At 39.0% G+C, this 72,089-nt stretch overlaps 2 protein-coding genes across 2 annotated transcripts; one reads left to right on the forward strand and one right to left on the reverse strand.

The window, feature by feature from the left end:
- Window positions 1-1,023: 1,023 nt before the first annotated feature.
- Window positions 1,024-44,891, reverse strand: LOC112961813 (formin-F-like). The gene is made up of 17 exons (XM_026057392.1): window positions 44,738-44,891; window positions 31,769-31,873; window positions 29,081-29,167; window positions 26,108-26,281; window positions 24,447-24,595; window positions 22,051-22,227; window positions 21,040-21,457; window positions 20,684-20,846; window positions 16,470-16,581; window positions 12,324-12,414; window positions 11,656-11,742; window positions 9,181-9,333; window positions 7,153-7,282; window positions 6,991-7,023; window positions 5,130-5,233; window positions 3,887-3,970; window positions 1,024-1,517 (listed from the first exon to the last, which is right to left on the reverse strand). Exons 1-17 carry the CDS (start codon window positions 44,771-44,773, stop codon window positions 1,413-1,415), a joined length of 2,208 nt encoding a protein of 735 aa, XP_025913177.1. The 5' UTR covers window positions 44,774-44,891; the 3' UTR covers window positions 1,024-1,412.
- A 17,801-nt stretch (window positions 44,892-62,692) lies between these two features.
- MC3R (melanocortin 3 receptor) lies at window positions 62,693-64,055 on the forward strand. Its single transcript, XM_026056179.1, has one exon. It carries the CDS (start codon window positions 62,818-62,820, stop codon window positions 63,802-63,804), a length of 987 nt encoding a protein of 328 aa, XP_025911964.1. The 5' UTR covers window positions 62,693-62,817; the 3' UTR covers window positions 63,805-64,055.
- Window positions 64,056-72,089: the final 8,034 nt, after the last annotated feature.

A 72,089-nucleotide genomic window follows, 5' to 3' on the forward strand; every position in this document is an offset into this window, starting at 1 on the left:
GAGGCCAAGAGAAAGTCTTGGGCATTTTCATCTCTGCTTTCCAGACAGAACAGCCAGTGCATAAGTGTTTCTACATCCTTGGTGGTTGTCTTAAAGGGCTTTTACTGTCTGGGGTGATAGGTGAACCAGCACTTAAAATTTATGTGTTGCAGCACCTGACTGGTGGTTGCCCAGGTTCTTCAACAGAACAGTTTCTAAATACCTAGGTGCTCAGCACTGGCAACATTTGCAACAGCAAATGAAATGTTAGACAGAGAGAAATTTTATATGCCAGCTGAGAGAGGGTTCTGATGATGTAACTTTTGGATTTAAGYTCATCTAAGCCCTTCAGAGTAAGACCTAACTACTTTTAGTACTTAAGTCAGGGAGAGCATTCAGAATTTTCATCAAAGGCCAAAACTTCTTGAGAACTAGGCAGTCAGATCTAAAATAAGTCACTTCACCTCAAACAAAATTGTTTTCAACACCAGTAGAGAAAATGCCAAATTTTAACAATGGCCTTGCAGAGCTATTTTCTGCTTTCAAGGTCAAATACATCCTTTTTGGTCTCTGCATTTATAGACTTTCTTTTCATTTCACATTTTTTGAACTCCAGATAATTATTCTAATTAAAAACATGTAAAAGCCAAAAAATACAACAAAGGTATTTTCTTTTTTGAAAACCATGGATAATTATCTCCAGTATCCATTACTTAAATGCATTGTGACAAGTTTTTGTTTTGTCTCTCTGATATTGCTCTCTTCCTGCCAATGCAAATCTCACATWTTGATTGACTTCTATGGTATTTTACCCGAATCCGTGACATCAGCCATAAAAAAGCACTGCTTTATTGTACTACTTTGAAGAAAAAAAACTACCCATCCAGATACTTTCTCGATTACATATTAAAGCTGCAATGCTTTCAGAGCTGAAGACAAACACGAATTTTTGCTCAATATTCTCCTCTGTGGGTAACAGCTCCCCATTTCATTGTAAAACTTATGAAATACTATCTGGAAAATTATGGTAAAAATAGTGAAAAATTAGATCACCATGCAGAAATTTAGTCATTGAGAGTGATAGTTACAGCTTAATCAGAAGACTGGGTATCAAAGAAAAAGATTAAAAGAGAATTCATAAAATGTCAAGAATGTTTCCTTTCTAAATACACAAGCATCTCAAGGTAAAAAAGCACATACATTGAAAAAATGAGGACAAGGCTTATAGGTCATCTGCAATTCTACAGGTCAAATACCACTTACAAAACTATACAGTATCAACTGAATATCTCTTAAAATCAAAGTRTACTGCTGTAAAGATGATATACTATCTATGTGCTACTTCATACTAATAAAACTTTCAGACTGATTAACCTAAACGTTGTTTCTTGGACTTCTCTTTCCCTTCTCTCTTTATAACAATTGTGTTGTCTTTACGGCATGACATCAACACACGCCTTCCTAAACTCACAAATAAATGAAGATATCCATCCAAATAGTTCCTGAGAGTCTAGATCTTGTGGTTCCCCAAACTTTACCTGTAAATTTGAAAGAGAAAAATATTTAGCATTAATATCATCCAGATAAGCTAAGCCACATCCAAGATCTTAACGAAATGAAAAGAGCAAGAGAAAGATTAAATACCTTCATTATTATTACTAATTAACAAATAGTTTTAGGAATTTTTTCATCTCCTTGTGTTTGGTCCAAGTCCAAGTAGTATGAGGTATACCATGCTATTGTCATCTCTGATTTGGGTATGGGTAGAACCTCACACCTTACACAGTAACTCCATTAACTTYCAAGAATAATGTTCGTATATCGGCTGTTTCAGATTCCTCAAAGTAAGGCTCAGTATTCACATTGGCATCGAAATGCCTTGCCTTCATCTACACTCCTGAACATACTTCTCTACTTGGTTCCTTGGGCTAGCACTGGCACCAAACAGCCATGATCCAGCTGAGCACGCAGCCACGGGAGGGCTAGCTAGCACTGGCCCAATGGATGCTGTGGGAGTGCATGTCTTGGTGCAGGATGTGCTCTTTCACTTGCAGTACCATTTAGATTGACTTAAGTTAAGCATGAAATCCTATTCTTACTTTAAGTAGCTGACCAAGAAAACTTAAAGATGACTAAAAACTCCAGCAAGCTGAGAACCAAAACATCCCAAGCAACAGCGGCCCCAGGAGCTGTCATTACCTGAATGACCTCTATCCTAGTTTTCTCTATAGCTCAGTCTCTCTGGCTGGGCTATAGATCTCTAGCTGAAGAAAAGAAAATCAGKAAATCATGAAGTTTCCTGGCTATGCAGTTTGTTAGAGGGAACCCTGTTCATAAAAGAAAATTAGTACATTAGGGAAATGGTTTATATTCCTTGGTGGGCATGGTAGCAGCATATCCAAACCAAAATGTTTTCATTCTCTGGCATTTTGTTTTGCAAACAAAAAAATATATATATTCACGGGGAAACAGATGCTTTGGGGGAAAAAAATAATCTAATCAAAGAAAGAGCCATCTCCCCTATTCGCTCCTTCTCTTCATTTGAAAAAGGTGAAAGGATGAAAAGTTTTTCAAAAAGACCTAAACAGTATTGGCATCAGATACACTCTACTGTAAAACAGCTTTTGAAAGGCAGTCATACTACAAAGTTCAGTACTAGGAGAAGGATTCCTGCATTAACTAAAATCACTTCCAAATAAGTTCTCCAGTTCTAGGACAGAAGAGGATTTTTATTATTAAATCTGTTGCTGSAGTTTAATTCAAGATGCTTGTCAGCATTTTCATGTATTTCTCCTTAATGGGATCAATGAGTTCAAGAACAGGAGGTGCCTGAAATAGCTTCCTAATCAACCAGTAGAAATCTAGAGAACAAGCTCCAAAGACTTCAATAAAAAGTTTTAAAAGTCATCTTGTGTTGCTACAAGTTCTTATCTTGCCTGTAATTGAGAGCTGTATTGTAACTGGAAGATACAGCTCTCCCAAGGCTGAATAGCAATATACTAGTATTTCAGTGTTTCAGGTTGCAACTGAAATATATGGAAAGGTTTGGACAAGAAGTTATTGGTTATTCAGTTGATTAACATTTTCTAGTATCTGTCATTATCTAAACAAAGTCATCTGGACATCATCTAAAAGGTTCTTATGAGTAAATCCTCTGTCCAGAACTCAAAAACACAGTAAAAGAAACTACTCAGATATAATCTGGTCACAAAATTTTAACCTTATCCAGTGATATGTGATTAATAGTTTTGCATGTTGTCTTCTTAATTGCACCTCTTGGGTGCTACAAGCCCTTGATCTTTGGCACRCCTCACCACTCACCCATGGTGCACCATCAGTTAAAACAGTAATGAGAGAGGCATTTCCTAGAGCTAATGACCATCTGTGAGAAGTTGATAGCCCACAGCTATACCACAGGCAGTTATCCMCAATTTATTGTTAATTCCATAGAAGTGTCACATGCCAAGGTCACTATTGATTTTATAAGCAGAATATAAAATCATAAAGATAGGTCTGTGGATTTTTTTTTTTTTATGAGCAACATGTTTTCCACGACTACCCACAACACATTTCCAGAGCAGATATCCAACCCTTAGGGAAGCTGGACTATTCCTTYCTAGTGCTCTTCAGATGATAGCCTGACCTTTGATCACTCATCCCATTATATATTTACTTCACCTTTTTGCTGCTTTATAAATATGCAAATAAATCTGYCTGGGACTAGCATTATTCAGAAGAAAAAAAAAATCCTTTCTAAACGAGAGAAATGAATCAAAAGCCTAACATTAGAGAATGGGGCGGGGGGAAGCAACTGGGTTAAAAGTTGAGGCAACTTCTGGCCACATGGAAAATGAAATCATCTTCAGATGCAAATAAGGTGCAAATTGYATTTTAATATAATATGTACCAGTATGTCGCTATAAAGCTTCTTCATTTCATCACATCTTTTTGACAGCAGGGATAGGTCCCCTTCATACTTCTGAATTAGATCCTGTAATAAAAATAAAACTTCTTAATTTGATATAAGGGCGTAATGTTAAAGCAGGTATTAAACAACAGTTAGAGCGAGAGAATTCAAGTCAAAATTTCCATGTCACACAAATTTTGCATTTCACAAAACAGAAGCACAGATCAAGCACACACCTTTCTTTGCCRGTATAAAGCCATCAAATACAAAAAAGGAACATGAACATCAGAGAACTTTTTACAGTATCATCCAATAACACTACCTAAATCTATGAAAAATTTGCAAGGTTAGAAGCATGATAAAGTCTTAATTTCCATGGCAATACATGAATCCACATTTGGCATAATCTAATCCTCTTGCATGCAACRCAAACACTCTCAGTTGCTAATTCTTAAGAGAGTCAGAAACAAGGCCATAGAAACTTAAAAATAACATTTCTTAATCATGATTYCTTTGTAACATATTCATTTTAAACAACTTAATATTTATTGAAGAAACATACTGTTGAGCTGCTCCAGGGCAGAAGGGAATGTGCTGATTTAGCAGATGTCTACACCATCCAATGAAGCACAGCAGAAAGATATTCAGGAAAGCAGAGGTGAACATGTCCACACACTGGTAGAGAGGAATGYGCTTACTAGAAGCAGCCCTGTACAGAATCAGTGTAACTGTACTCTTGGGAGCACAGTCCTGTCTTTGGCTCTGCTGACTCTGGGCCGGAACTGGCTTGCCAACAGCCTGTTTCACTATTTTTCCATTGTGTCCATCTAGTTCTGTCATTAGCATAGGCAGAATCATCTTAGGTCAACCTATACTCACAATTTAGGCATGCTCTTGGATGATGTTTCTCTATACTATTTTCCCTGCTGTCTGGGGGCAGAGGAAGCTATTTAAAATTCATATATGCTCTAAAATTGCTGTTGTTCCAAACCGTTTAYTGTGGGTGACTGTGTGGCTATCTGTTCCTCATCCATTCCAGCCCATTTACCTGTTAAGCCAAAGGAGGAGGTATAGAAATTCTGCAAAGCCCTCCTCATGCTGCATCTTGTGGTATGAGACACTATCAGAGGCTACTTTCCTTCTGAAATGTTCCTGAATCCCTTGTCAGGGCAGGATTCAGTACAAACCAACTAGATTACTCATCTTTTATCTCCAACCTACAATAAGGCTGCGATAATGTTACCTTTAGTTCCTTGCAGAACTGTGACTCCTGGGGTGTTGCCTTGATCGTCTTGGGTTTGATAAGCCGCCTGCACTGAGTAACATTTTCCAATTCTTTTTTTAAAACTAACAACAAAAGAGAAAGAAACTGAGAAATTTAACCAGCATGCAGTTGTGTAAAGGACTGCAGATGTCTAATGGAAAAATTAGAAGAATATGGGTCTATAGTATGTTCATCTAGAATACTAACTTGCCTTTTTGAAATAGAAATCCTAAAAGAGGCATGGGTCTTATGGAAAAAATAGTATGTGACCACATCACAAGCAACTGGAGAATAATGAAGAGGTCCATAGTCTGGTTATACAGCAGCCATAAATCTGACTTTTCCTAGCTTTTAAGCATTTGAATTAGCAGTAAAAATAACATGTCTAACCTAAGTTTTTGTGCATAAAATTCAGTGTTCCTTTAAAGATAAAAGAACAAAAATTCTAGCCTATGTAACAGTAGGAAATCTTGTCACTCGGCACTACAGCAGACTGCTAGCGTGAGAGCTCTAACTGTATGAAATGGCTGGTGGAGAAGACTACTACTCCAGAGGTGGSATTCGTCCTTGGATCAAAGGATTCAGTCCTGAACTGACCAAGGTTTCAGCCTAGGATCTTCCTCCCTTCATGCTCCTGCAATACTTGCAGGAAATGAGCCCCAGGATGTGCCTCTGGATCTACATGCTGAGAATTTGCAGTATTCATGCCATCCCTTTCCCTGGAGAATGGAGAGGGTTTGGGACTCAAAACATAAAGGAGTGATCTGCACTCGGCCATCATGAATCCATGAAGGGAAGAGGCCAGCCAGTCTCCTCCAGTTCCCATAATGCAGCTCCTTTGGCAGCTCCCAACAGTTTCTGGTATCGTGTCTGTTTTAACACTTTAGCCATGACTTTACAAATCTAGCTTTAAAATATTTAGTGATTTTGAAATGCTACCAACATTTTCCCCAAAGAGCACAAGTGACTGAAGGGAAATAGTGATTTTTAGTTATTTATATCTCCTAAAAAGTTGTTTGGAATTTGTTGGAACAAAATAAAAACACTTCTGTAACTGCAAGCTAAATGCCTGGCTGCCTACCAAAGGTTAGCAAAATGGTGCAAGGGCTTTTCACACTAAAGGCTGAGAGTGACTGTCATTCTGATATRTTATCAAATGCTGAAATGGGATATATTGGTCCATAGTGACAGTCAGTGTCCATGCCACATTTTCAAAAGATGGATTTTTATAAACTTTTAACACAATATAAGACATTTTTATCTGCTTATATACCTTCTCTATGAGCTCACGAAGGGCTCAGTCTAAAATCCATCGACTTCACTGGCCACCTTATGGTACTGTTCAATGGTAAGTTCTAAATGTCTCCCAAAGTCTAGCTTACATTTGAACAATCTTATTCTATTCTCTCCTATTGACTTCACTAGTGTTGTATTCCTTTTTAGAGATGGATATCAGTTTGGTTCAAAGAAGTTCTTGAACTTCACTACTTAACTGTACTAAGTTTTTCCTGCTCTGTTGCCTGCACCTGGTGACTGTTCCAGCAGTAACTTTGACAGAGTGCCTGTATCGCTTAACATTTGCAGTTTAAGATAAATTCTATTTACCATGGGCAGTATATTTTTGATATTTCTAAACCACCTGGAAGCACTTTAATATTTGTTTTTTTTAAATTCCTCACAGTAACATGGCAGGTTAAATATCACCATAGCAACACTTTACCTCAATATTTTGCACCTTTACCTCTCTTTACAAACTGCAGAAGTGCAATGAAAACCTGTTCCAAATGACTGCACAACATATGACAATCTGTCTCTGAATTTAGAAACCATATTTACATACCATCAACTTCAGCACTGAGTCCTTTCATGGAAGCTGGAAAGGAATAGAGGGGGGAAAAGATGATAATAAATATCATTCACACAATGCGAAGATGGGAGTTTCCACAAAAGGGTTGAGGGACTTTATTTTTTATTTGCGGATATTTTCCCTCCATCATCTTACCATCAGGAACAGCTTCAAATTCTGTCAGCTCCTGAGAAAATTTAGTCAGATCAGGCTCATGTAAGAAGATCTGTTCCACAAGGGCATGAAGCAAGGTGAATGTCCTCTCCTTACCCCGCAACAGAGACAACTACAAATAGAATATAGCAATAATTGACAGACTGAGCTATTATACTTAAAAAAAAAAAAAAAAATTGAAAAAGCAGGGATGCTGATAGCTCCTAGGTAAATTTGACAAGAATAGAAAACACAATGGAATTAAACTTCTTTTCAGTCTGCTGTTTTGCAGACATTCTTGATTAAGATCAGCTTTACACTTTCATATCCGTTGACCTTTCTTTTTCTTTTGTGTCATCTTATTCACAGGGGTCTTTTTTAACTTAAGGTATCCTAATTGATTGCAACTGATTTTGGATCTCCAAACACAGTCATGTACCCCTTTCTACTTAAAACACCATGCTGTATCCATGTAGATAGTAAGGTTCCTTAATTGAATCTGGGAAGATGCTCTGTGGCAGAAAATGATTTTGTAGACATTTTTCATTATGATAGATGTGATATCACAGCCATTTWAAAAAAAAAATACAAGTTGTGTCTCAGAATTGTCACTACCATTATAAATCACTCACTCATATATTAAAGTCTCCAGATGGAAAAGATACCTTACCAAAAAAAAAAAAAAAATCCTTCTCTCTTCTATTTACAGATCAAGCATAATTTTATAGTAGCCTTAAAGGTTCAAGGCAGCTTAGGAAATTTGTATCCATTTTTTTTTTTTTTTTTAGCATAAGATCATGCTCTGTCACTGCTGGGTGGAGGAGGGGAAAAAATCCCTGTGCTCAGTGGCAACGTATTTTGATGAGGAAGGGAAATCAACTGCCTTAAAGCTAATAGAAAACTCAGCCTAGTGTCATGCAAGTGGTAGGTCAGCTAAGACACAAGTAAAGAACCAAGAGCTAAACGATGGGTTCTGAAGGGCAGATCTCTGTCAGGGAAGAGAAAAGATCRGAACAGGCATTTTCCCCCCCTATTCAATCACCCACCAGAACACTACTGAGGCTGGTGGGACCRAGGCAGCTCTGGAAGGGCCAGCAGACTTCAACAGTTCTGCATATACATAATCCTGCTGCTTTTTGACATCAGCTTGTATCATCTAAAGAGCTACACTGAGGAGAATGGGGAAGGGAAYAGAAGATTTATCTTTAAAGGATATAGTAGATGTCCTGATTCCCAGAAAGCATTTTTAGGGCTACGAAGCCCAGTTTGAACCTCCCAACACGATGCTTCCAGTCACTACTCCGTGCAGTACCTCTTCCACAATCCACCAAGGCTCTGACATTTGCTCCAAAAGTTTCACATACATTTCACTGGTTAAAACCACTGCAGACAAACTTCACTCTCTTTGAATTTATTCAATTATTTATATTCTACCTGTCAAACTTTACCTTAAAAAATATGTAATACCACTTGTTGTAAAAGACCTTTGCACTGAAGTAAAAAGCTGAAGGGCTAAGAAGGAATTGCTCCAGTGCCATAGAAGCACAACCCTCGCAGAAGAAATGCCATAGTCACGGCCTCTGCCCACTGTGGAACAAAACCAGATCCTTATAACTGTGTTCTGCACAAAGCTGCAAATTACACTTAACCCAAACTCGAGTCTAGCCAGCGGCTTGCAGCTCATGTCTTTTCTAGCCGTGGGCTCTTAATATCAGAGCAATCAGCATTTCCATGTTCTACCTCATTAGAAAAACAACGTATTCCACACCACAGTGCCCCATGTACCCAACGTTGTCGTCTAAAATGGGGAAATGCATCTTGTTACAGTACATGTTAAAGAACACATTGTTAAACCGGACTTTGTTTCTAGTGTAAGCAAGAGCAGATGTTAAAATGTTAGCTATTCATTAAAAATGATTGCTTTTCTCCACATTCAGGACAAAACTTAGTTTAATGTTAATGTTAATGTGATGTAATGTTAACATACATTATAATATCATAATTTTAATGACAAGGAAAATATTTACTCACTTTCATCAAAGACGACAGTCGAAATCCTCTAGCCTTCTCTTTTCCAGCCTTTTCATTTAAAAGGTTCCCAATGGCTAAAATGTACTCCAAGACAGCAATAAACTTCTGGCTGGATTGCAGCTGCTTACTTGCTTGGATTTTCTGGTTTATTAGCTGGAACACACGTATCTTCCTTCAGTTCAGGTTGAAAGTATGAGTGAAACATTGGCGTCTTTACCTTCCCTTTGCCAGGCCTCATTGTTCTTAGCTAGAGTAAATAAGTCGCACCGTAGCTGATATCTCTCTATTCAACTTCCTTTGGGGAACAGGCTAGGGGGGTTCAGGAAAGACTAGTCAAAATTCTGCTACCAAGATAAAGCCAGTGTTGGCACAGCCTCCCTGCCTCAGCTGGAGGTCACATCCTTTCTGGCTGCCAAATCAGTCTTGCCAAAAGAACTTCAACCTCATCTCTTAAAAATGCTTCTCAATAAAAAATATTGTGCTGTTTGAATGCACCAGATTGCACCAAATGTCAGGCATCAGGGGAAGCAGATAGCCTGAAGCGCAGTGTAAGGTTCTCCATCCGTCACCTCTCTCCCGTCTGTTTATGCCAGCTAGAAGACTGTTATCTTATCAAAATTCTTGGTACGGTTTCCCCACAAGGAAGAATAATAATTTCCTGTAATCAAACTTAGTATCAATTTCCATTTCCCCAGGGAAGCCACCTCCCTTCTAGGTCTATAAATACAAGAGGTGTTTTTGTTTTAAATTAGGAAATGTATATTTTTCTACTGCCACACCTATCTTGATCAACCACAAACATAAAATTAAAAAACAGGGAAAGCAGAAAAGTTGTGGGAGCTCTGAAAGCCCTTGTTAAAACATTCACAGCACATCACAGGGCCAAACAATACTGAAAGCTAATATTCAGACTGTCCAATAAAATTTTAAGTGTCTAGTCTACACATTATATATATATATGTGTGTAGTGTGCACAAATAAGAAAGTACTTAGAGAGCTAATCATCTGTTCAATGAACAATAAATATCCCTCAAAGCAATCAGTATACTGTAGCTTCCAAATTTTCAAGTATTTCGTTTCAGTGGAGGATAGCAAAGGTGTCACATTATACCAGGCAGGGTCAGAAATCTGTGCACCTCCCCGGTGTTCTCCATCTGTTCCTCTTCTGAGTTTTGTTCACTGTTACTACGGTTTTAATCGCAGCCAGACAAAGGATAACAACTCTGACTTGCAGCAACTTTCAAAATGTGCTTTCATTCCCRTGCAGAAAGCAAGCAAAAGCTTTGAAACATTTTGACAGGAACAGAATTGTGTTGAAACAATTTGTTTTGAATCGAAGCACAGGTAGAGCCTGGCAGGTAAGGCGGCTCCACATGACTCTCAACACTGTTAATTTGTTCCCCTCCTGCCCCCCTTCCCGGGTCGCTCTGAACTAGGCAGAGAGGGACTTGAACTCAGTTTTGCAACATTTYAGTTTAATGATGTAATTATTAGGGTGGACAGCTTGTTTCAGTCTTTGGGAAGGGGTAATTTTCTATGAGAGGCTGGTCCAATAAACTCGCTCTAAAAATCCATGACTTTAGAATGATTCCTTCGGCTTGTGGGGCAAGAATTTTCCCACACAAGGAATCCAGTTTTAATGGTCAAATTCCTGTCTGTCCTATCACTTACCAGAGAATGAGGAAAGTGTAACAACCCCAAATAAAAATTTGAATATCTTTTCCTGTCCTTTTCCCGCTCCTTTGTGGGTGTTTATTGCACTACCAGACCCATCAGAAACTGCTTCCTGAACACTAGTAAAATAAGGATGATATTAAATGCATATGCACATATGTATATGCATATAGCAGCCCTGTAATGTCTCCATTTTTTTACTGTATTCTGTTTTGAATCATCACTGTAGAATACTGTATCATTAACAAAATACARTAAAATAAAAGCAATTCTGCCAGCTAATGTCTCCAAAAACTCTGGATTCTCTAAAATCCCAAGAGAAAGGGTCATACTGATCTATCTGAGCTCAGTTCCATGTGTTTCTCAGATCCTGCTTTCTGTAGAAGGCACTTGTGTTACTAAATCACCCCAAATTTTGGATTTCCAAAGGCATTCCAAATGCACCAGCAGGTAGTCCATATTACACTGCAAATACAACCTATCTCTAACTTAGTTTCATGTTATTTACAATTCCTTGGCTATCAAAGCCAGGAGCTACACTGACTTTAAAAATTTTTTTTAACCTTTTTGCATGTTACTTTTCAGCAGTGCAGCAGTGCAGTAAAATGATATTTTATACATTAGACTGCCTGGATTATTGCAGTATGAATTGTTCATATTATGGCTTATGAACTGTTTTCCTATAGAAAAAAATCTCCCCAACCACACAGTTTGAAATCTGCTTTGAGGCCATTTGGCCCTCTGCTATCTAACCGGTAGATTTTTATTACACGTAAACTATGAAACAAGCATGTTACTTACAGGCTCCAAATCTCTTATGCTCACAGGGAGCTCACGTATGGTAAGCAGGAGATCCAGCCTCTGGCCTAAATGTGAGATTTTACACATCTGCATAAACAGAACAGAAAAGGAATCCAAACCCATGTTTCTACTCAAACATGCATGTATCTCTCATAATATATTGAGCAATTCAGTTAGTAGCATAGTTTTCCTAATTTCTGTACTCATTTATTAATCTTATTCTAGGTCTTAAGAYTAGATATATGATGGCAAATATAGCAATCACATGTCAGAAACATGCTTGGTTTCCATAGGTAAATTCAAGAACTCACTGTGTATGCATATAGGGACAGATGCTATTAAAAACAATGACACTCATTTCTTGTGAACAAGAATAGTTAAGTGCACACAATTTTACACTTGAAGTTCTTGGAAATCTAGCTCAGAATAAACCAGTTCCTACTTTCAGGGAAGGGGAGGAAGTGATACTCAGAAACGCAAAGGGATAAAAGTTCTCTTCATAATTTTTGTGTATCCCATCTCTACGTCAGATAAATCCTCTTACACTGATTCTGGCTGAGACTGGAAACTTAAGTTCCAAACAACCACTTCTTGTAGCAGTTTTGTCTAGAAGAGAGTGTCCTAGAAATTTCGTGTGGTGTGTTTTAATGGCCGCTGTGCTTTCTYACCTCTAACATAAACTGATCGACTACATGCAGCTCCGAAGGGGATCCCCTGAAGGCCTGGTACCTTTCTACATCTTTCGGTGTTGGCATATATCTGTAAAACAGTAAATGAAAATTAGATGTCCTCTTTCTTGAATACTGGTGTAGCATAAAACAATCATTCCATGCCACGTATTGGGATTTCTGAGTGTTTACTGTTTCACATATTGCAAAGTTGGAACTCCAGCCTGCAGTGAMGGAAACTTCATTAAAAACTAAGGAGCAGTTTGCCAGTTCTGAAAGGCCTCATTTCATAAACAAAACACAGTGTACGTAAATCACCTGTCAGCTAGTCCGTGCCCTCTAGACGAGACTCGGGCACTATAAACCTCCATAGGTGGCAGGCCGTGTCCATTCAGCTTGTCACCTGCAATAGCCGCTTTGAAAAACTAACGCAAAAACACAGCATACACGTGTTGAGACGTGAGCACCCAATGGGCTCCACAGTACGACTCCTAGGTCTACAATTTTTTTAATTGCCCATGAAAGAAAAGCGGGTAATTGCGTGTCTGTCTCTGTAAGCACTGCRTCACTTCTGCGATCCCCTTCCCGTTTTCGTTAGGACACATAACACAGAGCTGCAACTTTCTTCCTTCTGAATAAGGTAGCGGACCTTTCTCCCGCAGTACTCCAGAGCAGGAGATTTTTGGAAAACTGACATCTTTAAACATTTCTCCACTKGGAAAAATAATTTCACATCACCACAGTTCCCCTCTTTGGAGATTTTTTTTTTACCTGTCTGACATGTATACCATGGGAATTAGTAGGATATCTTAAAGAAGAAAAATGGAATCGGTGTTATAGATAACATATATGAGAAGGACAGGTAAGGATCCTCAATAAGCATTCAGGTCTACTATCTTCTCTTCTTCTTCTGCAAACAACCTACTAAATTTGTAGCAAGTGTGATTAAACATTCATGTGGATGGATATACATTTTCATTAAAAGTAAGTCAATTTGTTAAAAAATAATTTGTAACATGGAAAAAGTAAAGCAAAGATTTTAGTGATATAAACACAGAATAAGGGTTTTTTATCATTGTCAATAATTTAATTGAGTAATTTATAGCTTTTGAATTATTAGATACATACTAAAGCAGATTACAAAATATTCCATTTGTCACCCTTCACCATCAAGTAAAAAATGAATTCTCAGTTAAAAATAACAGTTATCTGCTGGAAAATGAGTTTTTATTTATCATTAAAAATTGTTGGTTTAATTTTTTAAGCAAATTCAAAGAATATTTTTTTAAAAAGCTGACAGAAAATATCTTCATTTAATCAGGAGTCTGATATTCCATCAAATTGTTTTCATGTATTATGTAGATGAAATGAAACTAACAGGTTATCTAGAAATCTTAAAGCTTAAAGCATTAGACAATGGAAGCCATAGAAAAGAAAACACATGAATATGTGAATGCTTCCATGAATATCTTTTTACATGGATGTAACTATAATGGAACTGTGTAATTTAAAATCTCACACACTGTTCTGAAAAATTAAAGTTTATAGAGACAAAGAGTTCTTTGYTATTTATTTTAAGACTTCAGGATAAAGAACTCATTCAGAGGAATATAGAAAGGTTTCTGTATCAAAGTAAGTCCTGAAGCACCTCCACTAACCTTCACTGGATACATGAGCAGAACGTTCTGCTCACTGGTCACAGTCTTAAAAACATAATCTTGTTTTTGGCTTTAAATACACTTTCTTTTTATGATAGTGGAATTTAAGCATCCTGTTCAGGCTTAGACAATAGGACAGGTATAATTTGCATACAAAGGAATTTTCCAGTCCCTGGATATTCTGTTTAAATTCCTGTCATAACCACAAATTCTCAATTATTTGGAATCCATAGTTTTCAATGGTAAAATTTTCCACTGTGACACCTAAATCAAGTGGAAGATCTTCAGAAGCGCTACATGTCCTGCTACATGTATCGTGCCAGCTCTATTACAGTGCGTTGTACAAGAGAAACTTCTGGGTGCTGACGCTTTCAGATAAACATCTGCCAGCTCAGTGAGATGTCTGAATGGGAGCTGTAAGACACCAAACTGTCTTGGAAATCCAGCCCTCAATTCTGCAATGCATTTCATCATTTTCAGTAATATTTTGAAAACTGTTGGAGTGAGAAAAATAAGCTTCCCTTCATGACAAAATGTGCACACGCATTCCTAGATTTTGACAATAAATATGAATCCCAGGAACAAAATCCTTGATCCAATATAGCATATAGCAATATAGTAATAGAGCATCCAGTATCTCTTACATGTTCCCTTGCTAGAAAATTTTCCTCAATATTACTACTACCAAAGGAAGACTCTGAAATCTTGAAGTAAAAAATAAAAACTTTCAAGCTTCATTATCATCATTATTATTATTGTCTGATGGCAAAGAGCCCAGATGCTACAAATCAGTGACTTCCATGGTGTTAGACTAATTTCAACAGAGTGCAGGTCGGAACTGAATTTGCAGTGTTGTATTAGGGCTTGAACACGGAGCATGGTTGGGGAGGCGCGTATGTCTGCAAATACAGAGTTAGTCTAAGACAAACGTGTTACAAGTAGCAACCTAAGGGACTGTTTCACACACCGAGTGGTTCAGACTGATTTCAGCAGGAGCACCTGTAGTTGTTTTCCTTCCAAACTGAGGGGTGAGCAATGACTGCCACCATAAATGGGGCTGACCATATCCCAAGCACTATCCTGCGCTACGGGACTCGGGACATTCCCTCGCGTCTGCCAGCTCTACCTGTTTATTTCCCAGAGACTGCCATGTGTCCCTTGATGGATATTTCATTGCAACAATGTCCTGACCAGTTACATCACTGCAATTAGGAATTAGGAAAAAAAAATTTTTTTTTGAATGCAGCCTTTAGGGCCAGTTTTGAAAGGCGACGGAGCTCTAATACCTTCACTGGAGCTATACACCTTTCACCAGTTCGTAATCTGCTGTGTTGCTAGTGTCAGTATAAACGACAAAAACCCTCAGGCTGCATGGAAACTTCCTCCAGAACACTAGTACACTTAAACATTTTAAATATTCACAAGCTTTTCCATGTTCTTTCACAGTTCAAGCAAGCTCTGTACAAGCCATTTCATATAATGACATTAATTCCATATATGTTACTCAGCTGTTTTTCCTGTTCTCATCACCTTCTAAGTGCAGACATAACTCCATGGATTTAAAATTTATTGTTGATGTAGAGATTAGGATTAGGATTTCAAAGCCAGGATTAATTTCATGCTACAAGAAGTAGGCATGTTGGTAGCAAAATAGGTTGGTTACTTCCTCACTTTCTTCACCAGCATCATCTTTTTCCAGGCTCCTTTTAGCAAAACACTCTAATATTTTCTCATTTTGAAGCAAGAAGCAGTTTCACATCAAATTTTCATATGAATATATTTAATAAAATGGCACAGGTGCCACATGCCTTGAATGGAGACTTGGCCGTATAACGGATACTAATCTTGGACCTGCTCCCTTCCTGGGTCATAAACTATTCAAAGAGATACAATCCATTTCCTACAGATTTTACATGCCAATAGTTTGCTTACACTCCTGAAATCTATTCCTCTCAATATAATAGTTCAATTTTTTTAAAGATACAAAAATCTGCATTCTGCTTTGATCCCCAAATCTCTGCCACTAAGAAATACTGATATTCTTAATATCCTTTCCCCTTCCAAAGCAATTTGTTTTCCCCTTTCCAAATGAACTCTTAAATAGGGAACAGAATTTCTTATGTTTCTTTGATTTGTGACCCCGTGATAGAAGGTAAGGCTGTGAAGCGTTCCCAGTAAGTTACAGCTGCTCACTACCACAATCGATTCTTTTATTAACTCTGCTCCTTGTAACCTGTTCACAAAATCATGTCAGACTTGCTGTCATGTGCTGAACAACATGGGGAAGAGTGACATTTGGGGGAACACTGTACAATCTTAGTTCTAAGGACTGAGATTTCTGTGTGCAACCCTAAMTTTTTGTTTGCAGTCAGGATAGATTCAATGTCACAGTAGCATCTTTCCTGAATTTCCCATTATTTGCAGAAAAYTATGCTTTTTCCAAAAGGTACCATTTATCATAAATAAACAATTGAACCCCAAAGATTACCTTCTTAGTGCTGTAATCTGCTCATCTGTAAGTCCACCACTCTCTTCATGTATAATGTATAATTTTTCTTTCAGCTGGCTTGGTTTTATTCGGAAACTTTTAAGAAAAATGTCTGAGGGAAAATGATTCTTAGATTACTTGGAGGAAAATGCTCAAGGGAAGGAAAAACACCAAAACATTTCATATATGCTTCCCAGATAAAAATTGTTTTTCACTTAGTAGCTGCTAATGTTAAGGCGAAAACTCAGTCTTCATATTTCCTTTAAATATACATAGCAGTAGTCAAGCAAAAATATATTTCTGTCAAAACATAGTCAATGCTTACGATAGAACTATCAAGATACTGTTACAGGAAGATATTCAAGTATTTACTATTATCTATTTCTCTGCACTCAGCTCAGTAATAAAAGTAAATTCTAATTTTTCTGAATAAAAATGTTATGTATTTGTATATTATAATACTTTGAAGGTTAAAGAAATTAAATATTCCATTTGTTTTGATTTTGTTTACTTCTTTTGTTTCATTTCTAGTGTTCAAAAGAAAGTTATTAGAGTCCTGGCAACAAAAATTAATCCCAAATGAAGGCAACCTGAGAAACAGAAATGCTCATTTCTTCCACACTGCCCAAGGAGTATGTTTTAATACTGTCCGTGACAGGCCTCATTGACAGAGACTCCTTCCTGGCATTCTAAAATATGATGAACAATTTTTGTAATGTTTTAAGACTTTTGTGCAGACATGGGGTTGGCTCATATTACACAGTATGAAAGGGAAATGGAAATAAGCTCTCTCTTTCCCAAGCAGGCAAAGATCCATTAGGAAGGCTGTTGCTCCAAAAAAAGACCACTTTGTCATGCCAGTTATTCTTTAACCTGTCTMTGTCATCATTACCAAAGGACAAAGAAGTGAAAAAGAAAAGACAAGGAAGTGAACACGAGGGATCAGCAGAGTAAGTGAGAAAATTTAGCATGCTTCTCAGTGTTGGCATGAAACTGTCCTAGAGTCTGCCCTGGCAGAACTCTTCTGAGCAGCACAAAAGGGCTGGGAAGGAACATCAGGAGGGATTTGTATGATTTACCCTTTCTTTCTCCAATTCTAAAGCAGTTCAGAGTTTTTCGGGTAATAGAAACTTGCTGTGGCCTAAATCATATAATAATGGCTCTCAGGAGACTGTTGGCCAAGGGAGTGTATTCCATTTATTCTTCCTCTTACAGACTTTCCACCCCTTTAATTCTGTTATAAGATCCAGCTTTAGTGCTAAGCCTGGTGGAATCGTTTTCCTTCTTATGCCTTTTATGCTTTATACCTTATGCCTCCCTATGCCTTTTAAACCATGTATTTCTTCAGGAAGGAAGATGTCTGCAGACTGTAACAGAGTTAATAATTCATAATAAAATGTTGATTTTAAAATCTAGCTGCTTCACTTTCACAAACTGTCCTCAAAGCATTTAAGATTTTCTTGATCCTTTTCTGTATTTAAAATTAACCATTGAATAATTCCTGGTCTTCAGACTTTATAAAAGTAATGAGCTACAAATATTTAACAAATGAAATTCAGAATGTTCTCTGTTGGTTAGACAAAGGTCACAGAGAGTCATTTCAGCTCCTTGCCTTGGTTACACATACTCTGAGAACTGGATTTCTGATGAAAATACTTATGGCACAGGTTCAGAATTAGTTTTCCAATCTCCCCTATAAATTCATAATTCACTGTGTCTGTTGAACTCAATTTCCATAATACTTATGAAAATCTGGCAAAAAAAATGGATGAATACAGTGACATATCCTTAATTCAAATAAAAGTCCACTATTCTTCTATAATAGTCACCCATGCTTAGAAACAGATGAGTTCAGGTCTCCATTCTAAGGCTTCCTTCATGCCAAAAAAACTATCAGCAATTTTTTCTTCAAAATTAAAATATATTTACTCCCTACTCAGTTACTAACAGTTTCTTGAATTTTTTCTCAGCAATACCATGATGATGAATTTCAAAGTATTTTCTAAACAAGATAAGGATTTTATGTACAGGGAACTGAGGCTCAGAAAGAGTGACAGGCRTCAGTTCTGTCCCACAAGCTGGTATTCTGGCTCCAAAGTCAGTTTTCCACCCACTACATCACAAATTCTTGAATTAACATACAGGTTATACCGTCTCCGAAAACTTTTTTCTYTGGTAACCTGAGGGTGTTTCTCTTGTCTCTCTGAAAGATTGTTCTCCATATGGCAGAAAATTATTTTGCCTAAAAGAAGGCACTAAATAACCTAGTGGGTTTTTTTTTGTTGGTGGTGGGGTTTTTTTTTTGGTATTTCTGCATACACTGGGCTTGAATTTAGTGTATAAATCTTCTCTGTTCTCCTCAGAACTCTCTTCCATTTTTTTCTTGTGTTTTGAAACCCACTCAAATTCTCAGGAAACTTTAACCTACTGGCATTTTGTATCTTCATCTTTTTATTCATTAATTTAAGGACTGTGATTTGTAGCACTCACTGGAAGATTAATCAGGATTCTCAGGATGAAATTAACTTTTGATCTAAGTAATGTCCATTGTAAAAGGTGTATGCCAAAACTCTCATTGATGGGACTTTTAGGATAAGATTAAGAAATGGATGTAGAATGTCTCAGTGAGAAAAGTTGTAAGTGAAAAAGGATCAAAAGGGAGAATGGTGCTATTTGCAAACCAAAAGAAAGAAATTTCCTAAAAGAAACTGCAATAATGTAGCAGATAAAAGTGTTATTACAGGATTCTTTTTACTTACAACAGTGCTTTTGTATTAACCACTACCTTTTAACCCCTCAAACTGTTAGTCAATGGATGCAATAATTCCACCAAGTTATTTCCATTTACAGTTGCCAATTAAAACTTTACAGGATCTCCAAAGTATGTTCTTTCTTATCAATATTCATAAAGATGAAATTGTTACAACTTCAAAAACTTAACTGTCCCAAATTCTTTACACAGATAATATTTCTTAAAACAGTGCTAGGTTACAGAATTTTTTGGCAAGACATCTCTGATTGTAAGAGAAAGCAGAGCAGGCTTTGAAGAACAATTACTCTTGCTCCTTTAATATATATCACTTCTCATTAGGGTAATTGAAAGACCTTTTAGTCAATTTATTAGTAAGGTTAGGACTATACATTGAACTGTTTCATTAGCTGTGAAGACTGTTGTAGGTTAGCCCTTTGGCAGAATCATACCTGGGATATGAGAAGGAAGGATCTGGTTCATGATCACTCCTTCAGGACAGAAATTCAGTCTGAGCTATTTGAGCCTATCCTGGCTTGTAGGTGTCTCAGAGGCTTCTTACACCAAGCCGTCTCCAGCTATATGAATATTCTTAAGGATATTCATATGTGTAGGAGAGGGCCTAAATACAGCATTCAAAGTGCTAGCTCCTGAACCGGCTTCCGTTTACTTATTTCACCCGGCCAGACCCCAAAGGCTGAAAAACCTTTGAAGTCAGAGTCTTAACATCAGTTTCACAGGCTTCATATAAGATCTTACATGCCTGCCCTAAAATAACAGCTTCACTGCTTGATAACGTAATCATGCGTTTTGTACAAGGAGAGAACTTTGCTGTGTAACAAGATGTCTTACAGGAAGCCAGATCAATGGTCTGCAAACAGCTAATGAGCTTGTTTTATCATTTTTAAAACTAAAGTTTGTGGTCTTAATGAAATGAGTTAAACCTCACGAAGTAGGGACATACTAGGTCATTAATAATCAAGGACAGAGAAGTTGTCTGGTTGTCTGGTATATGTTCTTTTAAAGAAAAACATTATCCCACAGCACTTGTTCACCTTGTCTAGATTCCATATCCAAAGCATTAAGTTTAAAACAATTTTCCTTGAGACTATCTTCTATATCTTAATGGACTGTATTTTTGGGAAACTTTTTCCTAATATTCAGCCTACATTTTTCCCTCCCTTTTTTATTTCATCCTGTTATTACTGATTATAACATGCTACTCTGAAAACACTTCTCTCACCTTGATGCTTCTACTCTTTACATCATTAAGGACCGTATTTAGAGCAAATGAGCCATGAGGTCTATTTTTATAAATGAGTAGACAGGCACTGAAATTAAAAGATCATTTAGACATGAGCTTGCTTCCTTTGCAAAGAAATGGCAGAAATTGCAAACACAATATGCATACAGTGCACACCCCCGGTTTTCAGATAGGAGCACACAGATCTTATTTATAACTTACTGAAGTTATGCGCAACTTTTTGATCCAACATGATGTGCTGATTCACTGAAGGTTCATTGCTGGAAAATACTGTCRTGTCCTGGATTTGGAACTGATCACAGAGTCTAGATACATCTATTTTTTTCTTGTGTGGGTCACATGATCCCCAGATGGATTTTTGAATCTAAAAATACAGGCGCGACAGGGTAAACAAAAGGCCAAAAGAACAAAGTCACTTTGTTTCATCCTAATATACAGAAGGGCATCCAGTTTGTTTTGTGACACAACTGTACTTTTATGGTAACTATATATGTAAGTTAATACATGTTGGGATTTTTTTTCTTTTCTTTAACAGCTACCATCAGTTTCATCCTCACCTTATCCCAAGGCACAACATCCCAGTGAAAGGCTTTGGTTCTCTTTGTCAACGGAGAGAGGCTGCAGGGCTGCGGGAAAGCAGGTGGGGCTGGTGGCACCTCTGCCTTGTTTATGGAAAGTGGAAGAGATGGTGATGCTGGCACTGCTTCCTCTTCTGCAGGCTTCGTCTGGGGGACAGAAGACTTATTCGGACTGGCTGCTGCACCAACGTGGAGGGCGTCCTCTGTCTGTTCATCCAGAGATACACTAACTTCCTCATAATCAGCTTCAGAGGAGATGCATTCCTGAGATCCTTCCCGAGGCAGTGAAACACCCTTCCACAGCTGACAGTACTTTTCTAAAAGAGATATCCATTCATTCTGGAGCTTGCTAACATCCTCTGTCCTGTTATTTTGGACAGTAAAGGGTATTCGAAACCTGAAATTTAAGAATGTCATATATAAACATAAGGAAGTGTAAATAACATGCTGACTAATACAGCTACAAATATTTCTTATTTAAGCAGAATGATGTTCAAAAGCTTTAGTTGTCAAAGGAGCCCAGTGCTGCTGACTCTGACCTTTTCAGACACAAGTTAATTGCTTAGGTGTCTAAGGTTAGAGAGCTGAAGTTTTGCCATATATTGACTTTGTGGTGCAGTTACCTCATAATTCCTCTTCTCCACCTTGGGGGAAGGTGAACAAAGTCTTACTATGCTTAGTATACAAACTAGTCAGAAACTGCTCACACATGTGCCTTATCAAGCTGAATGATGCATCTTTTCACTGGCTCCTGATGTGCTCACTAGACAGTCTCAGTGGGCAGTATTTCAATGCATCTTCTCAATTCTATATTGTGATACTTTGATTCTGCCTTAAAATACTCACCAAGCCATAGCACAGCAATGGGAGGGGTTGTCTATATAATTTTGATGGCCTAGTTTCTCCACTGCTGACACTGAGATCTCTGTTGCATGACCTTGTTTTCAATTGTTCTGCTTTAACAAGTTATTAATTACCAACTATACTTACAAATAATTGTGTTCCTTGGTCTGGACTGAAAAGGTACCACATCCATTCTCCTTGCTGACACTCACATTACCACCTGCCAAATTAATTGTATTTGTTACAGGGTCTGCATTCTTGTTCTCTCCTCCCAGACCTATGCAATACAAAGTCAATTCTCCTTCACGTAGTTGCACCAAGTACCTGAAGGACAAGGAATGTAGATACAGTTCATTCTTCACTGATTACTTATTTACACAAGCCTTCTTGCCTTTGTTAAAGCACTATCTAATTTCAGTAAGTCTCCGCATTCCTATAGCATCTTCCAYGGAACAATCAAAACTATCAATCTAAAGCATAAGGCTTTTGAGATAAGGACTTAGTCTCATCTGACACAAGTAAACTGTGACATAAAATACGCACTTCCTGCCTGCCATTCCTGTGATCTAATGAGAGAGCTAGAATTAAGAACAAGATCTGACTATTGACTGAAAATTACAGACATCCTGTAAACTTCTTATCTACACCCTGTCCTTTCCACTCTATTTATTACCCTCATTTGCTTGTTATGGATGGTCTTTTGGACTGTGAGCTTTTAAGGGAATTTATTATGTGACTGCATAGCATGTAACAGGACAAAGCTTTGGAGTTTCTGGGTCTTCCAGGTTTTACTACCACCAAGATACAGACAAGTCACCATAATATAACTTAGTGCACATTCTTACAGTCCAGTAACTCTCCCTCTTGGAAATGCTTCCATGTATGCATCTCGAATGGCCCTGGGCCCCTACATTCCCAAGAGCCACCTGACTGGAAAGTGTCACAGTATTCTGAGGGCTTCCATCAGAAGTCACTTGGCTCATAATGTCCAAAAGTGTGGGTATTACTCTTTAGATGATAAATTATTTGGGCACAAATTAGCTGACCATATGCAGCTTCTGTTACAGCAGAATTTTCTGCCCAAGTCTCTCTTCTGAGATTCTGCTCGACTCCTTATAACCCATATAAAGGCCCCATATTCAACAATAATGTTGGAGGTTTACTGTATGTGCTTTTTATTCTTATTTAAGCATTTGCATTCTCATTTCTCTTGAGGGTTACTGCATTTCTTTATCATTCTGACAGTTCTATCAGACCTTTCTTTCCCTCCTCTTTCTCTTCAAGGTGTGGCTAGTTGATTAAGGTGTTATATGAGGAATTTAAATAAGCTTAGCTGCACCAGAAGAATTAAACATAAAATATAAATTGCAACTATTCCCACATAAACAGTCAAGGTGATAAGAATTGTTTAATGGAGCTGGCAGTTATATTGATCTCTCCTTTCTTTAAAGCAGGGACTTACAGTTTAATCGGATCTTCAGATTTTTCCACCATTATTTACTTTGCAAAAAAAATAAAGGATTAATATCAAGTGGAAAGCAACCAGGGCTTTACTTCACAAGATAAATAAAAATCAATTCTTGTTTGTTAACAAACTTGTTAAATGTTGCAAGGTAACAAATCCTGGGACACACTTGAGGATAGTGTTTACAAGACATACAGTGGTAACCTTTTAAAAACAATTAAAATCGTTTTCTGTGAACTGTGAAGTCTTTTGAGATAATTACCCTGTGCAGATAATTGCAATGTTAATTTTTTTCATTAGTTTTTGCTAGGGAGATTTTCTTTCTCTCTCACTCCTTTGACAGTATAAAGCAATGCTTGACCATGATAAAAACAGAAGGGGTGTTTTAGAAGCTGGCTCAAGGGAAGAGCAGGCTGTCTGTAGGATAGGTAGCAATCTATGTAAAATCATTGTGGCTATTTCACTAGTTCAGTAATAGGCTAAGAGGAAGCAAAGTCATTCTTCTTTGTTTTAGCTTAGGGGCTGCAAGAAATGCTGGTGACGGTCTATTTCCTACTGAATAATGATTCCTTTTCCTAAAACCACCACCCAATAGGCCACCCTGGTTGGTCATCTCTACAAGAGAGAAGTTCAAAACACGAAAAGAATGAATTATGAGTTGCAGGACAGCCATATGACCAGCATGAGTTAAGGAATCACAGCACTCCTAGATTCTTYTTCTGCTTTGAAAGTATTTTTTTTCCTTTTCCTTATGACAGAAAATGGGATAGTAAAAGAGTAAAAATATAAACAAAGAAGTTGCATCTTTAAAATCACTCTGAGCACCATTATGATTATATATTTGTATTGGGAAAGCATACGGAGTCTCTGGCATCTCTCAGAAGCTCATTGTAGTGCATACTGTTACTGGGCTAACAACAAGTAACTTCCATGTCTTCATCTCATACAGATAGGGCATCTAAGTTTTAAATAAAAAATAATTAAATAATTATCAAAAAAATTAAGTCTAATATAAAGTATTTATCAGAAATTTTAACAAAATCCACAGCCCAGAGGTCCACAAAGATAAAGTTCGTACTTCACCCATTCAGTGGACATAAAACTGTTTTGCTGCAAATCCAGCAGTCCTTCGTGTATCACATCATATTCTGCGGGTCTTCCAGTACAGGACTCCGCTGGTCTCTTGTATGAATTACTCTGTATAACTCTGCTCAGAAGGTATGTTATCTATGTAAGAAGTGACAGTAGAGAGCATATTTCGTATGGTAATTCCCTTGAATCAGACATTAATAAGTAGATTTTTCTTTAGGCATAAAAACTATAGACAACATTGTAAGAGGTATCCAAATAGGTAGAATAATTTAATTTAATGTAAAGTAAATAGTGCCTTTCTATGATACTAAGCAATCTAATTGCAATTTGTTATTATACCTATACTCCTGAATATGTTTATGGATAAGCATAGTATAATTTCCTTCTGGAGGGCTTACTGTAAAATATAATTTTTTTTGTAATTCATATCATAAATTCATAGACAAGGTTTCTGTTCAACTCAGTTCAAGTCCAGCTAGTACTTAATTGATTTATCTTGAAATCTCAAATGAGCCTAGTAGAAAAATTGCCTACAGTTGAAAATAACATGGATTAAGTCGGGTGTGAATTTGAAGTGTTATATAGGGCCATATTTAAGTGTTCTTCCTACAGAACAAAAGTACCTTTAAGAGTACTCCTGCTGCATGTAATCTATTTTGAAAATTAACCTAATCAGCCACAAGGTGCTGTTCATCTGGAAAAAAGTTTCTCTACATGGTGTAAACTGAAAAGTTTCACCAGGGATGACTCCACCTGCAAAAACCCTCTTACCAATAGGCCATATCAAAACTTTGGATACAAACTCTTCCACGCTTTCTGAGAGTTCRAATCTCAACCTACACTGTGCAGCTTGCTCCAGGACTTCAGCAGTGGGACAAAACAAATTCCAGTCACTGAACACCCCTGAACGTGAGAGTTATTTGCACTCAGGTGGAAGGCTAGCATTAACATCATGACTTGAGTTTCTCAAATTTCAGTGCAGAGTCTAATTGCATTACTTGGAATATTTGACTGAACCTGGAATTCAAAAGGAACTGAAACCTCAAAATCAAGCAGTTCATACAATTATCTTGCAACAATCATTTAATCACACAAAGATCTAGTAACTGTGCATATGCTGTCTTCCTCTGATAATTTTATAATTTCAGTGTATTTTGATGGCAACAGATGAATTCCTAGCTGATTTTTCACAGTATCATGACGGCCTCATTCATTTTTCTTAAATGCATGCTTTTTTATAAATATGTATCTTGTATAGAGAGGAAACAGCTATCTAGAAAACTTCAATTAAAATTCAGCTGTGCATACCATCATCAGTTTTACTTGCTCGTTTCTGTATAGTCTCAGACCAACTACATTCAAGGTATAGCTGAAGAAACTCATCTGTTTTCACTGTATCGTATCCCTAGCTGGCCACACATCTTCAATCACAGACTGAACTTTAGCAAAATCCTAAGGACAAACTTTATCCTGAGCTCACATTCCCTTTGTTCTGTGAACAAACACATATAGAACAAAGACATACGTACTTCTGTGCTTGCACAGTACACAGCATAACAAAGCTCATTTATGGTTGGGACCTGCCGGCTACTACCAAAATATTATTTGTTATTTATAATAATCTATTTATGACAGCGTAAAAATTACCTTCCTTTTATCATCAAGAGACACTGCTTCCAACTCATAATCTTGGCGCCCATGAAACACAATGCTGAAGCGTCTCCTTTCAGTATCTTCACAGGCTTTGACTTGTGAGAAGGGGAACTGTTTCTTAATAATTCCTTTTTCAATGTTAAAAATGGTCTTTGTGTTGAAATCAATCTAGAATAGAAAGTTCTTCATTACTTGATTCCATCTTTTCCCTTCATTGAAAGGGAGAGAGAGTATCTCCAATATTAACATGCAAGGGCATTTAGATAAAGGACCAGCACAGAATATGTATCTATTTTGCCAATGATTAGAATAAAAAATGACATTCCATCATCAAGATACAGTACTATATTTGTTTTAGTTACAAAACAAATATATATTCATTGTAACTCTGTTTCCTTATCTCTTTTGATAAATATGCATCAATTTATCACTCTGAAATACTATTGGTTTTGAAATTTCCCTCGTCTTATACAACCCAGTGTAAAAACTTCCCATTCAGCAGTAGCGGCAGCACAAACTATTAGCATGACCATCTCAGCAGAGATTCAATTACTAACTGGTTCAACCTATGCCCCAGTACTAAAGAGAAGCTGGTTATTTTTATCCAGCAGCTTCTGTGTCAGAAAAAAGGGATTCTATTGGGAGATTACTTTCTGACATAAACATTATTGTGTTTTGCTTTAGATCTGACCTATACACAGATTTCTTGCCGAGAGAGAGAGAGAGAGAGAGAGAGAGAGAGAGAGTATATCTATATACATAGAAGTGAAGAGAGTGCTATTAAAAACCAAAAAAATTATTTTATTGCTGTCTCACAGCTATAAAAATTAAAAATTGCTTGTTCCAAAATGAGATTATTATTCTTTCAGTGCACAATCTACATTTAAAATGTTAAATATCGGCATAGATGGATTCCAGTATCTATTCTGTATGTCTGTCCCTACTGAGCAGAAACATCTTTGCTGGTACAATGAGACGTGAATATTATCTGACTGCCCAGCTTCAGTGAACCTGACCCACAGAGAAGACAAATTCAGAAGAATGTCAGATCCAGATCTTGCCTCAGTTAGATATTTGCCTTTGGCCATAAATGATTCCTGGCACATTTCATTCCTATGCTGCAGCCCATGCCAACCAAATGCCACCACCGTGGTCTTTTCCTCATTTCTGTTTATAGTGGGAAATCTCCAAAGCAGAGCCATTCTCATTACCATCTCTGACTCTTGAAGGCTGCTGGTAACTAGGGAACTGGAATTAAACTATTCCAAATTTCCAAACTGATATCTTCCACGTCTACTATAATTTAATCCATATATCTATCAGCTTTATGTCTAACCAAATAATCTTTTAATTTCAAACATTTGTGAATATTTACRGATATTAACAATTACAAACAACAGCAAAAAACCCTCTAGCATATATGACTTGGACATGTTCACTATCAAATTTTATTCAAACTGCAGGAAAAACTGTGTGAAATACAGGTTCCTGGAAACAATATGAAGCTTTAGTCACTGATTTTACAGAATCAGGAAATCACTATCAGCTATTACTGACAGAAGTTTGCTCTAATATGGTGCAAGTGTTGCCCCATTACGACATAATAATTCAATAAATCCTTATTGGTTCATAATGTCAAAAAAAAAATTCACAGAATAGAGTAACCAGAGATGAAATGAATAGTCTGCCATATAAACCTTCCTCTGGAAAAAAATTCTGATCATACATGATACAGTCTTAGTGAGGGAGTAGAAAGGAATGTCTGCTTGGCAAAACAGTGAAAGATAATCAGCAACACTGAGTGAAACCAAAACCTAATAACCTTATGAGCAGAGTAAATCAGTAAGGTATTTGCCTTGAAGTCTGCATTTTGATTTTAGCATAGATAGGAATGTAATGTTTTCCAAAGATCCCAGACTGTCAGCACTGAAAACTGCAGTTCTCTCTTTATACACTGGTGGACTCAGTTTGATGATCAAAAATGCAAGTTTTCTTAAAACCCCTATCAGAATCCTTAAATATTGCCCAGGAGATGTTCCCAGTTTCTAGTCATCTCACATAGCACCGACAGCAGAGAAATATGTAAAGTGTGAAGTACATGTAACGTGCAAGCTTTGATGGACAGGTATCTACAGCAAAGAAAGATTTATTTTTAAATTAAAACCTTATTTACAATGCTTTACATTCTCAGCTGGAATTAAGTTAACTGAACTGACTCCACTGAAGTCAGTGGACATGCTTCAATTTACGCTTCATGAGGTCCTGGCCCAGGCTATGAAAAATAAATTAAATTGTATCTCTTTAGGGGATGTAGCACAGTTTCTTATTGGRATGGCAGGTTTGTGAACCTGTTAGGAAATCCACTTTAAAATTTGAAAAACAAACGAATGTGTTAGAAACCAAGTTATAAAATCTTAACCTAATGACTTGCAAGTCAACATTTTGGGACAGATTTGCCAAAATATGTATGGACATTAGGAATTCCTGGGTTGCAATTACTTTAAACAGGACCTGTGTTTCTGAGTATCCCCAGGAACATTTGTTTTAAAGTGCATAGGTAGGATCTAGAGATTGCAGCTGAAGTGACGTCCTGTCAAAGGGGACAAATATTTGAGTACATTTATATGATATATATGCATTTACAATTGATAACTAATAAATAAGAACTCCCCGGTGGAATCTATCAGAGTCAAATATCTTTGTGATGAATCATGTTTTTTAGAGGTGAAATAACCTCTTAAATCTTCAAGTCCATACTACAGCCCTGTCGGGGGCTCAGTAGAGGAAGTTTCATATACTACTCTCAGAATACTTTTGGTCTGAATGGTAGAAAGCTGGTTCAGTATCTTGTGCCGCTCTGGTAGATTTTAATTAAGGTCATATACTGAACCACAGAACATATTAAACTAGTTTTATCACTTATTGAGCATAATGTATTTCTTCAAAGGTGAGAATTTGTAAAATTACCTGCAAAATTCGTTTCTGCCACCGATAGTGTTTGTATTTGTAGATACTGAAGTTAAACTGTGAGCCAGTTAGCAAATCCTGTGAATCCTGAAAAAACAAAATAGAAATCAGCAATATGTCCACACTGCGTTATCTTTGATCCATTAAATTCGGTTGTGCTCTTAGGTGAAATCTCCCTCTGTGAACCGTGTTCAAGTAATGCTGGAGGCTTTGTAGAAGAGCTGTGGAGATGTGTGGAAGTGCCTTCTTGGTCTGATTTTTACAAGTACAAAATATCCACAACTTCTGCTGAGCTAAGGAAGGGATCAAAGACTGGGTTGGAAGGCAAAGGGTGAGCTGAAAACAGGGTGGCAGAGCTCAAGTAGGGAGAAATGAGCAGAGCCCTTGGAACTGTAGTAAGTACATTTGAAAACATATAAGTAGTTTATTAAACAGACTAACCAGCAAAAAAAAGACCAAATCCGACTTTAAAGAAAATATTTACAAACCCTCGAACAGAGAGCAGTAAAAAGGCAGATATTTGTTCACGCTGTACGAGGGTATGCAATCTGTCATCTGGTCCCTAATGCCAGCTCTACCACGTGTGTGGACAGTGACTAATTTGATAATGTTCAGGAAAATGCACTCGGTGTTGGTGCAGTGAAGGGAAGGTCATGATACAGCTATATTAAATTTGATTTTGTTCTAATAATTAGTTATCACAACAACTTTAATGCAGCAGAAGTAGAGAAGGAAACTCTTCTAGCATGTTACTTCTATAACAGTTAATCTATACAAAAGTCTCTTGCTAATTAGGGGATTTCCTCTGCAACAAAGGCTCATCTTTTCCTTTTACATACAGTGACAGGGCCTCTTTGGTGTCATAAAATTAGAGGGAAGATGAAATCTACCTTGTAGTTATTCTTCCATTTCTTTTGCTTCATTTAACAGTATTGTAAATTCTTAAAACCAACAGTTATCTCCTGAAGTCTTGCTGTCAGCTTAATTTTTGCTCCTGTACTCTAAAGAGGAACTCTGTAGTTTCATAATTTTTACTTTTGATTTGAAACATGTGATAGGACTCGTGAATGCTGGACACTTCTGCAGATGGTTAAGTCCAGAAACGTTAAGCTGCAGTATATAGAAAAGGTGACAATGTCACATAACTGCAAGTATCACAACCTATTTCTCAGGCAATTGTCTTTTCTTGCAATATAAGCTTAGAACAAAGATCAGTAGAAATCATCGAGAGCCAAGATCAAAAAATGATAGTAATGCTAGTTTTAGCTAGTTGAGTTTTAAATAATTTTAGCTAATTAAGTTTTTTTCTCATTTGAACTCATTTTCTTTTTACTCTGAGAATATACGTACATACAGTCTTATGCTGTTGAGCTTAATCTCCTGTTGGCTGCAGCCTTTCTGCAAAACTTTTGCTGCTTTCTTTATTAGTACTTATTTTTGCTTCTCCTTCTCATTCTTTCAATTCTTTCCTGCCAAGTAGTTAATAAGCAGTTTAGAAAGTTATTTTTAAAAGTGAAAGAATGCATCAAGATTATCTCAAAATCACTAATAGCTCCTATGGTGCAAAACTTCTTGAGATTATGCCATTAGCAAATCATAAGATTTCATGGTTTCCTGTAGATGCTCCCAAAGGGAGGCAGATTTAAAAATCCAGATCAAGGGGAAATAGAAAGTGAAAAGTTCTCTAAGGATTTCCCTTCTGGCAATTCTTTGATGACAATGGACAGAAGATTGCCATGAAAGAGATACTGGAATACTGGGAGTAAGGAGAGGAGGACAAGGCTCATGCACTACTGTACCTATCTCATGTACACCCGGTGCTCTCAAACCACTTCTGCTCACCATTATCAACTTCTACTTTTCTCATGAAAGAATTTTCATGCTTCCTACATAACAAATGGAAAGAGATTAACGAGCCACTTTGGATTTTCAATGAACAGAGGAAAGCTTTAACAGCAGAAAAATTGAAATTTTTTGTGTCTCAATCTGATCTTTAAGTTGTCTCTGGACAAGACCCTTTGATCTTGCTGACCTATGTTCAGCAAAGGTATGTTGTTGTAGGACCAAAAAAACAGTTCTAAGCCACCTTTACACCGATTCAACTCTTGACTGGTAGAGGGTGACAGACAACCACAGGCAATATTGGAATTCAAGTCACAGTGGCCTAGACTTTGCATTTTGTGGCCATTCCTGTGGAGATGCATAACAACGAGCCATCTCAGAACCTCTTACGGTGACCACACATGATCCAAGGACAACACAACACTAGGAGACTCCTCAGATCCACTGTTTTTCTGAGGCACTTCATAGTGTCAGTGAGTAACCAAGGATTTTGCCCTACATACTTGTATTGTTACAGTACCTTTATGCTGCATTCAGAGACTAATGAATATGTGAACACATTTGATCTAGATTTAAACTACTTAATCCAGGTAATGACATCACTGTAGCCTCAGCATTTACATGGGAATATCGATTCCTTAGGATACTGGCAGCACAACTGTGGCAGCAGAGTCTAGCCATCAGTATCTGCTCTGTTTGGTTATAAGCTGGCGTGTATACGTTTACACAAATTGAGACTGCCTCTTTGAAGGAAGCAAGGATATGTTCCTAACACACAAACAGGCTTTCCAGAATATGCTGTTATTCTTGAATGTCTTGCAAAATAGATCAAAGGAGTGACCTTACCTTTTCAGCAAACACCTCTTTCTGTGCCAAATGCAAAGCTCCTTCAATGCTCACTTCTTTATTTTTCACCATGTTCATAATTTTGAGGATTTTTTCTTGGCTTAGCTGGAACAAAAGCCAACCAAATATTTTTAAGGAATGTTTTTTTTTTATCTGGCTATTGAGGATACAGAGTACTTGTGACAGTTACAGCTCCAGTATCTGCCATAAAATTACAATTTCATTCATATTTTATGTTCTATCGACAACCTGCCCAGAAAATATAATCTCCCTTTGAAACCGGGTGAGAGTCTACAAGTTATCAAATATACAGAGGTTTTTACAATTTTAGAAGATGGGGTGGTAATATCTGGAGGTAGAACTGCCAGGAGGAAATCTTTTTTAGTTAGAAAATCTGGCAAGAAGTGAAATCATCAATTTTGCTTGCTCGCCTGTGTCTTACCCTTAGTGTAAAGTACTGCATACAAACACTGTGAAAGCTAAATCAGGATCATTAGAAACTTTCAGGGTGAAGGAGAGAAAAATGTATGTCTGTACCACCAAGCACAGCTGTCACATGAACTTGTCAAAATATGTTAAAAACCAAAAATACCAAAAACAGAGGGGGTACTGTCAAGAAGCTTACATAGGAATTTATGTTGCTCTTAAGTGAACCAGGTGTGGGTTGTAATGCCAAATAAGAACCAAGCAAGGCAAAAAAGGAAAGTGGAGTAACCAGGTTGCCTTACATGGGGGGAACAGCTCTTTCACAGACTTTATAGAAGGAATAAACAACTGCCTTTTAGACAGACGAGAGGGTTCACTAGTGTAACATCCGCTCCCGAACACTATCCAGAATTGAGAATTTAGAAGGAACATGTACATATTACCAGCATAGCACAGGACTTGGCCAGGAGCTTCCCAGGCAATGGGAAGTCACTCTCCCCAGGTGTCTACATTTTTGCCTCTATTCCTTCTTCCAATAGGTGTCCTCAGGTTCAACCCGGACACTTGCAGTTCTTCTGTCCAGTAGCGTAGCTAGAACGTCCCTTTGTTTGGCCACTGCCACGTCTCCTACGTCCCTGGAGAATGACTTCACCCCCGGCAGATAAGTCACTACACTGTAATTTCTTTTAAACCACCCTTTTAAAACTCTTCCATCTGGGCATCTCSTAGGTGAAGATCCCTCCCCACGAGCGTTGCGCAGGCTATAGAGGGAAGGAGAGTTTTCTCGGGATAGCTATGGCTTGCAGCCAAAGCTGGACTGGGAAGGGGCGCCCCCCCCCTCCCACCGCCCCCCTACAACTGGAGCTGCCTGGGGAGACTGATGCATTGAGAGAGAGCCAGCTCGAAGCACCTCAGCAGCGCAAGCAAGCCTGAATTTGGCTGCCCCAGGGAGGAGGCACCAAGACCTGGGCTGGGTTTGGCTGTTCCCGTCGTAAGAAGGGGAAGAGCTAGAGGAAAGACGGGGATCCCTGGAGAGCTAGGTCTGCTGTCTGGCTGCCCGGGAAGAGGAAGGGYGAGCAGCGACAGGGTCTGCTGCGAGCTGCCGATTTCGCTGCCCRGGAGTGGCGCCTGCCGCCCCCCGCAGCGGCCGCGCGGCCGCCTTTCCAGCCCCCCGGCAGGGCAGAGCCGGCAGCGGGGTGCAGCTGCGTCGCCACCCCAACACTTCCGGCCCTGGGCAGCCGCTTGCTTTACCTACGCCTACGGCCCTCTGCAGACACAGCAACTACCCGCTGAAAGCCTCAGCGGTGCAGCCTTGCGGCGGGACAAGCCCYGGCGCTAAGGACCTCTCCACCCATCCGAGCACCGGTCACCTGGCACGGGTCTGATGGGCGACGTGTAAATAACCTCCCATACGACAGAGGTCAGGGACCACCGAATCCGCAGGCTACCGTTTATCCCGAGCCACGCTACGTTAAACACTCTTAAGCTTACTGAATTTCTAGCGTATGAATCCGTTTCTGATCGACAGACACGCTGTATTTTTTTAACAGCCTACAAATAAAACTAGGAGTAAAAGAAGAAGAAATATTTTGTTTTCAAAGCCTCRGAATTTTCAGTGCTAATATAAAAGTAACTTATGGCATAGCTCCCAGCTGCAAATAGCAACGTGAACATTGAGGAAAGAATAAAAGCAGTCTGGTAATTCATTCGCACTTGCTGAGGCACATAAGGTTCCTACAATGACCTCCGCATTCTGGTTTTGAATTTTAAATGGCCATATATTTACACCACACATACACTGTATACGATTAGATTTTAACAAGATAATTCCCCACTGAACAGTCCCTGTGTAAGCAAACAAGAATATGGATATATTTGAACTGAAAAATATAGTTTCCTTAAGGCTAAACTCTGCCAGCTTTAAAGTGCAAGATCCTGTTTATACAGGATAGCATTTCTTGCTAGGAAGTTTGTTAGTATTTTCACAACTGTTAGACCCTTTCGCATGGTAAAAGGTTCAAAGATTTTGCACCAGGATGACRATGATAACACAAAGACATCATCATAGCCTCATGTCAACAGCACAGTCCGATTCATATAAACAAAAGAAGGATTTATCTCCTTTGCTTTAGTGCACAAGTAATTTAATGTAGTTGCTTAATTTTCGTTTGAATCTGACTGCGTTGCTTAACAACACAACATATTGTGCACATTTGTAGGGATGCTTCCTAAGAGTGGCCAAAAAAACAAGAGTTACAGCTTGCAAAATATGAAATTTAGAACTTTTTTCTAGGATATAGGTGACTCAGGTTACTCCATACTCTGCAGTGCCTGAAGCACTGCGTATGTTAAGGCTTGCCTTTCCAACCAAATATTCCATCCTGGACCAAGAAACCTTGCCATGGTATGTCTAACAAAACAAGACATTTTCTTGTAATTCACCTGTGGCAAAAGACAGACCTCTCTTGCATTGTTGAAAATTTTCAATTTTTTTTTCTTTTTATATAAAATATTCAGAAATGAATGCATTTTGGGCTCTGCAAAAAAATCATTTCTTTATTCTTTTGCTTATTTTCGCCAAAGTCTCCTTTACACTAGAATGGAGTTCTGCCTAAGACATGAGAACAACAGGGAACATCTTCTAATTTTCTTGATAAGACAAATGTTTGCAAAAGTGAAGTGAATCATTTTATATATTGCAAATTCAGGAAGGTTAGTTAGTAAGTTAGACTGCTGACAGTTAATGCATTCCCCAGAGAGCACAGAAAAGACAGTGCTAGGTACAGGTTATTTTTAACAGCACCCTGTTGTTTTAACGTCTCTGTTAACTCTCTTTCTCTCTGCACATCTGTAAGCAGGACGGAAGCATTTCAAAAGATGAGAGAGGCAAAAAAAAGGCACTTTTCAGCTTATGAGATCTGTCAAAATTATTTGTCAGAAGTCTGTCTGGCTCGCTTAGGTTTTTGACAGCCAGGCGTTAGCATAGTATTTTTACTTGCAAACAAGACTTGAGTAACAGATCCTGACCTTTATGGTTTTGTATCTGTGGGGCTTTTCTCCCAGCACATCACAATTTTTGTAATGCTCATTTTTGTGTTTGTTTTGGTTGTATTTTGTCTTAAAAAGAAATGATTTTTGTCAAATTATCCACTGAAATGGCACTAAGTCAGATCGTGTTATATTGCCTAATAGAATGTGACTGGTGCAACCAAACAGAACATTTTTATACAAGGYTGAATAACAAAATTGTTAAAAAAGAAAAAACTACATGTTTCTATTATGAAAAGTGCACATTAGGGAAATACATGAGTTTTCATTAATAATGTATTCCTTTATCTGCCAGGTTAAAGAAGTTTGTTTAGTACAGATTAAAGTTTTATCACCCACCTGAAACTCAGTATAGATATATATCTGATTTGAAAGAAAAATCAGCCCTCACAGTTGAAGGAAAAGCATGGGCTCCAGGAAACCTCCCTCTCTCCGTTATTCTACAGGGTGAGGTGCTTATATTTTTGGCCTGGACACGATATAAAATGTGTTTAATGGAGAGGTATGAGATTTCTGGCCCATTCTTGGACTGCTGCCGGGGCGCACCCGACCCGAGCCCTTGCAGGACTTCTGCCCTTCCCCAGGTCCCCAGCCCCGGCTCACCAGCGGCCCCGGGAGCGGTGGGAGGTTTCGCTTGTACTCTCCACGCTGTGGTAAATATGACCCTAATGACTCCTTTCAGGCGTTCTGAGCGCCAACCAGGCAAAAAGGGTTAAAGCTGCTTTAGCTGAGCCATTTAAAATGGACTGCACAAAGCGGCAGGAGGTATGCAGAACCATGGGAAACAGTCCAGGGAAAAGGCAGGCTAACACCTTTCTTTATCTGATCGTCCTAACGCTCATCCTGCAATACACGCTGGGTCAGATCCTCCCTCCCACCACGCTGTTCCCCGAGGAGTCCTGTGTAGTCAACGGAGATACCTAGGCATGTCTACATGGCGATTCAGCACCTGTGAGACCTGTCTAACCACCTGAAGTCTCTTTCTCTTCATTACCTCCAGAGGAACTTGAGCTACGTGCAGTAGCTTTTGCTCAGCTTGTTCTTATTCTGTGGACCATCCTACCTGAATCGTAATAATATGACAGCAACCTAAAATAAAAAGACTCCTGGAACGTGTGCACATACACCCCTGGAGATGTAGAGCAAGAAATCTGGCTGTCAGTCAGCTATACATGTGATCTCAGTTATCACAAATACTGGCACRACTCATGAGACATTTTTTCAGGTTTGCATAGGTGAAGATCATATCTAACATGTGCCGAGCTCTATCATTTCCTGTGGCAACAAACCCAAGTCATGCAGAAATCCTGCTCTCTGTGCCAAAGGGGTGAAATTTTTATTCTAAGCTAGTGAAGCCGTTTATTGCTAAGCATTCCTTACCCTTGTCCTCGTTAAGCATTAACAGAGTTAAACATTCTGCTCTGTTTGCCCCAAGGAGMAAGAGATAAAACAAGCACCTTCTGGCTGCTGTGGGACCCAGAGAACTTGTTCCTCGTCCTTCGCACCATACAGAAGCATCTTCATTTTAGCACTGAATAGGACCAATGCTCCAAAAGACAAGGGGCTCAGCCCCCATGGATTTCTGGGCATAAATCAGACTGAATGYGAGTGTTGCCACACAACATGAGATATGCTGTTTTAACATATATGCCTGAATTTTTATATCCAGCAAAGGGTCATATTTTCATTCATTTTACAGTCCAATTTTTCAAAAATGGCTCTTAATAATAGAAGATTTTGTATTCTATCTAGCAAAGCAGGATAAAGTGACTTTGAGGTAAAGCCTTCTGGGTATTTTGTCTTGACTCAGTGCCTTCCAGCTACAGTACGCAACACTTTCTGCAAAGCAAACACAATGGAGAAACTTAAAAATAAGTGCCAGGATGCAATGCAGTGATTGACTTGTGATGAAATTTCAAGTAACAACTTCTTTGTTTCAGACTGTTTCAAAAAAAAAAAAAAAAAAAGCTTGTTTTTAATCAAAGGCACTGGCTCAGTTTACTATGAATATTTGCCTTGAATTCCATTCTGCCTGCATGTTGAAGATGCCATTTTAGTTACTTCAAATACAATGGACACAGTATGGATTGCCGTAAGAGTTCCAGTCTAGTGTTATCAACTTTTGTCTCCTATTGTATTCACTTACACCAGCTGCGAACCAGCTGCTGAACCAAAGTTTCCTGAGTACTCCCACTTGCAGAGGAGTGGTTGTCTTCTAGGATGGGGGTATCTGAAAGACATTCACTTGTAATTTACATGGAATAGCAATACGAATGACTGATGTGATATTTTTATATGACAAAACCATCTTTTGTAGTCAGTCATAAAGATAGACTAATATTATTTGTCAAATAGTGCTGCTATTCATCAAATAAATTATCCATCTGTAATAATGTTTTGCATTATTTGTTCAGATCTATATCTGGCTGAACAATATCTGTCAAGATTTATTCAAAGAAGAAGATATTCATCAAACAATAGCTTGATTTCTTTGAAAACCCTAGAAACCCTGCCATTTTCAATAGGAGCTGGAGGAGCCCAAAGATATTTTATTATAATTTAGTATTTTATTGGTATAAATCTACTTAGTTCCATTTTTGAAAATTACTCCTTATTGAGGAATCTCAATACCTACACATTTCACAAAGTTCTCTCTGAAAAGCTGACAATTTGCAGGTCTAATATGAAGCAATTACTTTGGTATTTCCCTGGATCACCAATTAACAGACCTGGACGTTCTCAGCAGGATCCTGCTGTACTGACAGATTTGGAACCTGTTAGAAAACTATACTCAGAAAGTAATTACCAGAGTTTCACTGTCAAAAATCAAAGGATATATTGAGCAGTGTTGCACAGGAGACTGACTTGGGCTGGTACTATTCAATGTTTTCATTAATGACCTGAGTGATAGACTAGAGGTTTTGTTTATTAAATTTGCAGAATTTGRCATGAAGGTGGAAAGAACTGCAAGCAAGTTGCAAAGAGGATAGAAATTCAAAACAAATTTGACAAATTAGAGAAACAATAGTATGCAGTTCAACCAGTGAAAAAGTCTACACTTTAGCAGGAATTACCAGCTACACAAAGACTGACTGAGGAACAGATACTCTTCAGAAAAACACCTACAAGTTAGTTATAGTAGCTTACAAACTAACCTAAGTTAACAATGTCATGCTGTTGCAACAAAAGGSAAGCATCCCATGGGGAGGTTATAAACAGCAGCATAGCCTGCAAAGCACAAAGGGATCTTCCCAATATTCAGTATTGGTAAAGGCTTCTGATGGAATATTGTGTGACATTTGCCATGTCTTCAAAAAAGATATGGACATGCTGGAGGAAGTCAAGATCAGGACAATAAGAATAGTCAGAGAAATAAAAAACATGGCTTACAGGGAAAGAGTGGAAGGACTGGGATTTCACAGCCTAAAGAAGAGAAGACTGGAGGGAGTCACAGTCTTCAAATACATGAACAGCTGCTGTAGAAAAGGAAAGGAGTAGGTTGTTTGCTGTGTGAAAGGGTAAGAAGAAATAGAATTTAAGTTACAGCAAAAGAGGTTCAGCTTAGATGTTTGGAGAAAGAGCAAGGATAACAATAAGCAAATAGCTGTGTGGGGAGGATTATATCCCATCACTGATGATMCGTAAGAAGAATTAAACAAAAAGCCTTATGGACACTGAGGGATGCAAAAGTCTTGGATGGTGTTTTGATAGGTCCCTTACTAGGTTTGTGTCATGCCTAATCTCATACTTGTTTGACCCATATTTTTGCACATTTGTTTTGCATATTAATTAAGTCCAAGCCCAAATGCAAGGAACAGATGGTTTCATTGCTTTTTTCAAGCATCACTTGCAGGGAAAATGTGGTCAGAGATTTAAGAGATTTTAAATGAGTTTTTAAAAAACTTCATTCAGCCTATGATGAGAGCTTGCTTTCAATGCAGAGAAGGATGCTCCCTGAAAACCCATCCTTTCAAGAGAACATATGCTACTTTATCAGAACTGACAGTGCTTGGCTGGGTATTACGCAGCCTCAGCATTACTGTTGTGATGAAGTACCAAAGAGCAAGACCTGTAAAGAAATCTTTTTCAGCAAGCTTCAGCTCATAAGAAATACAATGAGGTTTTCCAAATTCTAACTCACACAACAGATCCTGTTTCAGCCACGCTTGTACAAATGGCCAGGGCAGTATGAGGCAGGAAAGGGGATGCCCTCAGCTACGCAGAGCCCAGACAACGGTGCTTTGCACAGCGTGATTTAAGCAGCTCCCTTTAACACTCCTCTCATCTCAAGAAGTGTGAAAAAGAGAACAGGAAGGAAAGAGCAGGGCACGTTCTGCAGTACTGAGCGCGCTCAAATATGATTGCCACGTTAGCGGTCAGTCTGCTTTCCACTTCATTCCCTTTAGGTGCCAATCCTCTATTGAGTTTACTTAGTACTGATAACTAAAGCTAAGGTGTATGTTTCCCAGGGGAAATCCAGGGGAATAAAGAAACAGTTTTATACTTTTTAGTCTTCAAGTGAAAATTCACAACAGCCTCTGAATAGTATTATTATGAGTTTTCCTCTCACACTGTTTTACAACTCACTCCAGTTGCTTTCATAGAAGAAACATAAGTATGAACCTTTGTCTATCTAAGGAACGTGCATTGCTAACATCCAGGGAATTTATGATCTTGCTGCCTCACCTGCTTACATCATGTTAATCAAGAGCCATATTACATTAAGCAATCTTAACATGATATTTTTATCAAATTACCTGCTAGTATTTTTCCTCACATAGCTAACAAAATAGCTTCACAGGTAGCACTCAAAATAGAAGTTTAAACTGCAGAATGTTTAGGCATGATACTAAGTTTTCTCTCTCTGAAAGTACATTTGAAGTGCTGATATGGATGCTGTCATACACGGACACACTGGGAAATTTCTCTGTGTGTATATATGTACAGAGAGAGAGGCACCACGCAGTGAGYGGTGAAACTGTTCAGTTTCTCCTACAGATTGCAATGATTAAGAAGTTAACTGCACCAGTTATTTCATGCTAAAAGTACACCTGATCAGAATGCTACTGGGAATGGCCTGAGAAAGCACTTATGGAAAGCCTCACGTTACAATTGGTATTACAAAGGCTGGAGGCAGACACCTCAATAAAAATGCAGGAGTTCCCAGTGTGAGCTAGTTCCCAGCTTGTTCTAACAACAGCTTGCATGATGAATGGCCAAAATATTTTAGCACAGAAGTACAGGTTCACTCAGTTTTCATTTTTCACTTCATACTTAAACCATTATTAAATCAGGTTTACATCCTCTTCCACTGTCAGTTTGTTTTCCTTCAAAATGTTGATGTCCACAGACACAAACTACATTAACAAATATAAATAAAGTGAATCCTTTTTTTTGAAAAAAGTAAGGTTTTTTAAGTAATAAGAGACTTCTATATCTTGCTGAACATTTTTATCAGTTGGAATGAATTAAATGGGTGCAATCTGAATTAAYTAAGTAGATGCAGATTGCCTTTGAAATAGCTACTACAGGAAGATTTAGACTGGACACACTGAGTACAAGAGTAAAACTCCCATTGATTTCAGTACCCTGCCACCACACAAACATGAAGTACATGTCCTGAATTTATTAATCAATACTTTCTGATTTCAAAACAGAATGTGATAACTGGATAACAGAACCTGATTCATGGCTTATTTTCTTGGTGTATCCAGGTAAAACTTCAACATTATACTACTTAATGAACTGCAATAGAATAACGAAGGTAGTTGACAGAGAAGTATTTCAGTTTGTAACTAAAATAGTAATGTGCTGTGCCTTTAGTTACAGTAATTAAAATAACCCACAGTGATAAGAACTATTGAGGATTACCATATTGCTTATTAACACGATAGTGCAATTAGTTCTGTGATGAAACAATGATTACCAGACTATTAAACAGTGACACCTAATTATTTTGGAGAAAAGCATGCATATTTCTATTCACAGGCTTACAACCTCATCTTGCAACATAATGTCTTGTAAAGGAAAGATGCACATCATGCAAGAATTGGGCTGCTAAAATTCTTAAAAGTTGATCAAGACTGGATTCATTATGCGTTATATAGATCATACCGGTTAACACACACTAAGTGATGAGCATGAAGTGCAACACTGATTTCATGCGTGTTTAAGTCAGTATTCCTAGGTGTCTGTGAATTATACATTAATTAGTAGAAAAAAATTAATGAACAAACTGCTCTTTATGTTCTAATCAAGGGAATGTCTGAGATCTAACGAAAAACCCCAGTGAGCATCTATCTGCTGACATATTTTGGGGATCAGTTCATGACTTGGATTTTGGGGAGTTCTCCTCATTAAAGCTGCTGTGCAAAGATGCAGTCTGTGGTCAGCTTGACCCCAGATCCTGCCTGTGTATTGACAAAGCAGAGACCAGAAAGACATTCAAAATTCCAGTCAAGGTGATATTTTTCAAGATCTGTCATTTAACCATGTGTGAAGGGTATTTAAAAGAAGGACTGAAAAGGATTTTTGACTCCTCCCCTCATCCTCCCCTGCCCCAGATTCTGGTTTGTTAATGAATCATGCTAACAAAATATTTAGGTAAAAAGGGAGTATTTCTCCTTGTTATCCTCTTCCTATATTCTGACAGATTTAGGAGAACATAATCCTTGTTCATATATATATGTATCTGCTATGTTCTTAATGCTTTCCTACAAAAGTAGATTACATTTTTCAAATAAGGTCGATTTCCTCAGGGTCAGTTAGTTGGACATCTATTTATGCTGTGTCATTAAGTCCTTTCTTAAACTCAGGATATAATTTCCTGTCCAAAAGATGCTTGACAATATTCATTATGCTCCCAATTTCAAGAGTATGTACAATACTGAGAATGAAATAAGCCAGATAAAGTTCTAAATGGCTCAGTGGCAGGAAATTTTACTGAGGAATTTCAGCTGCTAYCTTTGTGTGGATGATGAGAAAGACTGTTTCAGGCTGTACATCATCCCTGTCCTACAGCATTTCTTCTGTTGTTTAATGGGCTACTTCCCAATGAGTAGCAAATATATGAAAAAATTCATTGCAGTCTCTCTGGGTCTTTTGATATCGCCTTATACAAGAAATACACATGCCTAAGTTTTGGGGTGTTCTTAGAAAAGTCAAAGAAAGGTCCCACACAGACTGTTTCCATATTGACCTGTTAGTGTGCTTAAAAGTGATTAAATAAGTTTAAATACAGATGCAGACTCCAAGTAATATGCACTTGTACAGAAGGTTTCATCCAGCAGTTCTGTAGAACCTACAAACATTAAGGTTTAAATCACCAGGAGGAGCAAGGAAGCTGAACTCTCTCTCAAGCCCTATGCTATGGTTAACATTTGAGGTTAACTGTAAGGAGTGGATTGTTCTGAATCCACATCTGTGGTGGATTCACTACCCGATATGTATAATCAAGTCATTAGAAGTCTCCACAGATCAGGAGAACATCAGATTTCTGATTTGTATTGTAATGACAATAGCACATCTCTTAAATTACTGCTCCTGAGGCTGGGTACATGTTCATGAATATACATATCAGAAGATATGGATTCATTTGGCCTTATTTAAATGGAATTGATCCCTTGATAAATATACAGTGAAAATATGCTTTAAGCTACCTTGGAAAAGACCAGAAAAAAATCAATCACCTAGGAGAGGTGGCCTTTAACTAAAAGTCTAACAAAAATTGTATGGAAAAGCCATGGGGATAAAGTACTTTAAAGTGGCTGATTAAAATAAAGCAAGGTGGAAAAGCAGAAGGGGCTGAAGGGGCCATTCTAGTTCACACCATGATCTTATCAGCTCTCAGAAGACTTAGAAGAAAAGCCGCAGGAAGACATATGGTCAAATTTTAAAAGAGGCTCACAAGAAGTTTCAAGCACACATTTTTCTCAGGCTTGTTTTAGCTTTGCAAATATTTTGGTGAATGTACAACTTGAGCTTTGTGCATATGCTTTACTGCAGGCACTGAGAAGTGAAAGAAAGGAAAAAGTAGCACCATCTGGTTACTGTTTCCTGTTTTCTGATTCTCATTCATGTAAGCCCTTTTTGGTAGCAAACATTTGGTTATTTCCACATTTGTGTTGTTCTGGACATCCCCAATAGTACATGATAAATGAAATGAGAGCAATGATTCATCAGATGGAATGAAGGCCTCTGAGCCAGTGCTAAGCAATAAACACATAGACTGTAAACAGCAAAGAAAAGAGAAAACTCTTCCAGATTTGATTTGTGAACTTTCACCACCACCATCATCAAAAGTTTTCTGAATGGCTCCCAGCACCTCAGCATGTTGCTGTGATGAATAGTGCTGGATGTGATCTGCAATTTAACTAGACTTCAGGGTTTATTACTTCATGTGAAGCAATTAGTATCTGTCAAGCTAAATGACTCATCTTTGGGTGACCTGTTACACTGCCCTCAGCAAAATCTTTGAAGGCCAGGAACATTGATGTTGTATGGAGGTAATCCAAGGCAGAATTTTGTCCTGTGCCCATCTTCCCATGAGCCAGAGAGCGATAAAGAGGTTTCGTGCTGGCTTATGTAATTGGTCTGGGTTTGTCTAGAGCCTTGTCTAGTAAATCTGTTCAATGAGCATCTCATGCTTCTCAATGAGAAGGTGAGATCATGTAAACAGGGCTTGATTCTCCCCAGCTCTCAAGTTCTGCTCAATGTGCATAATACTTGCTAGCCAGGCCTGCATTTGGTATCTGCCCAGGGCTAATTTAGACTACTCCATCATGCCCCACCAGTCTACCCTTAACACACGTGTTCTCTCTTCCAATTGCTCTTTACACTAAGTTGTACATCCTGGAATCTCTGCCGATATATGCTCTCAGCGTTCCTAGCTAGAAAGGAGTTTTCTACCGCTTAATTCCCCAGATCAGCAGACTTCCAAATGCGCAAGTATTGAAACAAGCAGAATGCTAAAAGAATATACATCTGGCAGACACTCCCAGACAAATTCAGTAGTGCTACGAACTGATGTATTTTCAATTCTGGCATATCAGTCACATCAAATATGAGTATGATTATCAAAAGACGATATTTGCCTACAATATAAAATATTTTTTTCCTCCAATTACCTTACGAAATTTTTAGTACAGATAATACAGAGTATTAATAGATCTTCTCACACATGGCAATAGAAAAACTGATTTTCTCTCCTTCTCCCTTTCTTCATATCAGGAAAACCTTGCACATTTCAACTTTCTTAAGAATAAAGGACAGCTCAGAAAAATGTTATTTCATAACCACCTTCTGCAAACACTTTCTGATATAATATATTAAGCCAGTCTGAGCTTGTATCACATAATAATTAATTACATTAAACAATCTACTGCAAATTCCCTGCCAATAAAACACAAAGCCATTTTCAGTTTCTGATATGCCATCTCTTCAGATATGCACAACAAATAGCTCTTTCACATAAGCCGTAACAGTTTCTGCCTTTACCTGTGAAAAAGTGTCTTGTGTCCTCGTGTTATCCATGCCTGTGAAAATTCTACGTGTTTCATCAGTATCCCATAGGGTTACAAACTATAGTTTATTCATGAATCACACCTGCTTTACCACAGCACTGTTCTCTCCCTTTCTCTCTCCCTCTCTCTCTCATGAAATCTTGCAGCCAATGGGTTTTATCAAGTGTTACTTCCTTTTATACTGAGAACTGAAAGAAACAATAATGATGCTTTGCTTCCTTATGGCAGCTCTGTGAAAAGAGAAAAAAGTAGAAGTTCCCTGTTTGCTTTTTCTTGAACTGATATTTATCTTTTGGTTACTTCCTGAAATCAGTGAGTCACGAATGCTAAAATTATGATGTATTAGTACACATTGGTTCTGTCTGAACACCCAACATGTTAGTTAACAAAACAAATTTCATACTAAATGTAACAAAGTTTGCCTGGGGAACTGTAAATACAATGCTCAATTTTCACAGCAATATTTTTATGCACAGCAGCAATCTTATATGCCTTCACATTCCAGTGTGAGCATGTGCATATTAGATTTCTGTAAAGATCAACAGCATTTTAAACCTTTGCTATCCGATTGGAAGAGAGTCTGGTGATAAGAAGAGGGAACTAACAGTAAGGCATTCCTGAAATCCAACCCCAGTTCTAACAATTATTTAGCAGCTATGATAAAACATACCTCGTTTTCCCCATCTATATATTGTGATTTATGACACAAAAACATACAGAAATCAATTCAGAGATGAAATATTTTGAATAGACATGGCTGGAAGGTCGATTCTTCATATTTTGAAATTCCCTCTGCTCCAAATAGCAGCAAAAAGGAAAATCAAAGGCCATTAAGTATTTCCTGCAAAGCAAATCTAAAAAAAATACGTCAGGAATTGAAACAGTTTGTTTTGATGATGGGTCTCAGTTCAACTTTTCCGTTACAGTAGATGCAATTTTACAAATGCAGTGGAAGGAATTTGAAAAGTTGGGTTTGGAAGAGGTGCAAATGGACCACTTTAGGAGCAAGGCCAGGGCTGCTCCCTGGCCCAGCCCCATGGTCCTCTGCCCTGAGGTCCCTCTGCCCTGAGGTCCCTCTGCCCTGCCACCTGCTCTTTCAGCTGGCTTTGCTGTGGACATTTGGAGGAAGATCCAGACTGATTTACCTGCCAGACCTCAGCCAGAAGACGGTACTGCAAGAGCAAGGAGAAGGTGCAGGCAGCCTGAATTAGGGCTGGCAGCCAGAGAGCAACAGGGCAGAGACTCAGCCACCCATTCACCTTGCTGGCTGGGGTCCCTCAACAGGTCTGAAACAGGCCTGAAACTTGTGCCAAAGACCAGCCATGCAGGWTGGAGGATCACCAGATTTATGATCAAGATCCGTTAGGCTCGCACTCGCAGCTGTACCAGTAGGTGTACCCAGGAGACCGTAACTCATACATAGGAAACGTGTGGGAGGGAAGGGATGAGAAACCAGTTCTCCTGAGATTACTCAGGGTAATACAAATGAAAAGGAAGGTCAATATGTGTTAATATGAACAATTTTTAATCGTTTGAATTGATTAAAAAATATGTTCCTTCTTTGAAAACACGTCAGAGGCCAATAACATAGCAGGACATGACTAAGTCCAGACCTTCTGAAGAAATATTTAGCAAAATGTTGGCTTTTTTCATAAATACTTTTGGATCTGAGTACTCTATGTCCAGGGTGATAGGATAGAAGCTGTTTACTAAACTGGAAATCATGGAAAACATGTTTTTCTAATAGCTATCTTAAGTCATTTAGATACATATTTCATTTTAAAAAAACAAAAACAAAAAAACAAAAAAACAAAACCAGAAACTAATTCATCCAGGATTAAATTCCCAGTACCGGCCTACTTCCCTTTAGAGTCCTCAGCCCTGGAAGAACTACGATTTTCTTTTTAAGTGAAAGAATCCTATGGACCTTTTTCTATAATGCGATTATAGCACTGTAAACATTTTAGAATGGAAAAATGACAGGTTTCTTTTATAAAGGTTTTGCAGAGATATTAGKTTTTTTCCCTCTGATGTCTGCAGAACAGCACTTTTTGCAAGGTTGCAAAGTATGTGAGAAAGCAGTTAATCAGAATGGAGCTCAATTGCTACTTTCAGAGCAAACACTTTCAATTAATCTGAAGTCATTAATTACACCCTCCTTTAATAAAGGCTCTGGTGTAATTTTCTTTTTTTTCCTCTAAGTTAATCGATGCAAACATATGCCAGGATCATGTGTTGCAGAAAACACATGGGAAAATTCTCTGCTTAAATAAATTACTCTCCAGTGAAGAGGAAACAATGCAGAAAAGGGTTTTGAATCAACATGGAAGAGCAAGATAACTTTTTAAATGTCTTGTCTGACTGGCACACAAGGTAAATGGGTTGTATCAGTGCAATCTATATTTTCCTTCAGAGTGACATAAACATCTCTGACAATTTCAGAGAGTTCAACACAAAAGCTAGGTACCATTTCCCTCCCACTTCTGCACTCCAAATTCACCTTAGTGAGACTTAGTGTACTCCTAGACATCGTGATGACCCTTCTTTGGAGGTGGACTCCATTCAGYACTCCTTCCATGCACTCTGTTTAAGCATAATTTGTTGGGCTGCTATGAAGAACGGTACTTTAACCCTAAGCTTAACTACTCTTGTCCCCATCAAAGTATCAGTTAAAACACGTTGCCGCTGTTCTGCTCACACAGAACTAAGCCGAGTGATGTAAAAAGAGCATATTGTTACCCATTTTCCCCTAGCTGCTCTCTGGGCTTAGGTTGCGAGCTCTTGCAAACCAACGTTGTCTTGGGAAAGTACCTTACTCATGCTGTACTGTTCCGGTAAATAAATACTAACAATGTAATGGCTAGCTTCTTTTACAGATGAAAATAAAGAATGACTGCTTTACTATAGAGGCAAAACAGAAACACACAGGAAAAAGTGCTTCACATTCATAAATGCCAGTGACCCAGTTATCATACTAGATAAGGGAAAAAGGGGGTGTCAGAGATGACTTGGCAGCCCCTTCTCTCTCTTCCTTGGTAGTAAAACTTTGTGTGTTTGTTGCCAAACAGGAGTTTCCTTTACATGGAAAAGCACTGTGTCCTGCTTTGCTTTAGCTTCTTGCTTAAAGTGCTGCTGTTCATAAAACTTGCTAACCACAATGTCCAAGGCTGGTCCCATTCTGTCCAGYGGGAATCTGCTACACTTCTGTTATGCTTTTTAACCTAAAAAGACAATTGAGATTACTCAGATTTTCAAAGAGAGTTTCAAAACAGCTTTTTCCAAACTTTTTTAGTTTCCAAATTCAACCTACAAGCTGTGTAATCTACTTTTCAGCTTCCTGGTTTGTGTTATCTCACTTTGCATTTTCACCTAGAGACCTTGCAGTGCTAGGCATGACTTAACTTTCCAGATATTCAGCGGTTTTCCTTCCTGCTTTTTAAAATGTGAAATACCCACCCGTTTTCCAATAGCATATTGTGAACAACACTGTGTGAGCATATTATTTTCTGGTTTTGTGAAAGTTCAAAAAAGCTCCTGTTCATTTATATTAATCTGAAGCATTTCTTTAATAGGAAAAGTCAAAAAAGGCTTGTGTGTCCATTTTTTGTGTCATTAAGGAGGTTTCTTAAAAAAATTAAATCTAAGAAAAGGATATCTTGAAATAAGTCATTTAAGGCTGAAAAATCAGAGTTTGATTTCAACACATTGAAAAGCAATGATTTTTTTTTTCTTTTTTAAGTGCGTTAACTTCACAGAAACATTTTTGCCTCTCAAGCATGAACATTTCAGCAAGGCTGGAATGCTCTCGCAAAATATGTTAGAGTTGGGAAACAAAGCCTTTCACTGGAAATTGTTTCATATCAAAATTACTGGCTAAGCCTATTTTATAAATGAGCTCTTTCCTTTCTCTGCAGAAGAGCGATGTTGAAAAAGTGAGGAAGCCAGAACTCCTAATGACTCCACTGTGTAATGGGGGGGATTGACCTAGTACAACAGAGAGTATACCAAGGGTATTAATCAGCAGAAGGTGATGTGGGGAGACATGCTGGTGGTACATCAAGAAAAAAGAACTGAGGGGTGGAGGTGGTGGGGAAAGATGAGTAACTGAAGAGAGAACAGTTCACTTTTCTAATGGAAAGGGGAAGAAAGTAAGAAAAGGCTGAAAGGACCAGAAGTGGTAGAGTATCCACCCCAAAGGAAGTATATTGCAATTATAAATGTCATTTCTTAGACTAGGTTAATGGGTACGTCAAGGAACTARCTGAGATACTGGATAAGAAACATCTGACATTAGGGGTTAGCAGGAAGAGTGTCACAACAAAGTGCTTGCAGGTATTGCTCAGCGACCAAAGAAGAGATTTCGCCTTGAACTACAACACACGAAAGAGAAAAACGACACATTCAGCAGAGCTATGGATCTCCACAGTGAGAGGAGATGGCAGGTCGAGAAACACTCACAGGTATAAAGGAAGCCAGCAGAAAAATAAATAACCTGTAGGATGCTGGGCCTGTCTTTTACACCAATTGTTTGCAGCGATCGTCTGGCTGAGCACGGGCGTCCTTCCTCCCACTCACCCCTCAGCCGTGGAAATTTCTTAGCTTTGGGGGTTTAATTCTTTTATTTTCGTTGCTATTTTAAAGCTAGCAGCTTGGCAACCCTGGAAGACTGATATTGCCTATGTCCTATGTGAGYTTCCCACAGACACTGCCCTGACAGCGTGCCGCAGCCCGCAGCTGGAGACACCCTTGGGCAGATCCCGTGGGCCTCCTTTGAGGTCCGTGATGCCAATTAACAAAGCYGGGAATCAGTGAAGGGAAGGGGGATAATGCAAAGGAAACCACTTGCTCATTTCCTTAAGGATCCCTYGGTTCCAAGGGAAAAAATCACCAAGAGAGCAGCCTGGATTCACCCGCCCGGCCGCGAGCTCTCTGCGGGGGAAGCCCCTTCTGCGCCGGCCGTGCAGCGCCTGGCACGCCAGGGCCGGCCTCCACCTTTGCAGCTCGGAGGCATCGCAGCAGTGCAACCAGCAAGGGTGGCCACTCACCTGGCTCCACGCTGGCCGGAGCCGAGAGAGAAACAAGAACTTGCAAGAAACGAAGGAAGGGTAGGGGGAGATTTTTTTTCAAATCTTCGGCCTCCATAGACACAGATAAACAGAAACAAGCTGAAATTTGCATTTACCTCACTGTTCTTTGAATTCTTTGAAGAAATCTGGCCCGAGGAAGAAGTCGAGAACTGTGCAGAAACACACCCTTTACGATTCCAAAGGGAAGCACTATTAAATCACTTACTYTGCTTTTTAACAGACGCAAAAAATCCAGTATTTTGAAGCCAAGCAGATGACATTTGGGGTTGAAATTGATATTCTCCATTTCACATGATGGATCAAGTATCTGTGCCGAAGAGTTCTGAAAGAAACTGGAAAACCAGCCAGACACGTTAGAGGGAAACCCTGCTTCTTTGGGGGTTTTTTGCCTTTATGTTTTTCCCCAGTGAAAATCTAGTGCAGAAATCGATGGTATTGCAAGTGTCAGATATTTTTATTTGACCTGATTTTGATCTTGGTTTTAAGAAAGAAAAACATTTATGCACAACAGGTTATGCTACATTGAACTTGATTGTCCCCTGTGCAATAAATGCAAAAAAGAAAAGAGGGAAGGGTTGGAGGGGAATGGGAGATTAATAATTTAAAATGCAAACTTCTGGCTGAGCGATTGAATCCATGAAACTAAATCCTGGTCAAGAGTGACATCTAGTGACACAGATGCTCAGTACACAATCCTCCCACAAATTCTGCCAGTATTTGCAGAATTTTATCCCAATAAATCCTTTCCAAGTTATACAGCTTAGTTACTTCTATGCCTGTGTTAATTGCTTAAACTGTAAGTAGAAACTATATTTTTAACATGAAAAATAAACAGTTTATGTTCAACTATTCCAGCTGAAATTAGACTAGGTCACATCCAAAATCCAGTTCTTAGGAGTATAGCCTTTCCCACTGCAATGATACAAACCTATCAGGATCAAGACAGAGAAGACTTTCGATCTGTGAAGGCCAGATTATATCAGTTTCTTTTTATTGTTATTATTTATTTCATAGCTCCAATTTTACAATAAAGAGATTACTTGAAAGGAAACTGTTGTAAGGGGGAAGATTAACTGAATTTGCATGAAAAGCTCTGAATTGTATTGTTAATTGTATTTTAACTTCTCTGGTAATTTGGGTTAACTTTGTAATGAATACATTTATATTCATTCACATATGAACAGTGAGAGAATCTTATAGTCATCCTGACCTGGTGGGAAAAAAAAAAAGGTAGGTAGGAGCTAGAAGATGGGGATAATATATCTATTCATTAAAACAAAGATATAGGTATATGGTGCCTAACTGATGGGGGGGGTATTTTTTGTCTCTTTTGTGAAAGCAAATATTCTGTTTTTTGTATATGTCTGCATTCTGCAAAGAATAGTGGCAGTTTGATACATAAATAAAACAAATTAGTGACTAGGAATGGAGCTATTAGCTATCCCTCTTCGAATTGGCAACGCACAGGCTACTCAGTGCAGAAGTTCGAACAACAAAATGTTTCTCAGCCTTCTGCCTTTGATGGTGGCTCATTGTCACTGTCAAGAAAAGAAAGGAAACAACCCACAGGTTTCTAAAAATAATAGTTCTTCATGTACTCAAGGATTTTCTCTGGAGCTCCCCACTGTGTGGAACAAACATTGACAAAGGCAGTGTCAAAGCAGTGCTCTCCTGGTGCCCCACCACCAGCCCTGGCGGCGCAGTGAGGAGGGCACCTGCCACTTCACCACCGGCAGTTCAGCTCTGGGGTGTCGGGGGGCACCGTCCCCCGAGGAACGAGTGAGAGCTGCCCCTGTCCCAGCACCATCCTCCTCTTCCCCTCTCCCTCCCAGCGGCCAGGGCCACGGCGGGGAAAGGGAGGCGATGGACAGCCACTGGCCCCAAACGGGTGCTCTGACCCTGACGGCGATGTAGCCTGTGTATGGAGGTCTCTCATCGCAGGCGAGCAGACAAGGAGGTCTTTGTAAAACTTTGTCAATATTACGTAAAAACGAGCAGCTCTTGCCATGAAAAAAGTTCCTCTCCCGAGTTTACTTGAGGCTTGATGCCCTTTTGCCAGCGCTACTCACACCTGCTTGCCCCACAGCCTGCACTGCTGTAATCATGAAAGCCGTGCGAAGACGCTACAACGATTCACGTTTTAACTCATTTTAACTCATTTTTCAACTGCCTGCAACCCATTTCGTGTCAGATCCTAGACCTCTGAATGTCACCAGCCATCTGGCCTTGTTAATACTGACACCACATCCTATGACAGAGCCAGATGCCTAAGGCTGAGTTACTGCAGAAGAAGAGCATTAAAAACACACTTTATTCCAAGTTAAAAAGTTAAATAGTGACAACTCTATACGTTTATTCATCTGTGACACAAGGTGGCACCAGACACTACCTTAATTTCAGGCCATCAAAAAACGGGCCAGCAGAGCTGTTAAAACCCCAGAACCATATATCTGTGGGTTTAAACTGCGTGAGTCAACACACCTTTGGCTCTCCAGTGATCATCTCCAGGATGTCCACCAGCTCATGGGAATGACTGGGGCACAGTAGGGGCGAGTGGGAAATGTTGAAGGGTTTGAAATAGCAAAAATTTAACTGTGGAATCTAAGAGACAGCTAGGGCAATCCCAGACACTCACTCTGAAAAACTTCAGAGGCCAATAGTCAGATCACTCTTCTGAAAGCTGTGAAACACTGGTGAAACACCCTCGTCGGTTACCTAGACCCAGAGGGGGTACAAGAGTCAGGATCTTCTGTACTCCACCGCAGCCTTTTCTCTCAAGAGCTGTATGACAAAAGGATGCCTCTTCTCCTGCAACCTGCTTTAGAGACTTTAGCCCTTTGACCAATCAAACACACTACTCTGATTTTGACAGAAGCAAACATTCAAAAAAGAACACRTGAGGTTGCAGCTGCCTCCTTCCTTTCCCACCATTTTGTGCTTGTCACTGAACCATCTACTTGGACAGCTCTAGGATAATCAGCTACCCTGTTTAAAGTCTTAGTCAGCAAGTGACAGGATAAGAATAAAACTACAGGCTTCCTCGCACAGTTACTATGCCTTGTTTATGTGATATCTTGGCTAAAGCTATGCACGCAGTTGTCCATCTGTGCTATACACACAATTACGCCTTTTGCAGTATTTAGGCAGCAGTGATGCAATAACCAAGCTTTCAGTGACATGCTTACCTTTATACAGACAGCAGTGTAATTCTGAGCTCAAGCAAGGCAGGTAGTCATGAAAACTTCGGTAAGCATAGCTGTAAACCCAGCTTTTCTGAAGAGTGGGCCACAGCACATGTCATTGAACTCAGCAAAGACAAGTCAGATTCCCAGATTCTGGCTTCCAGATATGATAGACAAAATTCATGTTTGAATGAGGAATTTCATTTAAATAAAACTTGCCTTTTGGCAGCTTCTTTTTGRCACTGTCCCTGGAACAGCGTCCCCAGGAAAACAGACCTACAGGAACAGAGCTGGGTAGCAGCGACAGAAAACTGAAATGAGCTAAATCTAGATCCTGCCCTGCCAATTTTTCCTCCAGGAAGTGTTCATCATTATCCTGTATTTTACAATGTAGGGAGCACTCAGCTGCACTCTCKTCTGTATTTTTAGCCACAGTTGTTATTTAGAAACCTTAGCCACCGATGTTTGCCGGTGGCAGGCTATCACGAAGAGCTTTTTGAAATTCCAGCCTCAGTGTCACCAAATTATTCATCATTAGGCTATTTGCTGGGGAATGGACAGAGCAAGGGGAAGTTTGCAGAATTTGGTCATATTCAGCCATTGTTTCTCACTTAATATGGAAAATAAAGGAATAGTTTTCAAGAAAAATACCTGCCCAGCTTCACATGATCGGCATACTATGGAGGAGAAAACATGAGGCTCAGACTCTTAGCCTGAATGTGTGGACTTCTCTGCTTTTCCTGAACACTTCAGTGAGAGGGAAAGGAGAACTACATTTAAAAAAAAAAAGAAAAAAAAAAGAGGATCTTGTGTTTAAGATACAGGAATAAGGCACCCTGGGTTTGAGTCTCAGTCACATAATCTCATATCTCCATTGTAAAAATGGAAAAAGCAATATTTTATTCCTCTTCCTGCTCCAACATTTAGTTAGCCCGTGAAGTAACAATAATCCACTAGGTATGGATAGGCATATATAGTATGTATGTATATAGTATATCCTTCAGATAACTATGAATGAAGAACATCCTGAAATCGGGTTTCATTGGTTTAGGGTTAAGTCATCTGCATCCTCTGAAGATATGGTCCAGAAGAGCAAGATTATAGAACATTTTCAGAAACTGTAAGCAGTCATCAAAAGTGGCCTTGGTGAATTCAGCTGAAATCTAATTATTTCTGCCATCAGAAGTTAAATAAGATGAGCGATGGATGTAACCTTCCCATGACAATGCTTTCTGTTGTCAAAACAATATTCAGTACAAACAAAAACTTAAATGTCAGCTTGTGTTCTTGTATTAAATATGCAAATGTGTTATTCAGAAATACTTAACCATACATTGTTACTACATACAAAGAAAGATGTGTAATAAACTTGYGCACTTGAACTGAAAAAAAGAACTTAACACAAAATGGTATGAATTTAAACAGTTGTCACTTCTGTTTTCAATAATAAAAGGATACAAAATTTCATGAATTTGATTTCTAAATATATTTTGCCTTCTAAATGTATTTTGCTTTCCAAATCAAGATTTTTGTCAGTTGTTTCTCACAGAAAATATTCCTTATTTGCACACTTCAGTTCAACATTAGTAACAAGAACTGGCTTATACTGAAAATTTCAGAATCCAGAAAAAGGAACCACTCTAACCATGAAGAGTGATTAARTCCTATTTTAATATTAAATGGCAACATCTCCAAAGAAAACAGTGTGATTGTTCATGCACAGTTCATTTAATAGAAGGATACAGGCCTTTGATATTCCTAGTTATGGCTAAATCATAAGCAAAAAAAGATTGCCTCACACTGTCCTAAAAATTGTTTTTGAAGAGCAATGCAGACAAAAACATTGAAGCTGAATTAGTCAAAACATATTTTTTCCTTCTACAACCATAGGGTAGTATTAAGATCACATCTGCCAAACACAAAAAGYGTGGAATCAGAAATCCTCGGACCAAATTAGCAAGCCAAACAGTAGGCCGACTTGGTATTTAAAGTAAAGGGATAGGTTCTGGCGCCTCTTATCATGGTCTCTGTGAGAGCAGCAGTCTTGTCACGGGAGCGCTCTTCCTGAGCTAGAAAGAGGAAAACGACCATCTCATGGCCCTTCTGACTGATTTCAGGAAAGTCCCACACTCTGGAATGTGAACATACAACCAAACAAACACTTGTGGGACTTTTTTCTCCACTTCATTCTTTTTTCCTCTTTTTTTTTTTTTGGGGGGGGGGGTGGTTACATATTGGCCTAGTCAGTCAAGGATGGGGTTTTTTGCAACATTCCTGTGAGGCGCCTCACACAAAGAGCCAGGTAAAAGCAACAGCTTAAATGGCCTGAAACCGGTACTTTTCCAGGTCTAGGAGTGATAACAGCCACACCATGCAGTCCATCTCTAGTATGCAAGAAGTGTTAGCATCAGAAAAAAATGTTTTGATTTTCTGCTTTTTTTCTTCTGTCCTTCTTGCATGTATATTTTTTCTGCAAGGAAGCAACATTGAATTCCAAGAGCAGCAACAAACTGAGGCGCTGTAAACATTGGTACAAAAATCTTTCCCATTGTCTATCCACCCACAGCATCTGATATATAAGTATAATAGTTTTTAAAGCTTGCTTTTTTCCAGAGTCACATATAGTCATCTATAGTGCCAGGGGATGAGGTCAGTCAGCACCATTATGTTATTAGGCTTTCGAATGCCAAATGCACRTACCGCTCAGCACCAGCACCGCAGGACAGCAAGACTGATGAAGACAAGGACCGCAATATTTTCCAGAGAGAAGATGATATTCCAGGGAATCTTGGCACTGATGAAGCTGAACAGCAAAATGCAGCTGGCTCAATCATATCTGCTTGTCTTTCACTCTGTATGAATGAGAGGACAGAACTGATACTCAGTATCATTAGTCTAAAGCACTTAAAATCCATTGAATATGACAAAGCACCTGCAGGTGCTGGTAAGTGTTTTGCAATCAGGTCTGCTTTGTCTCCTTTTACATTTGGATGAGAAGGAAAATTGTATGTAAYGTCCAAAAGTTGAGTCTTTAAATTAACCTGTTAACTGGCTGAAATTATAGAAATACTCATATGGAAACCACCTCATCACAATCACTATTAGATGTTCCTTTTCCTTGCTAATCACAAAGGTTGGAAGACCATCTGTTCACTTGCAGTACTGGTGCTTTGTCCTCCAGCCAAGGCTGAAAGGAAAGTCAGTGGGTCAAATCCTACAAGACACAAACTGCTAGGGCTCTGCTCCAATAGAGGTTCAGTTGGTTTTGTCAGGCAAGGATCTGGTCTTGAGATTTCAAAATCTCTTCCAGTAATCTGGTACAAATATATGCAACTCACGCTGACTTCAACAGAAATCAGATTCACTCTTGCCCCAGATCATAAAATAGGCTATAAAATAATTTTATTACCTATAGGCATGTTWGTGAAGTATATCAGCTGCATCTTCTTGGAAGAGCACAACAGAAATCTTTCCAATATTGCATTTGATATCTAATATTGTAAGTGATTCCACAGTCTGTAAATCTGATAGTACTAGGGGCCATCAACACATTAAAGATGTTTTTGCTAAGCTTTTATTCTAAGAGAKTCATGAAAAAACACAGCATTTTATTAAACAAGGCATAATCGTCTGAGTATATACAGCGGTGGATTCTTGTGAGGCTTCTRCCTCTGGTTCTGTTGGAGTTTGATCAATAATCTCAAAGCAAAAGATCCCCCGCCCCAGCCAAATCACATTCTCACTATTATATAGTAACTAGTGATATCTTCATGATGTCAGTAAAAAATTCTAAGCAGTGTATTTCTTGAACTAGGTCAATACTCAATAGATTTATGATCTACAAGTCCTTTGATGAATATGATCAAGGCTTACACTGGTGATATGAATATGATAGAATTAGAGAAGGGTGTTCCCCTCATTCAAGATTGTATTAGCTAGGTAGCCCTTGGTTAAAGGGTGAAATTGTAGCAGTATACCTAAGCGCTGGTATTTTTGTACAGAACTGATACAAGTTTTGAACTCTAGATTCATTTCAAAAGATTTCTATTGTCCAGCTAACTATAAATTTGAAGACCTTTCAGGAGGTTGAAAAGAACTGCTGTATTCAGAATCAGAGTATAGGAGGCTAAGTCCTAACAGTAAAACACAAGGGAAAAGAAACTTAAAAATCATCCCTTGCCTCTATAAAATTCTCTCTGCATGAACATTTATCATGAGAAGTATAATAACAAAAAATCAGAAAGGAAGGAGAGTAATTTGAGGGGCCAAAATTGCAGGGATTTCTGACCACCCATGTAATCATAACTAATATCATTGTCTGAATCAAAGTCAGACCAGTCTGGTGAAACACATGGAAGCTTACACAGAACCCTTATGGCCCTTTTTAAAATGGGAATGTATACAGACCCTGTACAGGGGAGGAAGGTGATTCATTTCCATCTGCAAAGAACAATACAGCTCAGGGTTTGGGGGCTGAAAGTTGAAAGAAGAAAATAGAAGAAGGTGGTGATACAATTATCATTGATACTGATATAGCAGGGAACTGAACTTAAAGAAGTGAGATATGCTTTCCCTTCCCTTTTCCCCACCTATTCTCCTCTGACCTGTGGCCCCAGCTGCTATCTATCTGACTTAAAGATGGAATCAAAAAAACTGAACAGAGTAGGTGACAGTTGCGTAGCAACTAAAAGGACAGAAACCAAGGACTTTCTCATTCAGCACACCAGGAGATTAAAATGCAATATTGATAATCTCAACAGTGGGTTTGTTGTTTAAATCCAGGGAAGAAACCAGAACACAGCAGAATGATGATGCTTCTCCTTGGTGTCAGATAAACGTACTCTCCCTCTCTCTCTCAAAACTCTTGGAGAATAAACTAGGAAATGTAACATTAATCATGGACTGCAGAGCCCAAGACAAGAGATGAGAAGAGTATTTTACTCACTGATTTAAAATAGGAGATGATACTTTCTGTACAGAAAGAGTTGCAATGAAATGTTCAGATGTGCCCCATGAGCCTCCTGGCWAATGAAGACCCAGCAAAACCCAAGAACAAGTTAGAAGAACCAAAAACTTGACTGGTCCCACTCAACTTGCATTACTTCCGCTACAGACTCCGTAAGGCAGATGTCCTCCAAACAACAGTCACCAAGACATGCTAGGGAACAGTGTAAAGTCTTCCTTTGAGGCCTTCACTGGGAACAGCTACCCACAAAGCAAAATTCGGGGAGTACACATAGGTGTCCCATATCCCTAACTTTCCAGTCTTCTCTTCACCAGGTTTTGGTGGAGGAAGGAACTGGAGTAAGTATTATTTCATTTTATATGTCCCGAGTTACAACAGTTGCCACAGATCTGTTCCCCTGCACAGCACAAAGGGATTTCACTATCTAGGGGGTTGAGGATATGAATGTCTACCAGCATTTTAGCACATTTTAACAAGTTGCTGCAGTAATTGTAATGTAGTAATTGCCAGGATGTAAATCCACTGTAGCACTATGGTGGATGTTAGAGCAACTTTTCTATTTTGCACTGCAATGGACATGGTCAGCATGTGTATCTCTGGAAAAGAAGTGGGAACTGGCAGCTGAGGGGCAGCAATTTATTAGAATATATTATTGTAAAATATATACTAAAATAACAGATCATGCAGGTTTTCCAACACTTCAACCTTGAATACTGTTAGAAAGTAAGGCCTAAGGTGTCACTGTCATTTACGCAAACACAGCTTCTTCCCATTTTTGCATAGACCTTAGAATCAGTTTGAGCTTACAATCAGAAACATGGAGCTCTAGCTCACTATTTTTAGCACTTAATGGCAAAGCTAATAGTGCCATTAATCCACTTTGGTATATAGCATTCAATTTCCACTTCAAATTGCAGCTCAGTGCAAATGGTAGCTTGATTTCTGCTGTCAGATACATTTGGAAGTTCATGATGCACCACATTTAATGACTTGTTATTCTCATATTCAGCTCAAAGGTGGGGAAATCTGTAAGAGTCTTCTGAAATGATGACTAAATAAATCATACTTAGTAAATCTGGATGCTTCCTGTAAATATTGTATCTTGTATTAAAAGTCTAGTCCCTCAATCTAACTGGCATAACTGGATTTAAATAAGCATGCTTTGCCATTCTGTTTCTCCAAGAAGCTTTTTGAAGTGAGACAAACATGCCCAAGTCTTTTACATGCAGTAGAAAGAATATAAAAATTGTAAGTAAATTCTTTTTGTTCATACGTTACAAAAAGGCATGTATTTCTAAAAGAGAGAAGCCACTGTCTTTCTTATTCAAAAATGCCTGCAAAGAAATTGCTAGTTTGCCCTTGAAAAAGGATTCAACTCAACTGTAAGCTCTGTTTTTATTTTTCCTTCAGTCATTTCTCCAGCTAACAGCTATTTATGGATCAAAACATTATATTGAAATTTATAAATTATATAATATGATTTACCCATGCTTTATACTAATTATGACTTAATTCTGCCTTTGCTTTTGAACTGAAGAGATGCTTTTTTTTCTTTTGTTACACTAAAGACAGCAGTACGGTACATTTTGTGACCGACCAAATGGGGAACAGGATTGTGATTTAAACGGCAAACGCACTCCCATGCCTCGTTTCAGATCTGTGCGCCTAAAACCTAAGTGTCCTACATCAGCAGGTGGTCCAGAGCCGAGCCCAAGAAGATCTACCTTGCTTTTGGAAACTGCAGGGCCACCACTCCCCTCCAGGCATGAGCGCGCTACCTTCAATTCTGTCCCAGCCTGAGAGGGTACAGCCTCCATCTGCCCCTTCACGAGAGAATTCCTGCGGAAAGAGCAGGCAGAGAGATACATCCCACCCAGTCTTTCAAAGCTGGGCTCCTCCTCAGCTGGAAACACAACAGTTATTAGGCCAGGAGAGGAAGCAAGAGTCTGAAATGCAGCAATTAAAGTTATTATCTGGGAAAGGGACTTGCTTCAGGTAGATAGAAGATATTAACTCTTCCAGAGCTAGGACAGGTGTAATCGGAACACAGCACTCCTCACTGTTGCCTAGCGGTGCCCGTGCCAATTAATGGCAGTCACAGCATCTTTAAATCGCTATCTTCAGTGTGCTCTACCTGCTCAAGCGCACTGGCAAACARATAATTGGGGTTCACTGTACAAAATAAAGCAATAACTGCTCTAGGCATAAAATGCTGCACTTGAAAGGGGATACTATCTTTTCCTTGCCATGAGATTAGAGGGATGGGAGAGAGAGTTTATTGTTTTAAGCTATTTGCTTTGAAATACATCAATGAGAATTTAGGGAGAGACTTTGAAAAAACAAGTAAGTTCTGTAAGATGTTAACTGGACAATTTTCTAGGCAAGTCCCTGGCTTATTTTGCAGATTAAAATTCCTGCACTTGGATATTGTCCTTGCGAAGTTATCCTCCGGAGCTGAATTTGAGATTTGTCACCTCTTGAATTATGATGTATGGTAATAATTCTATTGGCTCAAAATGAAACTGGCCACCTAACTGAAAAAGATTTGCGACTTTCTGAACTAACAATCCTGTAATAGAAACCTCATGTATTAGTATGTGCAACATTGTATTGCTTTGATTCTAAAATCTGTCTGGGAAAACACCAGTCATAAAGTATACAGATATGAGTGAGCACTTTCAAGAAATCAGACTAAGAAAATTCACTACAAGAATATAGTGTGAGCGAATAACGTGCAAGTAAAACCTGACTTAGGCTTGCCTGTCAATATATGATAATCAAAAATTTCCCTGGTCTTACATAAGCTTAAAATCAGTACAGGTCCAGGTAAGATCAGTTGTAGCGGGTCCTTATGAGAAAAAGCAGCTGCTGGGGGGAAAGGATGGATTATTTTTTAAAGAGTAAATAAAGGTAAGAGCACATGGAAGTTTGTTTCGTTTCTCTGGTAGAGATATCTAGCTGTGTAGTTCTTTAAGTAAAGGTGCCCAAGGGTGCTTGGACCTGCTGAAATATTGGAGATAGACTCAGCAACCCAGTAACTGGCTGGTTCAGACTGACTCAACCCACAGCTCTGTGCTCACAGGAGCTGCCCTTGATGGTTACGAGAAGAATCTTTGTTAAATAGACCTGATATCAGAGCAGTCCCTTGTACCCTGTATTTACTCTTAGGAAAGTCCTTTGACTTTTCATAGATTTTAGGGAGGATGAGAAAGTTCCAGTGCAGCTAGGTCAGAAGGAAAGAATACTTCAGACAACTGGGCATGCTACTGGGGAAACCAAAGTGATGTCAAACTCCCATTCTCAAGAACTGAATAATATTTTCAAAAAAAGTTTTTAACTAGGGCAATTGAACTTGAAGGACCCTGCTCTTGAAGTGATTGTTGCCAGAGATGGTTCAGGAGGTGAATTCAGCTACAAATTAACTTCCATATAAGTGTTTCCATAACCAGCTCTGGCCCTCCTGGAATGACCCTTTCCAGTCAGTATAACAGCACACTTCTACAGACAGGAAAAGGAAAGATTAACTTGCAAGGGCTGGTTGAGCCTTCAGGCAGACTGACTGAAACCCTTCAGTGGGGCTGGAGAGTCACAACATGGAGAGGGAACATGATATGGAAACTCACACCTCCTCCACTTCCAGCCACTGCTTCACTCGTGAGCAGGGAATTTGGGAACCAAAACAAACCAACAAAAAGCCCAAACCCATTGCGGGCAATGAATTAAATCCCTCAGAGCTTGCATCCGATGAAATCAACACCATCTAGTTAATGACACCTTGCAGAGCATCTCAGCAACTGTCATGGGTGTATTTTTTTCACCCACCTCCCATCTGCACTATAGCTCACCCTCAGGCTGTTGTCTTTAACGATAAGGTTCAAAGTCCAAGCAACCCCTTCACAGCCTCGAGGAAGGTATGGTCTGGGCTCAGCTCAGGGCTCAGCCAGTTCTTTTGAGCTGGACGAGAGGAGAAAGAGGAGCTCTGCCTCTGGGCAGAAGATGAAGTACAGACCAGGATGGCACGCACATGTTGGCTGCCACCTGACAGCCCCTTTACCATGCAGGAATACACTTAATATCCACCATTGTCAGCTGCTTTTACCTGCTTGCTCCCGTGGGCAGGGACATCTGAGCTGGCTGTCTAGGTCAGGTATAAAGTTTTGCTGGATGAAAATTCCACTTTTTGGACAATGAATTGTAAAGGAAATCGATCATATTTGTCATCTGTAGAGGGCGCCAGACGGTTTCAGATCTGATTGGGGAGCCAGCCGTGGGGATGCTGTACCTGGTGTTTGTAGCTGTCACTCAGAAAGGTGCTTGCTCTCTAATGGCCACTGCACTGCACGGAGGATTAAGTAGGAGTTGTTTTTCTTACATGAATGTATAAATCCCTTGATTCTTTTTTCCCTTCTTGCCATTGAAATAGCAAGAGAGATTTCACTGAGCTGCAACATACTTGCAAGAAACCTGCACTGGCCCCAGCTCACAGTAACAGATGAGAAAACTACCTGCTTTTAATCAACAGGAGAACCAGAACCAGTAAGGTGCTGCTGGTGTTTTTTCCCTTCAGAGGAAACTGTTTGAGCCTACAAAATTTGCAGTTCACTATGTTCTAAGGGAGAAGAGCAGCATCTGACTGCCACAAAATCCACTGTAAATGAAGATTTTATATGTTTCTATTTGTAAAAGCAACTAAAGCAAAGTCCTGCTTGATTCCATTCCCTGTGCACAGCGACAACTTGGAAGGACTTTTTTCTCCCTTTGTCTTTTTTTTTTATCCTGTGCTCTACAAGGTCCATAACTGCTTGTGGGTTCAAGTCCCATGCTGACAATGAATACCACTCGCTTTGCGCTTTCGTTTCAGCCTGTGCTGCTTAATGTCACTGAAGACTTCAATGACTCAATTCTCAACAACAGAAGCAGTGATGGATTTTGTGAGCAAGTCTTCATAAAAGCCGAGGTCTTCTTGACTTTAGGGATCATCAGCCTGCTGGAAAATATCCTTGTCATTCTTGCAGTGCTGAAGAATGGAAACCTACACTCTCCCATGTACTTCTTCCTTTGTAGCTTGGCTGTGGCAGATATGTTAGTGAGCATGTCAAATGCTTTGGAGACTATCATGATTGCAGTTCTGAGCAACGGCTATTTGATCATTGATGACCACTTTATTCAGCATATGGACAATGTTTTTGACTCTATGATTTGTATTTCTTTGGTAGCTTCAATTTGCAACCTCTTGGTTATAGCCATTGACAGGTACATAACTATTTTCTATGCTCTCCGTTACCACAGTATCATGACTGTGAAGAAAGCTTTAACCCTGATTGTGGTCATTTGGATTGCTTGTATCATCTGCGGCATCATATTCATTGCCTACTCAGAAAGCAAAACTGTCATTGTCTGTCTCATCACCATGTTCTTTACCATGCTCTTTCTCATGGCCTCCCTTTATGTTCACATGTTCTTGTTTGCACGTCTGCATGTTAAGCGGATTGCAGCCCTCCCTGTGGATGGGGTGCCCTATCAGCGCACCTGCATGAAGGGAGCTGTGACAATCACTATATTGCTTGGTGTCTTCATTGTTTGCTGGGCACCTTTCTTCCTTCACCTCATTCTCATCATTTCATGCCCAATGAACCCCTACTGTGTCTGCTACACTTCACACTTTAATACCTATCTGGTCTTGATAATGTGCAACTCCGTAATTGATCCAGTCATTTATGCTTTCCGGAGTCTGGAGATGAGAAAGACTTTCAAAGAAATAGTGTGCTGCTGTTATGGCATGAGCGTGGGACAGTGCATGTTGTAAACAACTGCCTTTTGTTTTGAAAACAGAAAGGGGATGCATACAATGAGAGTAGGAATACATATATTCATGTATCTATATACATAGCAACTCCACTTTAAAAGCAGTGCTTGAAGGAAGGGAACAGGAAAGAAAAAAAAATCTTTTACTTGATGCCTTGATTTATATTTTTCAAAATGAAAAACAGATTCAACTGAATGATTTGAAGTTATTTAAATAGTTATTTAAATAGTTGTAACAGAATCAAAACCAGAGTAGCTTGCAAAATAGCTCAAGAAACTAATTTATTGGAAAATGAATCCTGAAAGTGAATGCTAACTTATAGAGACTTGAATGATATTCTCTTTACCCTTCATCTGTACCTGTTGCTTTATCTCTGTGCCATCAAAGTCAGTGTTTACTAAAAGATTCCATTTATATCATCTCTGGAAAGCTATTCATTTGTAAGACAAATCAAAATACTGATAGGTAACAGCATTGCTCTGTAGTCATTCCCATGCCTCCATCTTTTCATAAAAGAATAGACTGACATTTATGCTGCTTGCTATAAAGAAACATGCAAAAATATTTAAATGGTGAAAGCAAACATTCCCCTGACACTGAAATATTCTTTCAGTAGAAGTCAGCTAAGTGAAAAGGAACAGTTACTGTATAAGTGATAGTGTAACTAAGCAGCTGACTGATAGAAGTGAGTCAGTTGAAGAAGTCATTTACATTCCTTGTGATATATGAGTATTACAGCCTCAAAAGTTATATTTTAATTGTAATGCACTGATCAATGTAGTGTTTGGTATGTTAATAAATCACAGACATCACCTTTTGATAAATAGTTACTGGCGAGACTCATCCCTAGAAATTTTTGAAGACTACATAGAGCTGAACTTAGCAAATAGCTAAAATGAAAAATAGTTTGAATTTAGCTTTGTGTTAAACTGTGCAGAATCTTTAGAGACAGCCATCTGGCTAAGTTAGAGACCTGCAAGAAATAACATGTATATGGTATATATGACTCCTATGCATTAAGAAATGTATGTGATAGGTCAGTTTCTTTTTATTTAAATAGCTTTGCACTGAATTCAGTGGATGGACACTCCTACACTGGAAAAAAGCAAGCAACATGCTGTTCGCAAATCATTTTCAAACTGTACATGCAAGCTAGTAGCATATAAAGTGCCACTTCAGCTACAAAAATTTAGTCTTCATCCCTGTTTTTTGTAGGAACAAACCATACAAGTGGCCTTCAAGTAGCATATTGTAACTGAGCAAAGGCTGACTTGATCTGTATATAGTACAACGTACAGGCAGCATACACAGACTGTGCCAGACTAGGAAAACTGAAAGCCACTCTAAAAGAGATTTATTACCTTTTTGGCATCTCACTTTTAAAGTAAGAAAGTAAGGGCAGTAACCTGAAGCCCTCAGAAAAAATCAAATGCTGTCTATCATTTTCAAACATCTAAAAGATCTCTAGCTCGACTAAAGAATTTTTTTCATTTGAGTGGAGTTGCTAGCTTATTATTTCTGGGGCACCCTTCTGTCAGATGTGGAATAGTCCCCTAGAGCAGAGCCAGTCTAGCCTGCCTCCAGTCCTGCTTTCACACTGCGCTGGAACAACCTCATGTTGATGCTGTTTTACTGCTGTTAGCTCCAGAACTCAGCTCTGGCTGGCCAGGGGGAAGAGATGCCCCACAGTGTGCAAATGCTGGCCTAGAATATTTATGTGGCTGTGTTTTAGTCTCAGCATCCTATGACCCATGCAGGGAGTGAGCTAACTTCCCAGCCCCGTGGAGTGTAAAATTTTCATGCTGCCAAGAACCACATTTTCCCTGTTCTCTAGCCACACTCTGTCCAAACAGCCCAATCAACCCAAACCAGCCTCATGCTCCCTACTTTTCTTCTTCTGGGAAAAGCTCCCCTAAGCTCCCTGAGTTCTCATTTCCTTCAACAAACCCATGCTCCAGATCTCTACCTCCCACTGTTCCACCACTTACCTAATCTTATGATTCTTAAAAAATAAAGAAAGAAACAYCCCCATCCTTTGGGCACTGGGGAGCATGTAGCAGAACAGGCTCAGGTGACCTAGTAAGCTGCTCCTACACAAAGCAGCAGCTCCCAGCATCTGTGTCTGCTCCTCTTATTCCCTGACACATCGCTGTCCRGAACAAAGTTCTCCCACATTCCAGATAGAGACCACAGAACAGAGAGAAAACCCCAACAACTGGCAAGTGAGCTAAAACTGAGTTGCTTTCAAGCCTATTTGTGTCTCACAAATCACAGTTTGACAGCCCCCTGACAAAGTATCAATATCTTCTGTTTTGTTAGCTCGGTTTGTCTCACTTTTGCAATGCCTGATGTGGCACATTAAGACTGACTGAAATAAATTAGCATAGGAAACCACACAACCAGCCTTTCTTGGAGTATGGAAATACTGTACCTACTTGCTGCAAAAAACCTTACCTGTTGTCAGTGTTATGTACCTTTACATGCTGGAGCATGGTTTGCCATGATATTCTGCCTCAGGTTATTGTGTATTTAGCTTTTATTGTACCTGATGTCCTATTTATTTCTCTTTTTAAAAGTGATTTTAGATGGGATTTTGATTCATACTGTGCTTTGCCTTTAAGCAAAAAAATACATCTGTTGAATAAAATAATCTGAAAACATTGCTTAGAATCCTGTTTGCTTCTATCAGAGCACCATGCCATGTCAAACCACGGGTCTGTACAGTCTGGTACACAAAACTAGCAATGAAGTTCAACATGGGGCAAAGACCTCCTAATTCTTCATGCTGTCTGCAAAGCTACACAGAAATTAGAGAAGAAAAAAAAAAAAGAAGAAGAAGCACTTCTCCATCCATGCAATCACAATGCATGATGGAAAGAGGGTCCATAAAATCCCTCAGAGATCTCTCCCATTGCTTCTGGAATCAACCAGAGGTGTGGTTCCTCTCCAAAAATAACCCATAGAGAACATGGGTATGTCCAGCCCCAATTACAAATTCCCAACTCTAACTCATGCTTTGGAAATCCAAGGTTCAGTCTCCTACGYGTGGCCAGAATGGTAGCCATCACAAGCTCCTCTGTGATGAAAAAAGAAAAACAGTTTCCATAGGACTGAGCCCCAGAATAAGAGGTAAAGAATGAGTACTAACAGCTGCACCTCCAGATCCATCAGTGAAGGCAAGAACAGGACTGCACTATCAGGAAATACCAGTCTAATTAATTGCTTTGGGTCAAGTTTTAATGCTACTCCGAGGAGAGAGGTGTCAGGGAACTGACTTTTAGCCATCTTCAGTCCTTGGAGGCAGGGCTGAGGCTCAAGTCAGGACTAAGGGATGCACAAAGACTATAACATCAGCAGAAGTTCCCAAAGATAGTATYGTTTCCCAGCAGTGCACCCTATAGATGTGTCTACACTGCAGAATAAAGATGTGACTGCAGTACGTGCTAGTACAGGGCAACAGCCCTTAACACGTGCTAGCCACTAGAGCACAGTTTTATCTGCCRAGAATCTGCCTCTGTTTACAACTGCAGTGAAATGTGAACACTTGCAGAGTTGTCACTACTAAGTACAATGCATGATCTGCTGAGGAACAGAAATGCTTCCTCCTTGGTAAGAATGCTGGGCTGAACAAGGTATATGCAGTTCCCCCTTAGACAGCAAGAGAAACAGCAAACTGAGAAAATATCCATTTCATCTAAAAATGCTGCTTATTGATTTATTGATTTGGTTTTCTGCAATAAAACAGGCTGTTCATCTGTAGCACTGTGTCTTTCATTTTGATTATCATTTACTCAAAGATTTGTTAAAGAGAAAACTCCTGTTTTCATACAAATATTTGGATTGTCAGGAGCATKAGTGATCATGCTAAGTTGAATCTACACAACATACTCCGCAAGGTACAACCAGTCTTGCTTCTTTTACRTAGTATTCAGCACTCTGCATGCAATTTTTCCATTGAAAGCATTATTTTAATGAATAAATAATGAAACCCAGGCACAGAATTCTGCAGTCAACCAAGGTCATGCTGCAGGTCAGCAGTAGGGCCATTGCTACAAATACCTTGTCTACCTGAGTTTAAATCTGTTCAATGAAATAAGATGCTTCTACTTGTGAAGCTTGGTTTGGGACCAGAGCTAGCTGTTTGGTTTGGCAGCTATACCTAAACCCTTGTGGTGATTTTTTAAGCTCCCCCACAAATGAATACCTCTTCACAATACACACCGGAAACCCCTCTGCTGGGCAGCCCAGCCTATCTCGGTTTCATACCAATCTCAGTTCCACACCTCTCAATATGACAGAAAACTGGGCGATCTGGGCATAGAGACATCCTGCATGGGTGCAGCAGATGCAGCAATTCCTTAACACCTTGTTCCTCTCTTCCTGACTCTGCTGGGCAAAACCAGTGGCAAACTGCATTCAGACTGATTGATATAAGGTGATCCCTTCAAAATGAGGCACAGAAATGTGGACAGATCAGTTGGCTACAGGATACAGGGCAGGGGCAGGAAGGTTCACATAGCTTAGRCTGGCTGTGGACAACCGGAAGGTCAGTTCCAGATGTCATTGTAAAGGTCACTACAGAGTCACAGCAGGTCCCTAGACGTTCTCTTCTCAGAAGAGCTCTGAGTACAGGCGTGAATCTACCTCTTTATCACCACTCTAATATAATGCTTGTGTTCAATAGGCTTTCAGACAGAAGGCAGAGGAAAAACAAAGCTTTCAAAGAACGTCACAAAGATTAGTTAATAAAATCCCACTCATATATCTTTGTGAAGACCATTCAGATGTACCGTCCTGCTCAAAGATTAAAACTTTAAAGGTTAAAATACAATCTTGTTTTTAAGTGGTTCAATTAATCATGCACATTAAGTGGATAGAGGCATGGAGCAAGGAAGATAAAGCAGGTTCTTAAGGCCAGAGCTCTGAATGAAGCCCATATGCCCAAGGAAAGCTCACTGCTCTGGTAGCAGTGCTGCATTGCAGCTGCACATTTCATTCAGTGTTCTTGCCTAGGCTGGCATATAACAGGGTTACAGTTCAAATAAGACTTTACACTCATGAATGAAAATAAGCTGCACTGGATTAGCTCCAAAGAGAAAAACATAGCTTTTGATACTTTAAATCTGCTTAGAAAAAAGCAATTTTTATTCTTCCTTCTTGTTTAAAATGAATTTTCCCAGAAATAACAAGCATAGAGAAGCTTGCTCCAAATCCGCTTTTCATAACCATTCACGACCTTAACATCCTCACAGCCATTATGTATTCCACAAGCAATTTAAATTGAAGTGCATCACTCTAGTAACTTATACCTGTTATAGTGGACCTAAAATCAGCTGGTAACATACCAGTGCCCAACCTTGATACTGGCACCAGTGCTGATTTGGGGAAAAGGTGTGCTTCTGTCACACTCACCAGTTCAGAAGTTGTAGATTTTCCAGGCTGCAGCACAGTGCCCAGGAGACTGCCATAACGCAAAGCAGTCCCAGATAGTAGCGTAACAGATCCTTGAATCAAGGTAGCAGAAAGGTGGGTTTCTTCCCTTCACTGCACCGTAAAATTATCCCACAGCTGTTCTAATCTGAAATGCAAGGAATAAAATAATTCTCTTCTCCATAGATGAGTTTTCTATAGCATTGCTTCTTCTAGATAAATACTTGCACAGAAGGCAGTTTGTCAATTCAAACTTTCCTTAGCAGAAACTGGGCAGTTACTTCTACAGGAAGATAAAAATATTGGCATATAATTCTTTACCTTGCTAACATAAAAACGTTCAGTAAGCTTATTAGAGTTGTGTGTTATAAAGCTCCTTTGTCTTCTGAGCTGAACAACACTGGATTGATTCTATGCTTAAAAATCCAGTAACGCTCATTCTCTTTTTCATGATCACAGTACAGAAACCCTTCAGAATCATCCTTCCTTTCTTTTAATACTGAGGACTGAATTCAGTTCACACCACAAATCTGAGTGACTGCAATGCTGCTCAAAGTAGCCCTACACTTGCCTGACATGGGGACACTTGTATATCATAGGCTGCACAGAAATGCTTTCAAAACAAAAGCTGGGAAAACTGGAATACCTTAGATTTGGTCTTTGTGCAATTCTATATTGATCAATGAGGCAGAATGCAAGCCCAGAAACATATACATTCTCAGGACGACTTATGACCAGGACTTTCAAAAATTAAGAGAAATTTATATAATATTCATAGCACTCAGAAAACGTTAATGACAAAAGTAGATCTACTCACTATTCTTATCAATTCACACGATTCCATTTGCACAAGAAAAGGACTTACTTCCATGCTCTGGGATGGTGATGTAATCTATGGCTAAAGGCTTAATATCTGCTGTTTTGCAGCCAGATCAAAGTATCTGCCCTAAACAATTATGAATTTCCAAGGGTTCTTAGCTTGTTTTACATTTTGAACTACACAGAACATATATGATTTCATTGCTTTGTTTATGAAAAAAGCACAGCTTTTATCTGAGGTCATTCCTCTCKCGTGATTACAAAGAAGGTGGCACTGTTGAAGCTGTATTTATTTAAAATATCCATAATGATCCTACCACTCAAACTGCCTCCATTAGTAATAAACAGAGTTAGTATTCACCCTCGAGCATAACTGATGCAATTTTGGTTTCTTCTATACTCTGTTCTCTGTCATGGATTCAAGGTCAGAAATAAATGCTCTAAAATATATCAAAACATATCAAAGAGTCCTCTTTCTCTGTAATAAGTATAATAAGCATCATGACACTCTTTCAACACATACTGATACAATTAGCACGATTATAAGAATGAACACTGGGGGTAAGCTGCAACTCAACCACAAAGCCAGAGACCAAGCATGATGGATCTGAGGCTGCGCTGTATTAATGTATAAATATTTTAATTGGGTATTAATTGATGTAGCATTGACTGTAGCTTGAATTAACACAATAAAGACTCCTTTTTCAGGATAAACATCCACACACTGAATCAGGAACACTTGCAGTTATTTAATTTAGGTTAAGATAGAGAGTGAATTTAACATTCAAGCAAGGGTAAACCCATATGCACCCTGAGAGACAAAGTGTTTTTAGACTGCACATATTCCCGGAAGTCCCAAAAGCTGCAGGAAATGCAGAACAGCGGCAGTCCTACTGCCTATATGCACCTGCTATTACAGGTTTTCCCATTAGAGTTTGCTCATGCAACACAATCACACTGTTTGGAAGCAGTTGGATGCAATTTCAGCACTTCCCTACCTTCAGAAGCTGCTGTACCAAAACAGCCCACCCCAAAGGAGCCATTATACTGAGTGAGTAGATAATCGAAGCAGTGAAAAGGTACAGCTGGGAGAATCAGTCTAAAGAGGTATTGATGGTGAGGTCCTATTAGCACCCATTTCATTAGGGATTCATATYGCACCTTAGCAGACTTCTGTGTAAGTGTCGATGGATATGGCTTAGGGCTGCTCAAGGGCATGCCGAGAGAAGCATGGAAGCACTGTTCAGAAAAAGTGCGTTACAAAACAGAGTACTGCCTCTGCTACAGCTGTGAAGGCCATCCAGGACTGCCTGAGCTGTAAGTGTATTTAACTCCTTCGCTCCTTTTGTAATGCCCTGTTGCATGGTGCTGGGTATCCCCAAAGGCTAACGTAGCAGGCAGGACAGTTTCCATTAGTTTCTTCAGCAGTCACTGAAGAACTCCTACTCTCCTACTCACTGCCTAGAAAAGCCAAGTTAGGCTGCCACTTCACCATGCCTGTTCCAGAAATACCTTTCTTCTTTGGCTGCTCAGAGAGCTGACGGGGACTGTTAAGCATTAGTACTTAAATGTTTTTATCTAATTGCTAGTTTTGTGTAGGTAAGTGGTCACACAAACAAAGTTGTATATTCAGAAAAAGAGAGAGAAGGAGCATGATTTTGGAAATAACTTTCCTGGAAAACCAAGGAATCTTCTTAGTGCTAACTCAGTGAAAGAAAGTAGTAAGCTTTTATCCATCCCTACAGACCCTGACTTTACCAAAATTGAAATTAAATGGTGAATAATTCATGAAGTTGTAGCTTTTTATGAAATGCCTGTATAATGGAAAGGGTTAGACAGAGGCATCTCCATCCACACAAGTTCCTGAACTGCCAAAACACGGGGAGACCTGAGATCAGTAGTATGACCTGCACGCAGAAATCACAAGGTGGAATGAGTTAATTACCAGCCATTGCAATTCAGTGACCACTGAGATTTTTTTCATCACTATGACTATCAACAGCTCTAAGAAAAGATTAGGTTAAAAAAAAAGAGGC

Source organism: Apteryx rowi, unplaced genomic scaffold (assembly GCF_003343035.1).
Source record: "Apteryx rowi isolate R43461 unplaced genomic scaffold, aptRow1 scaffold_0, whole genome shotgun sequence".
Taxonomy (NCBI): domain Eukaryota; kingdom Metazoa; phylum Chordata; class Aves; order Apterygiformes; family Apterygidae; genus Apteryx; species Apteryx rowi.

Excerpts from the sequence above, each read along its gene's own strand:
- MC3R (XM_026056179.1), top strand. The coding sequence starts at position 62,818 with ATGCTGACAATGAATACCACTCGCTTTGCGCTTTCGTTTCAGCCTGTG.